The following is a 71723-nucleotide window of genomic DNA, read 5'->3' as shown; positions in this document are numbered from 1 at the left end:
GGTTTTCTTCAGATATCATGTATGGACAAAAGGCCACGCTCCAACCAACTTTGCGAAATGGCGGACAGCCACAACGCCGTACAGAGTGCAGTGGGAGGCTGACTTTGAGCCTTACGTGATGGTGAGGAGGGACAGTCCAGAATATGACCGCAGATTTGTGGGATTCGGCTGGAACAAAGTGGCTCACATTATGGAGCTGGATGCACAGGTAATGCTACAAACATGAACTGCTGTTTGCACAAAAGTCATATTTTCTGGCTGAAAACTGAGACATAAACTCAGTGATGTATCTAAATAACCTCCATGGCTTTGACATGACATGGTCAGTGATTAGAGGATGGCAAAATAATGTCGGTTGCTGTGGTGCATTTTGACAACGTTGGTTCTGTTAAGTAATTTGCCGAGTAAGTAAATAATACAAATTGTTCTTCATATAGAAATTTTCTATAGCCAGATAGATAATCCAGAATGCCAGGGGGAGATTAGGCATTTTCATGTACAGTGCTGTGAAAAAGTATTTGCTGATTTCTTCTGTTTTTTTTGTACATCTCATATTAAATAGTTTTAGATCTTCAAACAAAATCCAACATAAAACAAAAGCAACCTGAGTAAACACACAATACAGTTTTTATTCATTTCCTTTTTTTTTTAATTGAAGCAAAAAAAAAGTTATCCAACACCTATCACCCATGTGAAAAACTAATTGCCCCCCTAAACTTAAAATCTGGTTGTGCCACCTTCAGCAGCAATAACTGCAACCAGACACTTCCAGTAACTGGAGATCAGACTTTTTCACAGTACTGTATAATCGTACATCCTGGTATTTTTAACATTAGTACATTCGAGCACTCTAAAAGTATGAATTGGTCTTTTCCATTGAAGACACATTTGAATTACTAGTGTGACATTTATATTTAGAGCATTTAGCAGGTGCCCTTTTCCAGCAGGACTAACAGAAGTACTTTGACTCCATCATTGACGTTCTTTACTAACGCATCTGCATTTCTGTTCTCTCATTAATTAATTGGCACATAATAGAAACGCAATTAAGCAGCAGAGCATCGGTTATATTTTGGATGAGCATACAACTGATTTAAATAGTTAGATAGCAGCGTCTTCTAAAATATACATCTGAACGAATTATTTTATCGTTCTTCCCGACAGGAATACGAGTTTGTGGTTCTGCCCAACGCCTATATGATCCACATGCCTCATGCGCCGAGCTTCGACATCACCAAGTTCCGCTCCAACAAACAATACCGTGCTTGCCTCAAGACTCTCAAAGAAGAGTTTCAGCAGAACATGTCTCGCCGCTACGGATTTGCTGCCCTCAAATACATGACTGCAGACAACAACAGCTAGTGAAGTCACAGTAAAGTTTCAGTTTTCAGGTGGTACCATTAGATATCACATAGGAAAGCAGTGGGTCTGTAATGGACCCAACAATGGACTCAGGAGTGTGTTCTTCCATTCTATCCTTCAGGAAGCTGCCATGATGACCATTTTGTCTCTGCACTGGAAACAGAAATAGTGCAGTGTGTCATGGCGTTGTTCTGGACTAATTCAATCCACCCAGCTTGCCAGATTGACCTGCTCCATAAACAGGAATTGAGATGTTATTAACCATTGGGCAAGCACAAAAATGTATATGGGCTGACTTGTGTTCCAGTCAGCTGGACTGAATATGAGCAAAGGGAATGCCACTGCAGAGACCGAGCTGTGGTTTGGTGTTGGATTACATCTGCTGATGCCCAGAAGCTGAATTTAACATGTTTGTGTGTGCTTTCGGTCATAGGGTGATGTTTGTTTAGCAGTACTGGATCTCAGAATAATGACACGTTAGCTTTCACAATAAGCAACACAGAGACACAGAAAGGGATTCCCAGTCATTTTTGTCAGGAAAGTGATTATTAAAGTGAGTATTAATATGATGTTTACATCTTTTACAGAACATAACAGTATTGTTTTTTTTAAATTAAAAAAGGTTAATGTCTTAGATTTTATAGCACCTTTGTGGAATCACTTTTCTTGTTAGAGCTCAGTAAGAGCCCAGGTGGGCTAAAGATTGCATCCAATACTTAGTAACTGTTGTGTTTATGGGAAATGTCAGGCTCTCAGCATTGACAATCCAGACACAGACGAAAGCCCCGAATCATGTATTTGTAAAACTGAGTCACTTTTTTTTTCTGCAGTATTTTATTGTACGTTTTCATATTTCTGTGCTCAATGTGATTTAAATGTTTTGTGTCATTGTTCTATGTCTATAAGTATGACATTTACATTTCTTGCAGCTAACAGAAATGCACTCAGAGTTTAAAAGGCGAAGGTAAGGGGGGGGGGGGGGGGGGGGGGGGTAACAAGAGAACAGGTAATATGTAGTACACGGTGTTATTTAGGACGCAAGTCAACTGCCAGTACCGGTATACATGATGTACAAATAATTGTGCAGCATTTTTCCAGGGTTAGTTTGCACTTTTTTCCTCTAATGATGTGGAAATTCCTTCATTTATGTTGTTTTTGAATGAAAGAAATCCTAATTCACACACCCACAAATCTGAAAAATCAAGAACAATGTTGGGTTTGACGGTGAAAATGGACATTTGAATTGAGGGACCACATATATGGGCATGTTATTTTGCTGATCTCTGTCAGCAGCTGTTGATTGCTCTTGTTGGTTTACAGATCATTTGTACAGTGTATAGAAACGGTGAAATGGCTGCACACAGCTGACCTTTTCACGCTTGATCTGCTGCTCAAACTTTTTGAATGAATCTGTGCTAACTGGTGCAGGAGAAGAAAAACAAAAAAAACTAGATACACTTTTAATTTCTTTATAATTACCATTAACATTATTTGTACAGTGTTACTGTAGATTTGATATTTCTTTGTAGGCATATTTAATCTTTTGTTTTAGGTCATTTTTTTGTCTTCTGGTGACTATTTGACTATTTTCAGCCAGAATGTTTGGCATCCCTAATAAATATAGTTAACTGAAGTTAACTGTATACTGGTTTAAAGTCAAACTGCACTTTGTATACCTTGACAGAAGTCGAGGATGCCATGTCAGTCGAGAGCAGCACCCAAATCATCTGGCATTTTCAGAAGGGGGTGGTCGGGGGAGACGACTTCTCTTTGGCATATTTTTGAGTGATAACTAGTACTAGTAAAGTATTAAAATGCGGAGCTCCCACACATCATGTGTGAAAGTTGGCAGGTCTGATAGACTAGCATGGCTGCTGGAAAAAGTCATCAAACATCCTGTATGTTTACTTCAGTTTTTAATGTGTGCAGACAGGGTTTGTGTGTGTGAGAATGAGTGAGTGTGGCTAAACACATGTGTCCAAGACTGACAGATTTTCTGTTACCTGAATAAAAAAAAATTGTGGAATTGTTCTTTTTCTCGGTGTGTGCAGTATCTGCCATTTTCCCCTCTGATATTTTGAAGTACCTTAAAAGCACAGCATAAACTATTCCAGCATAAGAAATATAAAATTTGGATGATCACAATGTAGCACACTAAAATCGGATGTAATTTAGAGACACTGACTACACTCACCTTCTGCGTGATGTTTATTAATGTGTATTAATAATAGAGGTGAGCTTACAGTCACAGGCAGACTACCAATATCTAATCTAACAGCTGTGTTGGATTTAACGTTTACATTCACAGCAGTGCAGATGCTGACTAATGAGGGATCATGCTGAGAAATGTAAGCAGAGGTGACTACAACCCCTGGCAAAAATGATGGACTCGCCACACTTAGAGGATGCTCACCCGGCTTTTTTACTTGGTAGCACATAAACAAATCACAGATAGTACACAAAACAATTTTTGGTTAATAGCCGAACATTCTGCCTTCACTAAACATACCTCAAACAAAATAAATGAAATTATTTTAATCAATGGCATATTTTTTTCCAAATCAAGTAGAGGGAAAAATTATGGAATCACCATTTAATTTGCATTTCTAAAAGAAATACCAGCACGAGTCTAAAAATGCAAATTAGTCTGCAGTTGAAAGAGAGTGCTTACACACCTTAACGAGCTGTTGGACTTGGCTAATTGAAAGGAAACATGGCCCCAACAAGAGAGTTTTCTATTGAAACAATGGAAAGGATTCTAAAACTGCTTCAAGAAGGAAATCCAACACAGTGTGGGGCAAAAGATGTTGGTTGTTCCCAGCCAGCTGTGTATAAAATTTGGTGCAAGTATAAACAAAAGGGGAAGGTTATAAAAGGAAATCAAGATTACAGTGGGCTAAAGAGAAGCAGTCATGGAGTGTGGATGATTGGAGGAAAGCGATATTCAGTGATGAATCACGAATCTGCGTTGGCCAAGGAGATGATGCTGGAACTTTTGTCTGGTGCCGTTCTAATGAGACATATAAAGATGACTGCCTGAAGAAAACAATCAAATTCCCCCACTCATTTATGATATGGGTTTGCATGTCAGGTAAAGGTCCAGGGGAGACTTCAACAGTCAATGCACAGGTGTACACTGAAATTTTGGACACTTTTCTCATTCTATCGTTAGAAAATAGGTTTGGTGATGAAGTCATTTTTCAGGATGATGATGCATCTCACCACAGAGCAAAGAGTGTTAAAGATCAACTCAGTGACCTGGCCAGCTAACAATCCAGATCTCAATCTGATTTAAAATTTATGGTGGAAATTTTAAAAATTGGTCCATGACAAAGTTCTCTCCTGCAACGCTGACAGATCAACTGCTATCCGAGAAAGTTGGAACCAGCTTGATAGAGAATATTGTTTTTCATTAATGAAGTCCATGCCTCAAAGAAAGAAACCTGGAGGAGTTGCAAAGTACTTGTGATTTTTTTGTTTGTTGTTGATGATTCCATAATTTTTCCCTCTACTTGATCTGGAAAAAAATATGCCATTAATTATAAAACTTTAATTGAACTGTTTATATAAGGTATATCTCACAAAGTCAGAATGCTCAGCTATTAAACAAAAAATGTTTTGTGTCATATCTGTGATTTGTTTATTTGCAACAAAGTAAAAAAAAAAATGATGAATGAGCATCCTCATCCTCTAGTGTAATGATTCCATCATTTTTGCCAGGGGTTGTACTAACACTGGAAACACAATTTGTAAAGGCTCATCTAGCTTTAATGTTATTTATTTAAATAAATAAATTTTTTAAAAAAGAGAAGAGAACATTGGAACTCTTATGGCTTACAGAAATGTCATCATTACATATATGACAGTAAGCTGGGACTGAACACAATGTTTAAAAAAAATAATAAATGAATTCAGAGGAACCTACTGACAATTCAACACCTCAAACCGTAACAGTATTCACTGTCGAATGAAATGGAAAGCAGCCGCAAAGACTACAGCGGGAAGCACTGGCTAGAAATCTTCATCCAAGCTTTCTGAACACCTCAAGAGATGCTCTTCATCCTCAGCTGCTTGAGACAGAACCTGAAACATGTTGAGTGGAAGATAAAGGTGTAAACAAAAGCTAGAAGTGTCTGTCAGTAATTAAGGAATAAAACGTAATGGGGCGTATGGGGTTATAAGAAAATAATCAACACCGAGGTGGTGTGATATGACGCTGTGGGCCGTTACCACACCAAAGTTGAGTATTTTCTTATAACAGCAGATCCTGCAGAGCTTTATTCCAATGATCTCATGGCAATTTGCCAGTGCTTACCATTTTTAATTTATTAATGAACGACGTCACTTTTTATCCATTTATAGTTACATTTAATATTGTGGAACGCTCAAAAAAACAAGTTAGTTCCTGTTCTCATTTACTTTATAGCAGCTATTCACAACCGTTCCATCACCAGTCTCTTTTTTCTCTCTTAAAGTTAATAAGACCAAAAAAAGATCAGCTGATCGTGTTACCGAGAAACCGGGAAAATCCCTCTATCCTGAAGACGCCCATAATGGAAAACAATGTTCTGACACCTGGGACCCCTTGTTATGTTAAATGTTAGCTAAACACCTCCTTGCGCAAATCTTAGCCAGATCAACAATTATAATTGTTGACAATTGTTGATATGGCAAAGTTCATGTTTAAAAGTTCATTGTTTAAAATTAAAAAAAATTATTCAAGTTAAATGTTTAGTGAACATTTAAAATAACATGCTTTTTGAAGCATTATTATTATTAGCCTTATTGTATGTAGCATGTCTGCAATATAAGTCCCTATACTATACTATAGAAACGATAACTTATTAGAACAAGTGCGTTAACGTAAACTGTGATTTGCCTTGCAGCTGAACTGCTGTTATTATCGACAACACTTGAACAATCAGATTTGAGAATTTACCAGCACTGTGGTATAATGGGTCAACAACTAACTGTACACACTATAGTAAATTGATTTGCGAGCTCAAATCCCAGCACTGTCAAGCTGCCTCTGTTGAGCCCTTAACTCTCTCCGCTCCAGGAGCTCCATGTCATGGCTTCCTAACAAGTTTCGATATACAAAGAATACTCTACTGTACTCGAATATATTTCCTTTAAAAGCTGTCTTTGTAAGCTGGGTAAGTGTTCCATACATTCACTGTGTGAGTTTATCATATAACCGCTACATATTATAATCTTAAACAAATCAGTAGTTTAACAAAAGAAAAAAATGCTGATCAGCTAAAGCATGCTTGGTTTTCTAAGTTGCCTTCCTATGCTTACGCTTTGGTTTATGTAGTTAAAAGGTACAGCTGTATAAATCTCATAGCTGGTAGTTTATGTGTAAATACCTGACTGACTATGTTTGAGGTTACAGTAAAATTTTGAGGTTACAGTAAAAATAGAACCATCACTGTCAGATGGGTTTCTAAAAGTAATTAATCAGGGTTAGCAGTGGACGAGTAACTTTTTGGTCCCTATGTACTCATTAATTTGATCAGTTCTGCTCTGTTTGCTACATTTCTTTACATTGATATCTTTTTATTAGTTAATTTAAACATTTTAAATGTTGTCTTCTGTCAGCAGTACAGTATGTGTAAACCCTCTTCTGTTTTGATGATGATGTGATGTAAAAAGGGCATCACAGACATTAAAAGTTTCATTATGGCATATAGCTATATAAAATCTTGACCAAGTTGTGAGAAAAGTGCATTTAGCTAGCAAGGAAACAGGTTTAACCGTTAAGATTTTAAATCTGAATTTGAATTCATAAACTTGCCAAAAACAACTCTGTAAACAAACCAATCAGCTCTGTAAAACAAAACATTTGAATTCAGTATGTTCACCTCAGCCCTTCCTACCTGTGGAAGCTCCTGATCCTCAGCCATGTGGTTCTTGATGAAGCCCGAAATGTCCTTGTAGATTTGCCTCAGCTTCTCGTAATCACAGCTATGCAGTACTGCAGGCCTGTGGGATTGACAGCAGCTCAGGGAAATGTGATTCTTACGAGCGTTTGCAATGACATTTGCACCACAGAAGAAATCACACATCGCAGACAGAACTTTGAATGATTGCTGCAATGAGAGAGGAGTAAAAAGAGCAATACTCAAAAAAAGTAGAAGTATGGTACACTGCAGCACATGCAAATATCAGCATAGTGATGAACATTAAAGCACACACACAAAAGAATAAAGAATATTATATCTATCTATATCTATATATACATATATACACACACATAAATAGATAGATATACACACAATTTTTGTGATTAGTTTTTCATATTGGTCAAATTGGTGTTGGATAACTTTTTTTGCTTTAATTTTTATATAAACTATTGTGTTTACTCAGGTTGCATTTGTTTTATGTTGTATTTCGTTTGAAGATCTAAAACTATTTAAAAACAGAAGAAATCAGGATGGGGCAAATACTTTTTCACAACACTGTATAACTGTTAGTGTCATAGCATCATATTACATTACATGGTGGGGGCTTGATCATTTTTAAAATGTAGCAGTAAAATATGTCACAATTTCATAGTTTATTGAGGATTAATTTAGTCTGTTTAATTTTATTTGTAAATGTTAATGATGGGACAATATCTATTCAATTGAATACACTTGTTTTTATCTAAAACAAATCACTTATCAAATTTTATATCTGAAATTTCCTCTGGTAATTGTTATTGTAACAAGGAATGATCACTAGACTAGCCCTAAAGGAAAAATTCAGTAGACTAACAAGATGTTACGTTGTAGCTCACCGTTTTCTTTTGCATTATGTTATTGAGGGGAAAAAAGCCAATAAGCAAGAATGACCTTATTTATAAGCCACGGTTATGCTGATTAATCATTGGTCAGGTCATTCACATGAATAATCGACTATTAAAATATGATTGTTTTGCAGTCTGTATGAACATTTCTTTCCCGTGGAACTGATTTCATTTATGAATATCCATATAACTACAGGTTCATATGTATCTTTATAATGTGTGAAGGCGTATGCTAAAGTCTATTTCTTTGAGTTTCAAGTCTAATCCTGTGTGTGTGTGTGTGTGTGTGTGTGTGTGTGTGTGTGTGTGTGTGCGTGTGTATGTGTGCGCGTGCGTGCGTGCCCAATGCCTGTTCTACAGGGAGCACCCCCCCGACTGTGATTGATTGCTTCAATCGAGACGCAGCAGACATCCTGGATTAGAGTGCTACGTGAGGAGACTATTCTCCCCCCGCCAATCCACTCATCTACCTGCCTCTGTCATCTCCCCCTCTCTCTGTCCTCTCTGGAGATGCTTCTCTATATTCCTCTCAATATTTTCTCTTTTGAAACTAGAGGACACTAAGTGCCACAGTCAATGAGTATTATCTCTGCTTTTGGTTCTTCTGGCCCTAAATGCTTTATTCGATACCTTGACATTGCTTTCCTAAGCCTGTCTATTCCTGCTTTAGCTAAACCGCTTCTTGTTATCATCACAGCAAAGTGATACACTGTACTTTAAGAGCATCAAGTAGTTACGCGCACATCTGCCTATTTTTTTTCTGTGTCTGTTATTACAGTTTTCTAAATAATTCAGTCGCTACTATGGATGCACAGCATACCACATTATCCATGTGTTGCTGATGTACTGGCAGAAATAAAAGCTTTATCACAGGCATTATACCATAATATTCCATACTTTGGTGACAGCTAGGAATCTTTATGCACAACTTGCTTCACTTCAATTCAGTGCGTCATGATGTGATTATAAAAAGATGCATTTAGATTTTTTTCCCCTATAGGCTACATTTTTCCCGTATGAACAGTTGCTGCTCTTAAGATATTATCTTTTCACTTTCATCCATTATGAAAAAACACTAGGCTTAATGCATTTCCATTAGGGCTGCAGGAACAAATTTCATTGTTCAAATACTATTTTAAATTTTCATAATATTTACATAATCACAGGCAAAGAAAAATCCACATTTCAGTGTTTACTCCCAGGTTCTACTTTTACTGGCTTCATTTAAGTGTGTTGAAACTTTTTAACCTTTTGGCTAAGTGCATTGAGCATACACAGTGCAGAATAAGCCATTTAGGATTCAGCCTGTATTCATTACTCCTGAGTGAGGAACAGTTCAACATTGTGCATTTTATGTCAAAATCATATTGGATTTGATCCGTTAGAAAGGGGTCAAATACGCAGAAGATGCTGGAAAAGTAAAGAATGTGCAGGACCTGGAGGATTTTTCTGAAGAACAGTGGGCAGTTTAACTTTTAACTCTTTTAACAGTCGGCAGTTTGTGTAAATTCAATTATTATTGTGTCTTGTGGACTATATGTAAACATCTGCTATGTGAAAGAGCTTATTCAGGGCAGTGCTAAATAAACAACATGCAATTTTAATGATCTCTCATTTTATTTTATTTTTGAATTATTACAATTTTGCAGAGTCTGCAAGGCGTATGTAAACTTATGACCTCATCTGTATATTATCAAGTGAATATATCTTAAATATATACAAATTTATTAAATATCTCTTATTATGAAATCATTTAAAATGAAGTACAAGATTAAGTCAACCTGTTTTTAGATGCTTTTCCAGCTATTCAATAATAATGTATTTGGTTTGTTGTACCATTATTGGGTAATTGACGATTGAAATACTTTTTGTTTTTTCATAATTAAAACTCATTTTTAAAAGCCATTTTTCACTTCCCAATTTTAGATTTGCGTTATTGTAAAGCCAAAACTCTTGTTTAGCTAGGAAAGTGTAGTACCTGTGTGTGATATGTGCATTACCTGTTAACTGAAGCAGCATCCATATCTCTCTGCACCACATCATAGGCATCCTGTAGTAGATCCTGCAAGTAATAACATGAATACAAAAGAGCACAATATTAAATCCTGGAGCTCTTATAAAGTCTGCAGGGACACTCACAGAGATCTGTAAGTATTGAGTGACAGTTTCAGTATTCTGGAGCTGCTGATGAAAAGAGAAATCTCTAATGCATTTCTGGTTAGGCTGTTAGGCTAATATGTGATAAATCAAAATGTCTTGTGTTTTCAGAAGTGGACAATTTTGTCCTGTGACATAATCAGAGTGTTGAAGACACTGCGTGTCAGCATAAAGTGATACTCCAATATGGAAATCTTTGTGAAAAAGAGGGATGAAGTGATGGCCACAGTCACAAGAACATGTGGCACGGCTAGCTGGAAATCACACATTCTTTCGACTTCCTGTTGGGCTCTTGTGTCTGCTGTCCTCTAGACAGTGATAAACAATTTTCATACTAGATGGGGCCTTGGAGGAAGGATCCTGTTTATGTAGCTAGCAGACCCTGCTATTGACACATTAACAAAATTAATGGTGCTAAAGGAAGTCTGGGCTCAGGGGTTTGAAAGAACAGAGAAAGAACTGTTGGCTGAGAAACAGAGGGCCATCAATAGCCAATTGTAACTAAGCAAGGCAATTGGAAATGTAAAGGCAGTCCAAATGGCTTTCAAAATAAGCCCAAATTTACAGCATCACTCCTTACCTCCTCAACAGCATACGATGCAGACGGATTTAAGCTGGTGAGAGGTGGGGTGGTGATCTCAGTTTGGCCTTCCCATGAGACCGAGCTCTGGTCTAGAGCATGTTGCTGTGCTTCCGCCTTTCGCTCCGGAGGAAGAGAGCTCCACAGGCCTGAGATGGCCTCGGACACTACAGAAAGACCCGTCTGATCTGGAGTGAGCACTCCACTGCGCAAAAGGAGCTCAAGAGTCTCACCGTAGAAAAAGAGATATCTGCACAAAGAGTATCTCTCTCGGTCAAACTGTGCGCTCTTTTATTCTGTGCTATATTTTCCCTTCAAGAAAAGGACCCATTTTATAAATATGTGCAATGATCTAACTATCGAATGTCACTACATTAGATGATAAAAAAAAAACATTTAAAAAAAACAATAAATACATTTTTAAAATCCAAAACCGAAACATCACACTCTGCTGGATAGGTGTGATCGAAATGCACATCAAACTAATCAATTTAGTTTGTAAACCAGCTTTCAAATTGCACTGTCATATCATCATGTAAATAGAGAAAAGCACTTACACACTCTGTATAGATGACCGTTTCAAATTGTTTAAACAACCTAATAGAAAGATATGTCCTTTAGCCAACAAATCCAAACTGACTGAATTAATCATCAATTATTTCCCCACAGATGTAAGAGAGGACAGCGATCAGTGGGGTGAAAAGACAAAGATGAGGCTCATAATCAAAGTGAGAACTCATCTCCTATTGTAACCATATAATTACTTAACGTTTGACCGTAATGTTTTCTCCAAATTTAGATTAGGTTATAAATTTATATAGATATATATGGCATTTGCATGCTCAGGATCATATTAAATCAGGTTAAGATCATTTCAACTGTTATAACATAGAAGTGATAGCAGAGTTTGTAAGGACTCTTAAAATAGTTTATGGGTTAAATAGTTTAAATATAATGATTTCTAATAAGCTATAAGTGTTACCCTTTTTATACAAAATCTTCTTCTTATGTATATATTTTGTATCGCACAGCTGTAGAGTACCTGAGCCTCACAACAATTATTTCAATGTACAATTGTCCCTGACATCTTGTGCACATGGCACATAAACTTGAAACTTGATCTATCTATCTATCTATCTGTCTATCTATCTATCTATCTATCTATCTAACTAACTAACTAACTCACCCCTCAAACTCCTGGATGTTGGGGACAGATGACCCTGATGACTGGGACTGAAGCAGCTCATCTGATTCTTCATCAGTTGAATCTACCACACTGCTCTTGTGGCCCTCATCTACATCAGGTACACAAGCTGCATGGCTGTGTCACAGCATTCAACACAGTTGAATGCATGATGAGGTGTTACAAAACGTCCTCTAGTATATAATGGCAAAGTCTAACATGGAACTGCAGATTTAGGACTGTACAATGCCATTGTTACCGTGAGAGTTTGCTGACATCTAGTGGTACTTAATAAAAATGACAGGCAGTCTTACGAGTGTTTGGAATAGAGCCTCCTATACTGTTCTCGCACGTCTTCCAAACTCTTCGGTCCTCCATCATCATCAAGATAGACTTCTAGAAAAATTAGAAATTTAGTCATGATATGACATGTAAGATATATAAGTGACTAAGTGAAGCATAAAAGCATCTATAAATTTAACATGTTCCCTTTTGGTTACTGAGGTGTTTTGTGTGTGTGTGTGTGTGTGTGTGTGTGTGTGTGTGTGTGTGTGTGTGTGTGTGTGTGTGTGTGTGTGTGACCTTTCAGTGCAAGGAGTTTGCTGAGGTAAGCCTCTTTCTCCAGAAGAAATCCCATGGCATGATCTAGAATCTTCCACTGCAAAATATATAAATAAATAAATAATCATCATCTCCAAATGTTCATTCTCAGTTAGAAACACTGAATACAATGTTATACAGTGCTGTTAAAAAGCTGATTTCTTCTGTTTTTGTGTATCTCTCATACTAAATAGTTTTAGATCTTCACACGATCTTCAACAATAAATAATATCCAATACTTATCACCCATGTGAAAAACTAATTGCCCCCTTTAAAATTAGGTGATTTTGAATTTGATGGCTGCAACACGTCTCAAAAACTTGGGACGGGCCAACAAAAGGCTGAAAAAGTAAGTGTTACTAAAAAGAAACAGCTGGAGGTTAATTAACAACAGGTCAGTAACATGACTGGGTATAAAAAAAAGAGTATCTTAGAGAGGCAGAGTGTTTCAGAAGTAAAGATGGGCAGACGTTCACCAATCTGTGAAAAACTGCGTCTACAATTTGAGGAACAATTTCAGAATAATGTTCCGCAACGTAAAATTGCTAAATTTTTTGAGACATGTTGCAGCCACTGAATTCAATATTACCTTAATTTTTTTTTTTAAATGGTACATTTCCTCAGTTTAAACATTAGATATGTTTACTATGTTCTATTGTGAATAACATAAGATTTTCAAATCATTGCATTCTGTTTTTATTTACCTTTTACACAGTGTCCAAACTTGTTTGGAATCAGGGTTGTAGTTAGTGTGTTAAACCATGATAGTCCTTATTGGTGCACGATGTAAAGTATGTGTATTAGATATTTAACTATTATACTGCCACTGTACTAGGGTACAGTAGGGTATGTTTTAAACTACAGAACTAATGAAATCTCAAATCTGTTTGGTTAGCTCTGACAGTAGTGCCAGATGTAATTCAGATTACAGGATTTGGGGTGGGGGCTTGAATCCCTGGGGGGATTCAGGTTTTGGGGTGGGGGCTTGAGTCTGTATGTTCCCCCCGTGCTTCGGGGGTTTCCTCTGGGTAATCCGGTTTCCTTCCCCAGTCCAAAGACATGTGTTGTAGGCTGACTGGCATTCCCAAATTGTCCATAGTGTGTGAATGTGTGTATGAATGTGTGTGCAATTGTGCACTGCGTTGGGTTGGTAAGTTCCCTGGCACAGGCTCATCTGTTACTATGTGTAGGATAAGCATTACAGAAAATGGATGGATGGATTTATGCACTTGTTCTTAAACATGATCATTTCTATAGTAAGAACTAATTCACAGAAACTTGTATGGCTGGTGCGATATATAATCTAACTCCAATCAAAGAAACAGTGGTGTTATTTAAGAAAGAGAACATACTGTATTATCATTAAGTCTCCAGTGTCAGAGCTTTGCAACAGTCTGTAAGTTTTCCACCACGGGAAAGTCTTCAGTGCAGAAGACTGCACTCTCAGGCTCCTCGGTAACACGACAAGCTGTTTATTTTTGTCTCGTAAATTTCAAGAGCGAGACGAGTGAAGGAACGACTGCTGTTTATGGCTGCTGCAACAACAGGAACTAACCTGTCTCACAGATGTTCTACAATATTAAATGTAAGTAGGTATGGTTAAAAGTATAATACATAATTCGTTAACAAATTAAACATTCTAATCATCGACAAATTACTATTGTGTAAGAGGGAAAAAATGACCATAACAGCATATCCTAACATGTTTTATTCCTGTACTCTTAGCTAAGATAATAGTGTTATAATACAAGGTAGCACTGTGGTTTTACTGTCGAGGTTATGTTCACTGTGTGGCAGACATGCCCTGTGATTTGCAAACTATGATTTTCTTTCGTGATAAAATTAGTGCATTTTCTTAAGTGTATGATGTACTACATATAGTCTCTATTAATCAACTCTAACTGTGTTCCTCACCTTGGCAAGACCGTGATTAGTCTCACAGTTATGACTGGGTTGAATGGATGGACACACCATGTTTTCCAGTGCCTTGAAAAGACCCGCAAGTGTGACTCGCTGTCGGTTCTGCAGCGCTCTCCTTCTCAGCTTGGGCTGCTTACCATCATCCCTCTGTTTCTCTTGACCAGCACAGGACATACCTGCTCTCTGTCTGTTCTGTATAAACACAACAGGAGAGTTTAAAACTCTGCTTTCCATCAACGTTTTAGAGATTGTGTGTGTACTGTATATTGATATTTGCAGTTAATTGCAAACAATTACAGGTAAATGTGCTGATTTGGGAACTGCAGTGCAAGACTCAGTTTCAAGCCAAAATTTGTGCTTGGCTGAAATTAGTGATGGGAGTTCTGACTCTTTTCAGTGAGTCAGATCATTTGGCTCAGTTCTCTAATAAGAGCCTGTTCTTTTGGTTCACAAGCAACTTATTACAATATTTTTTTCTAAAAATGACAGAGTTTGTAACGTTACATTCCTCTTTGGCTTCATAATTTTTTTGGCTGAGTATCAATGCCCCAGCTGGCGGTGACATCAGCTCTTCCCCTCACCTGTGCTGGTGGAGAGAGTCCACCAGCGTGGCCCTTGAAATTTGAAGGATCATGAAAGATTCTGTATGGAGGAATGGTTTCAGATCCCTTGCCATGTATTCTGCAACCTCATCAGGCATTACAGGAGAAGACTCAGAGCTGTTATACTGGCAAATGGAAGTAGTACAGAGTATTGACTAAAAGGGTGCTAATAATTGTTGCACACCTATATTTAACAAAGATATTTTTTTGATAAACCTGTATTTTGTTTGCAATTGTTTGATATCCATGAGAGCAGAGTATTTTTGTTACTTTTTTTTTTTTAACAAAAGATCAAAAGGTTAAACAATAAAGACAATTTTTCACAGCCTTCTTTGCTCATATTTACCAAGGATGCCTATATTAGTGGAGGGCACTGTAGTTGTAAGTGCTATTTTACTGTAGAGACTGTTAGAAAAAAGATATAATGATATCTGTGATATCTCAGAAAAGTGTCCGACTTGATCACAATCTGAAGGTTATATCTCGATGATCCTGGGATAGATTCTGGATCCACCATGATCCTGACTAGGTTACTGAAGATGAATGAATGAACACTGCAATTTATAGGATCTTTTTAAACAATTCTTAAATTAAAGGAGCTACAAATTTGTGTTAAGAAGCACAGTAAGGATTCCTGCATTAATATTACTGTTTCATGAAGAATCTTTTCCATTTACACTTGACTACATACAGCTTTAAAAAAAAATATTTTAAAAAAAAAAACCCTCACCCTGCCTCATACACAAAGCAGAGATTCAAACACACGTCTCACCACTCACATTCATATTTATAAGAGTTTCAGTTATATCATTTTATTATTATTATTATTATTATTATTATTAAATTGTACTGTATTTAATACAGCATTGTGTTCATGTACAAAAGAATCGTTCTGACATGCGAGTCGGCTCTTAACGGTCAGCTCAAAGAACCGACTCATCACTAGTTCAAATATCCGTTGGAAAAAAACCAACACATTTTGTGAAGTGGTCAAATCTCTAAAATTTATCAAACACGTTTCAAACTTAGGACATTATATTATTCAGCGATAGTCTTATCAAAACACGTCTTGCATTTAGAGTTCAAAATATCCGTTTTTTCAGCAGCAAACAACACAAAATGTTCTGTCAGAAAGTAGTAGCTTGCCGTTAGCTTCATCTTATATTTCAGCTAGCTCAGTCCCCTAGCTACTGCAAGTAAACAGTTACTAACGAAGTGTATTCGTTATTCAAAACTACTATATAGCACATTTGTATATTACAAGGTTTTTTATGTTCTTTTTTCATTATTTAAATGTACTAGCAAACCCCGTGAAATAGCTAGCTAGCTAGCAAGCCACCTATCATGCTAATTAGGTAATTAACATCAGGCTTAACTGTACTGGTATAGATAGAGTTAACTTGCCTTTTTTGTGATTCTTTGTAGACTTCACTTTCGACTTAGTTACTAATTTTGCACAAATACATGAATCCCATTAGTACAAATTTCTGCTTTAAAATATATATATATATATATATATATATATATATATATATATATATATATATATATATATATATATATATATATATATATATATATATATAGTGTTTCCAAACTCCTCCTGGTCCAAAGTTAAGACAGATTAATGGGTCTGTGCTGAATGCCCACCTCGTAATATGACGTCAGTGTTTCAAGCTTGTATTTGTCTTAAGTTGTATGTTTTTCCGTTTTTTTATTTTACCTTCCAGACAAATTTGAAAGACTTATAGGACTTTCATTTATCAGCACCACCCACAGCTTTCCCCTCACCTGAGGTAAAAGTCACTCTCTCTCTCTCTCTCTCTCTCTGACGTCTCTTTTCAGGGGGAAGTAGATTCCACATAGAAGTGACATCGTAGACTAATTAGCATATTCATGTGTTGGTCATAGTTATTTGTCTGTCTATCAAAGACAGATTATATATATACCTAATCTGTAATCTATCTTTGATAGACAGACAGACAGACAGACTTTGTGTTTTTGTACTTTTTTTAAATAACCTTTATAAAAATATAAAATGGACAGGTATGGAACATGAATGATCAAAAACGTTTCTGAACACTATAACTACTTTGAACAAGAGAACTAGACTGTAATAACGTGTACTATTTTACATGTAAAACATATTGCATTACATTCGTCTTCTATTCTAAAAACATTCGCATAAGAATGAAGTAAATTGGGACTAAGGACGCATCTCGTTATCCATGACATTGTTAAATCTCTGGCTCTCAGACACTCACTGAACAGAGCAAACACAGAGAGAGGTGAGAATACAGCAGGAAAGCGAGACCTCGCACTTGCAGGACAGCACTGGCCACATTTGGAAAGTTGCTAAGGTTTGTCCTAAAAGTCGCCTAGATTTGACGCTAGGCCCTTTTTTGCAAAGAAAAAATCGCTAAAGGGGTCTGAAAAGTTGCTAAGTTGGTAACACTGGTCTACACTGACAGCTAGATAAAGTGCAGGCTAAGCTCTGCCTCTCCCCAGCCAAAAATAAATAAATAAATAAAAAATACAGAGGGAGAGGGAACGCGGTGTTTTTCATTTATACACATTGTGTTTGAAAAGCAATAAAATACACCGAGTACCCAAATGATGCCCTGTGTGTGTATTTTTTTTTTCTTTCTTGAAAACAATTTGCACCCTCCTTCAGATCTCTCTGGTTGAGAACCACTGCTATAGGGTCATAGGGAATCTGGAGCCTATTCCAGGAGACATGGGGCACAAAGCAGGGTACACCATGGACAAGGTGCCAATCCATCGCAGGGCATAGTCGTATACACATTCACACACCCATTCAGACACTATGGACACGCCGATCACCCTACCATGCATTTTTTTTTACTCCCTGCACACAGGGAGAATATGCCAACTCCGGACACACAGTGCAGTGGCAGGAATCGAACCCCCAACCCTGTGAGGCAAACGCGCTAACCACTAAGCCTAAACCACTAAGGCTCATTGGGAAGGTGTTTTGCATGCTTCCTGACTTGAGGTGAAATGTGTTATGGATATTGCTGGTATTACCTTTCTCTTTCTCTGTTACTCCTGTGTTGCTTTTATGCATTTAATATGTTTTAATGTGTGAATTTATTCTTTTATGTGAAACTGCGCATGCTGCCATCTTGACCAGGACTCATTGGAAGAATAGATTGTGCATCTCAGTAAGAGTTTCCTGGCTAAATATAGGATAAATAAAAATAAATAAAAACATTGAGCTGCGATTGTACAAGCCTGCCAGGCTTTACACACTGTTGGTGAGTTGACCGAACCGTCTCTCTCAGTTTAACCAGCAGTTGTGATGTGCGCTGGAGAGCCGTATTGAGTGTAAGACAGTCGTAGTGTCTGCTCAGAAAATCACTAGATTTGTCACTAGGCTCTCAACAACCTTGGATAATGCAGGTAGTGTAATGCGACCTTTTGCATTTTGAAGCTTGCTTTTATTGAAAAATAATGAGCTGTATTTACTTTACAATAAAGAACGGGTCGCATTACACCACCTTATATAATCCACCTTGTGGATAACCACAAGGTGGTGTAATGCGACCTCTTTATTGTGAAGTAAATACAGCTCATAATTTTCAAAAAAGCTTCAAAATGTTTTATTTCTGTTACAATACAACAATTCGACAGTGATTACATTTCAGTTTATAATTACATATATTGTTGAGAAATTTTTCGGTCAATTTTTTTTTGTTTATAGCCATGGTATAATTTAATAAAAATAAAAATTGGGTTGCTTTATCGACATGGCCCAGTGGCCTAATGGATAAGGCATCAGTCTCCGGAGCTGGGGATTGTGGGTTCAAGTCCCACCTGGGTCTTTGTTGAGACTTACTTCGTGTGATGTGCTGGAAAAGTTGTCAGTTTCCCTAATGTGATATGACAATTGTGGAATGCCTCTGAGCCCTTAAGCAAGTCACTTTACCCTGAGAAATCCACCATTTCATTATGATAGACTCAGCAAATAATGCTCAGTAGGACTAATTTACAGCAATCATATACATGAAAAAAACATATAATAGCAAACAGTTATGGATTAAGCATGCTCTAGACAGTGCAGTGAAGTTATCAATAGTTAGGTTTTTCTTTTAAACAGTTAACCACCAGGAGGCAGCCAAACTCTAAAAACAGGTGGGTTGTTTTGAAGCCCAGGGTAACTTGGATAAAATACATGCTGGGTTAATCCAGCACAAAGAGGACTGGTTACTATTACGAATATGTGGGCATGACTTCTTAAGAAAAATCTTCCAGGTCCTGCACCTTATTTGGTTTTCCAGCATCTTCTGCATATTTGACCCCTTTCCAACAGTGGCTATTTGACTCATACACAACTACTAGAAATGGTACAAACTTTTATTGATACTTATGAAGGCTACATAAAGAATTTGGGGGTCCCGCAATGTTTATATATATATATATATATATATATATATATATATATATATATATGTGTGTGTGTGTGTGTGTGTGTGTGTGTGTGTGTGTGTGTGTGTGTGTATGTGTATATATATATATATATATATATATATATATATATATATATATATAAACATTTTGCAAGCCATATGCAAACTTATGACCTCAAATGTATATAGGATGTCACTGCATGCTGTAGCATTACCTTCACAATGCCCCTGTGCACAAAGCGAGACACTCCATAAAGACATGGATTGTTAAGGTTAAGGTTGGATTGGAAAAACTCGAGTGTCCTGCACAGAGTCCTGCCCTCAACCCCACTGAACACCTTTGGGGTGAACTGAAACGATGACTGCATCCCAGGCCTCCTCACCCAACATCAGTGTTTGACCTCATTAAGAGTCTTGTGGCTGAATGAACACAAATCCTCACAGACACGCTCCAAAATCTAGTGGAAAACCTTCCCAAAAGATTGGAGGTTATTATAAAAGCAAAAGGGGATTAAATTTGGAATGAGCAAAAAGCATGTTCAAAATGCACATATGGTCAGGTGTCCACAAACTTTTGTCCAAATCTAGTTAAGGCCGTGGGCTCACAATGGCTTAGTGGTTAGTTCAGGGTTCGATTCCTGCCGCGCCCCTGTATGTGTGGAGCTCGCATGTTCTCCAAGTTCTGTAGGGGTTTCCTCTGGATACTCTGGTTTCTTCCCCAATTCCAAAGACATGCGTGGTAGACTGATTGGCATGTCCAAATTGTCTGTAGTGTTTGAATGTGTATGTGAGTGTGCCCTGCGATGGATAGGCACCCCATCAAGTGTGTACCCTGCCCTAGGCCCAATGCTCCCTGAGATAGGCTCCAGGTTCCCCACGACCCAGTATGATAAGCAGTAGCTATAGAAAATGGATGGATGTATCATTTCCCACAGCTGTTTGGGATTTAGTCTCTGTGTATTCATATCAAGGAGCTACAACAGGCTGTAGTGGGGAATAACATATTTAATTCAAATAGAAGAAAAACAATATTTATTATTAATTTATCTGTACTTTGAAGTGACTCGTCCCCTTTAAAAGTCTGTCCGTTGCCCTGCGTTACAGGAAGTCGGGTGTTTCCCAGTCGTTTGTGCGTTTGTTTCCTACCAGCATCGTGATAGATACCGCCCCTGAATGCTGATTGGCTAGTAGTGCAATACGCTAAAGAAGCTTTCCGATTGGATTTGGCTGTTGTTCATCATTGGTCTGCCAAACCAAACGCACGAGGCAGGATGCGACTAGCCAATCGTTACAAAGAAGGCGGGTTTATCGCAATACGGTTGGGAAAAACACGCTGTCAGCTGAGCTTTTGTGTTGAAGAAGTCGGAAGTGAGAAGAGGACGCTTGTGGTTTACAGAGCTGTATAAAACTGAAGTGTCATCCTGCATCCATGCCATGACAGCAGGATTGTAGCGTCCTGCTCACAACTGAAATACACAGAGTATCATATTTTATTCAGATCGCTGTGGCTGTGTTTTCTCCCTCCAAAGCGCGTTATTCTTCGACTGTATAGACTGTCATGAGATCAGTTTGGGCATGGCGTCCTTCCAGAGTTACTGTAAGACGGCGGGAGCAGCGGAGGATGAGAACGGAGAACTGGACCGGTCCTTGGAGCACATGCTGAAGGCCATAGCGGACGAACGAAACCGACTAAATATTCGACAGGAGATCAGTGGGCTCGGTGAGTCCCTTATCATACAGTATATCATATCATAGTATATCATGTAGCCTATATCATGCATCATATCTCACACTGCTCTGTCATATAGTATCATAACATACTGCTTTATCATGTCATATCACATCATATATCTCATACTGCTCTATCATGTCCTATCACATCATATATATCATACTGCTCTATCATGTCATATCACATCATATATCTCATACTGCTCTATCATGTCATATCACATCATATATCTCATACTGCTCTATCATGTCCTATCACATCATATATATCATACTGCTCTATCATATCACATCATATATCTCATACTGCTCTATCATGTCATATCACATCATATATATCACACTGCTCTATCATGTCATATCACATCATATATCTCATACTGCTCTATCATGTCATATCACATCATATATATCATACTGCTCTATCATGTCCTATCACATCATATATCTCATACTGCTCTATCATGTCATATCACATCATATATATCATACTGCTCTATCATGTCCTATCACATCATATATATCATACTGCTCTATCATGTCCTATCCCATCATATATATCATACTGCTCTATGATGTGTCATACTGCTGTTGATGCATCTTCAATCAGGCTTTCCTTGGGCATGTCAAACTGTTCAACTTGTCATTTTGTCATACTGAAGATGTGATCCTTGCTCAACCTCCTTGTACAGTCAGACGATATACCTGATATGATCTTCCAAAGATCTTCCATCATAATCATGTCCTAGCTGCTTCCATCACATCTTGGGCATGTCATACTGCCCATACCTGCAGATCAGATCCTTCCACTTCCTCTTCTTCAGTCATGTAATACTGCACACTCTATCATACTGTTGATCCCTCCTTAATCATATCATTATTTCTTATGATGCAGCCTCAGTCAGATCACACTTCTGATGTCCTCCTGAATTCTAATTATTCTCATAATCATACTGATCAATCATACATTTTTGCTGTCCGGTAGAATATACAGATCTATCTTGTATTACTGATGAAGTGACCGCTGTCGTGCCACACATCTGATGCTTCTTAATCATAATCCTGTCATACCACTGATGCCTCTTTGTCACATTATAATACTAACGCACCCTCAATCACATGATCCTGAGAGTGCCTTCCTAATCATGTCCTACTACTGATACCTCAGTACCATCCAGCAGCCTCCATGCATGATGCAGAAAGAATAAGATTCACTTTAGTTACTTATTTCTAATTAAATAATAATAATAATAATAATAATAAGCCAAGCAGTTCGCACAATCATATGGCTCATCATATGCCACCAGACACACAAGCCACTGTTGTCAGTAGCCTAGACCATGAGGTAAGACATGTGACTCTTACTTCACTGCCCTAAACTCATTCATTTAATGATGTCATGGCGTTTTGCTTGCTGTGTATTGGCCATGGTGTAAGAGGTTATGGGGGAGAAGAGATAAGACAAAGGCTAGAAGGGAAGCAGTGGGGCATTATTTTTTATTATTATTACTGACTGGAGCTTTGAGAACACGATATTATGTCTCAGACATTATTACTATAACAAAGAAGGCTGCAATATGTCCAGGCTGAATATTAAACGATCTGTAATTACACTGTCTGGCATCCAGACTGGAAGCCTGTTTACCATTTTCATTGTATTTGCATCCCACTTTACTGACCAGGTGTACAATATGACGTTGAAGGATAAATTATCATATGAAGGCAACATTTGAATTGAAGCCTGTTTCACTGTTGTAAGGCACAGGCTTATGAATAAACCCTTCAAAAATGAACTATCCTCAGCAGTGGAGTGGTGCTTGTTCGCAAATTCTCTGTTTGCAGGCCAAGTATCTTCTCATCGTGTAGCTGAGGTGTGAGCGTGTCTTCATTTTTTACGCTATAATACCAGGAAATGTTATACAAACAGTCCAGAGCGTGAGAGGCAAGCTGTTCGAATGACACAAAATAAGGGAGATTAGCAGGGGAAAACACACTGATAACTATACAAGAGATTACAACTGTGGCCTGTGAGTGCAAAACTCACAAAAAAAAAACAAAATACAACAGCAAATTCAGAAACACATCAGCATTAACTAGAGCTAACTAGACACTAGTACCATCTTTGCTTGTGAATGGACACCACAGCTCATACCCAAAGTGTTAGTCTCAAAGTGTTAGCCTTTCTGTTGACATTGCAAACACCAGATGACATCACCAGAGACATTATCAGGAGAGGTTAAAGACTATCACTGTGTAAAAAAAAAAAAAGAAAAAACAACCATGAAATTTAGCTGTGGTTGCCAGAACTTTACTATAAAAAGTAGAGCAGCAACATTTAAGGTTGTATGGGATTGCACTTAGTGTACCGTGTATTTTACAGTTCATAACTGTGTACTTTGCAGGTTTGCATTATAATAATTACGGTTAAAACTATCAAAAGGGATAAATTTATCAACTAGATAAAATCTATATCCTGAATTGATATATTTCTGTAAAAATGCTTTGGGACAATGCTCATTGTTAAAAGTGCCGTTGAATAATTCACTGGTGCACGGTGCACGGTGGCTTAGTGGTTAGCACGTTTGCCTCACACCTCCAGGGTCAGGGGTTTGATTCCCACCGTGGTGCCCCTGTGTGTGCAGAGTTTGCATGTTCTCCCTGTGCTGCTGGGGTCCTCTGGCTTCCTCCCACAGTCCAAAGACTTGCATGGAAGCCTGATTGGTGTCTCCAAAGTGCCTGTAGTGAATGAATGGGTGAGTGAATGTGTATGTGATTGTGCCCTGTGAAATCATTTTTCTAAGAAGGCGGTTATATCTAAACAGAATTAGATTCCTCTGGGTCTACAGCAAAGACATTGGTTAAGGAAGTGGGTTTGTAGACCAATATGTGTGCAACAGTGTATCTGGGTCTTGCTTACATGTAATGCATATGTTTGGAATAACCGTAACTGGGTGAGGCTTGCATATATGCAGAAAACGAACCAAACTCATTTATTTCATTTGTAGCTTTAATTTGCATTTTTCTGGAAGGCATCGTTCTAAATTTCTTTATAGTTGCTTTTGGTTTTCACTGTAGTTTTGCTTAATATGGCAAATGCCAGCTCTTCTATTCAGCTTGTCTGATTGTACAGTGGCTCCGCACACAGGGCTGGCTGTACTTGAGGCATTTTGATCTGTGCATTGTGTAGGAAACACCACAGTCTCTTCAGAAGGCTGTACTGAGAGAAGGGCTCTGTCCGTGCAGTTACTCACTTCAGTGACTAAGAAGCGATATTGTACAGACCCCTCTTGAAGAACACTTACTTAAAAGCTCACAATTGTACACTTGTTAGAATCTGCACCGGGCATATTTAGAGCCCTGTGATTTTCATGCTGCAGAGAATATGGGACATTTTTTTGTTTTGTTTTCAGTAGGTTTAAATCTCAACACTACGAAATACATTAGCAAGTTTAGAGCTGAGCAGAAAGCCTACTATTCCTAATCAGAAAATCAGGTCTAGATACACAGCCGAGTAGAGCCACAAAGACTCGCACAGAGGACTTTCAGTCGCAGAAGGAGAGTAAACAGGTTACAAATGTATAACAAGGGCACACGGTGTCATTGATGCAAAACACCATGGTCCATATGTCCTCATGTTCTCCAACACCGTCCCCACCACATATGTATATGTATATTATATATATATATATATATATATATATATATATATATATATATATATATATATATATATATATATATATAATGTTACCACTGTGAGAGTTTCCGCAGTATGCTCAGTAGCGCCTTCATAAAGTTTTTTTTTTTTTCTTTCAAAATTTCAATCAAGGCTAGAATGTGTGTTGCTGGCAAAAGGATGAAACGCAAGGTTTCAAAGCGTGGTTATCTTCTAAACTTGACTCTGAATATGAGGAAATTTCACAGTGTAAAAACTGGCATTACTTTTGGCCCCGAGTGAATGAGTGAGTGAGTTACAAGCCATTTCTCTGAAGTGCGTGACATACAATGTTGGTTTAAGCTCTGTGTATAAGATGTTTTTGCCTGTTGTGAATACTGTCATTGAGGCTGATACATTTCTGGCAGTGTTTGGCTTAGAAAGCCATATGGTTTTACTGGGGCCTTCTCTCCTACTGAGAGGTCCTTCTGGCTTTGAACACAGGGAGTCGTTTACCAGCCAGACTGTACTTTACCCTGCACAAAAAAAGGAAATGAGTCATAGAATGATCTAGGCATGAAGATATCTAATTAATATACTATATAATGTATGAATGATTGGTAGAGAAGTCATATTTTGCTTATTATTGTGATTTGTATTCATTCAGTTCAGTGCAGTGCAGATGTCAATCTAATTGAAACCTATAAATAAATGGTATATGACCCTCTCTGAATCAAGCTATTATCATTGTGTAAAAGCTGATATTGTTTGTACTGGTTTTGTACTTTAATCAAGCTGCCAGTGCATGTTAGGTCATTGTGGAATTTGAATTTTTGAAGCTCACAACAAAAATTTTATATTCAAAGCCGTTATGAGTGATCGAGACAAAAGTTGCGGGAGGGGGTGGTATTTCAATGAAGATACGTTTAAAACTCCTCAACTAAACAAAAACATGATGACAAAACAAAAAAAAAAACCCCAGCAAAATCCAAAACATCGACATTAATTCAAAACCTAAAATCAGAATCCTTATTGCTGATTGGACACGCTGTATGGCCATCACAATTTTCTTTTTCATGAAAAGTTCCTTATGTTATTGTAGTCAGGGCTAATTCTTTCTTCTGAATAGCCAAACTTCTTTTAGACAGGATTTTACATAGTGCACATACTCAGATTATTCATTCATCAAATAAAGTTGAAAGTGTAAATAGACCTAAATAAATAAAATAAAAATCAGTAGACTCATTTAGGCTCATATTTCCTCTTACTGTAAGCATCCTCCAGCTCACTGTTTTGTGTGGTATCTCAGATTGACATGGGCTGTAACCAATCACCAACAAGCATGTGCAAGTAAACAGCACTGAAATATTCTGTTGTCTTATGCACTTTCATTGTGCTCTAAATTCAGCTAGAACCAATTCAACACCCCCAACTGTTCTCCCTCTTTATTATATTAGACTAGCACGAATCGAAGATTGATTCAAAGTTCTGTACACCTCCTTCGTTGTGTATTAGGTTTGTCAGCTGAAGGAACACGTTTTCCCTGTTGACCTGTTGCATAGGGTTTAATATGTCTAAAAATGCAAAAAATATAACCACATGTTGTTCCCTAACCTAATGTTCCTCACTAGCCCGAGAAAAGAATCTAATTAATTTGCCTACACTTGATTTGGTGGTGAAAATGATGACGTCACCAGCTCTGCTGTCTCAGATAGCTATGGAAATGAGTTTTAAGCCCTGACTTGATAAATGAGGTTTAAGTCTCTCAGAGGCCCAAAAAAACAGAACATGGGTGTATTTTAAATGGGGTTTGGAGCTATTATTAGACCAGTGCTTCTGTCAACGTGTCTGCCCAGTGCACTACATCATTACTGTGTTCTGGTTCTAGTCTTTTAGTTTTGCTTCCATGTTTCCATTATTCAGTAGGTCATTTTTCTTCTTTAAAAAAAACACGAACAACTTCCTGTTCGATTGTGTGGCTTACCGTCACATTTCTGCTTCTCCTTTCACGAGTTCTTTGTTGTTATTTAGTCATGATATTTATCACTCACGATCTTGTGTACTCACTCTTCAGGTGTGACTACTCCTATTTTTGTATCCACCTCGCATGTTCGTGATGAATGTCGACTTTTATCATAGATATTTATCATAGATATTATTGAATGCAGTCCTACAAGAAATCAATCATAGAGCAAAGTGTTCACTTGTTTGGGGTCTGTCAGGCAAAGCTTATCAGGCTGATTCAGATTCAAACTTAGTTTGTAGTCTGAGACCACATTGAAATCTGTTTTGTAAGCAAATTTGTGATATTGACTGTGTTAACTGTTCTGTACAAAAGGTCAGATTTAGCTCATGTCTAATCTCTTCTATTGAAGCACGTACTCATGCAGATGAATTTGATCTAAAATGGATTATAAGGTTTTACACAACCGTGTGGAGTTAGTCAGTGTGTCAGTGCAGTCAAAAAAAAATAAAAAAGTGGATGTACTGAATAATAAGAAACTCCACTTTTCACTCGGGTTGTTGTCAATAATATAATTTGCAATGAAAATTGTTGTATTAAATGAGAAAGGAAGGCAAAATAGAAGATTTTCACTCGTGCGCTCAGGCTTTTGGACCCCACTCTTCATTATTTTCCCCTCAGTGTACCATTCTCAGAATGGACAAAAGTCTGTATACTGTATTTAATCTGTGTTCTGAGAAGCCTGTCGTGTTTTAGAAAGCTGCCAGATGAAGGCAAGAGTGCAGAGAAAGCTTACTAATCCTTTATTTCTGCTCATGTCATTGGCAGAACCGTCTGACCTCAGCGGCTCAGTGGGAACGGTATACCGATGGGAAAATGATGAAGAGTAATGTTTTAAAGTACTGAGTGGCCTTGAATCACCCTGTGACTTTCTGCCCTGCTAATGTATCGATTCCAAGGCTAGCAGAAACGGCATACGTTTAGTGTATTCCATATTAGTTCCTCATGCTGGTAATAATAATGAAGGATTTCTAATTATTCACTATATTTGATATGTATTTAATAAATATAAATTTGATTGCAGATAAACACAGATCGTGTGCATTATTTCAAATGTATCTGTTGGACAGCGGAAAACTGGTATTAAATGTAAAATTGATATAACGTACGAGCCTTTCCTGCAGTGTTCCTTCCTAATCCACGCCCCCAAAACACATGCACACATTGCCTAGGCTTCCGCAGGAGGTGGAGCTTTCTGAATTGACGGGCACCATCATTTGCAAGAACTTGTCTTGACTGCTTGAATGTTGGTGGGTCACATCATTTGTTTTTAATTTGATCATGTGATGCCACGAAGACAGGATTTTTATCATCTGGGCAGATTTTTTTTTTTGATAGTTGTCAAAAAGTGAGACAAACTTTGCCAAATATTACAAAACATGTTCCTACTCGGGTAGGGCTAACGCCTCACGACTCCAGGGTCCATTGGTTGATCCTGGCCTTGCGTGTTCATGATTTTCTTCAGTTTCTCTGGTTTCCTTCCAATGCTCAAAAACATGCTGGTAGGTGAGTGGGCTTTGCTAAATTGCCTCTAGGCGTGAGTGAGTGTTTGAATGTGTGTCTGCAGTGTACACGCAGTGGACTGGTGTCCCATCTGGATTGTATTCTTGAGTTTGAGATTGAGATATGGACTGGATTGTATTCACAGAGACCTTGACCAGGATAACGCGGAGCAAGAGGCGGGAATGCACCCTGGATTGGACGGGCAATAAAATAGGAAAGAAAAATATATAGCAAAAATGAATACACTTAACAAAAAACAAGGGCACACGGTGGCTGAGTGGTTAGCACATTTGCCTGGGTTCGAGTCCCGCTGGGGCCATGTGTGTGCGGAGTTTGCATGTGCTGTGGGGGTTTCCTCCCCCAGTCCAAACACATGCATGGTAGGCTGATTGGTGTGTTGGTGGTAGGTGTGAATGTGTATGTGATTGTGCCCTGCGATGGATTGGCACCCTGTCCAGGATGTACCCCGCCTTGTGCCCGATGTTCCCTGGGATAGGCTCCAGGTTCCCCCGTGACCCTGAAGAAAGGAGTAAGCGGTAGAAGATGGATGGATGGATGTATTAACAAAAAAAACACTCAATGCAAAAGGTGATTCAGGGCTGTGTGTGTTTAGGTGCATCTTTCATTGTCCCTCAGATGGTTACACACTGTGCTGCCAAATCACTGTGCTCCTTCTGTCCTCTCTCTCTCTGTGTCACTCCTCTATGTGTGTGGCACTCAAGTGAAGGCCTCTGTTATAATCTCATTACAGTGAGTGACAGTGTGCCCTGCAGTGATGTCCTCTTTGTTCTTCTAGCATGCTATCTGAGTCCAGTCTTAATTTCTCTCTCCCCCAGCTCCTCCCTCTCTCTCTCTCTCTCTCTCTCTCTCTCTCTCTCTCTCTCTCTCTCTCTGTCTCACCGGTTCAGATCTTTGCAGAACTGATGGGTGGTAATTACCGCAGTTCGATATTGTATCTATGCTGGAATGATGGCAGTGCACTGGGTCACACTGGATTAAAAGTATTGACAATTAGACATCATTTCATTCCTAAAGTAGTCAGTGAGTATATACTATATCTAGTTCTGAACATTTAGTCCTTTTATTTTTAGTAATCCTTTGTATCGATTACAGTTTCCCACTTTTCATTTGTGCTCCTGCATTGTGGGACACTCTTAAACACAGCTGTGTCTGCCAAGCTTCTGCTCACATTTACCCAAATCAAGGTCACCCCATCCAGCCTAGGCTGGAACTCATCCAGAAGTCGTCTCCTCTCCCCATTTCCACAGTCACTGCAACAGAATTGTCCTTTTAATGAGACACGAGAAAGTATTGATCTTCTGCTTGCACTCTGTGTGTGTGTGTGTGTGTGTGTGTGTGTGTGTGTGTGTGTGTGTGTGTGTGTTAGTGCTGGCAGACTATGGAGAACTGTATGTTCAGAGTGAATCATCTATCTCTATTCTATTTTAATTTCGAATGTATTTTCAGATGTGTCACTGTTTTATGGAGACTGTTTGATTTTTCTTCTTGTCTCATAAGCTGTCAGTGTTCGTCAGTCTCTAATACTGACATTTCACATCAATCGTTTAGATGTTATGAAAGCGAGGTTATGCCACGTGTGTGTGTGTGTGCGTGCGTGTGTGTGCATTATGCGTTTACCAACTCAAAACTCTTGGGAGCTACTGCAGTGAAAAAGGCAGCATCGATTTGTTGACTTTGTAGCCAGGATGCCTTTTATTCCCGTGGAAGACGACGTTCCAGCATCCTGAAATAAACTTCTTTTCCGAAGATGGTTTGATGTTGTACTGAAACCACTCTCCCTTAGATCTCTGGTAGGACCTTCAGCTCTATGCATATGCAACACTATGCATCACCCAAGCAAACACAAAGTTAACTTGGCAACACAAAAAGTGTTGATTTTGACCAAAATTGGGTCCATTTTCCAGATGGTAAGCACTTATAACAGTGTTGACGTTCTTATGGAGTTGACTCTAGCACCGGCCTCAAACATGATTAACCATCAAAGTGCTTCCAAAAACATTTGATAGCCCAACCCAATAATAGCAGATTTGTGAAGCCCATATGAGTGTGACACCCATATCTCTGGGGGCTCAGTGGTTAAGGCTGCTGGTTATTGCTCAAAAGGTTGCAGGTTCAAGCCCCAGCACTGCCAATCTACCACTTTTTAGCACTTGAGCACGGAAGGCCCTTTACTCTCTCTACTCCGGGGGGCGCTGTATCATCACTGTGTGTGTGTGTTGTGTGCTGAATATGGTGTGTGTGTGTGTATACAGAATATGCTGTGTATGCTGAATATGCTCTGTTGTGTGTGTGTGTGTGTGTGTGTGTGTGTGTGTGTATGCTGAATATGCTCTGTGTGTGTGTGTGTGTGTGTGTGTGTGTGTGTGTGTGTGCTGAATATTTGCCTCACACCTCAAGGGTTGGGGGTTCGTTTCCCACCACCACCGTGTGTGTGCAGAGTTTGCATGTTCTCCAAGTACTCCAATTTCCTTCCCCAGTCCAAAGACATTGTAGGTTGATTGCCATTTCCAAACTGTCTATAGTGTGTGAATGGGTGTGTGAGTGTGTATGCGATCGTGCCCTGCGCTTGATTAGGAATTGGGATAGGCTCCAGTCTCCCGGTGACCCTGTGTAGGATAAGCGGATGGATGAAAATAATGTAATACAGCATGTTAATACATTTTAGCATTACACAATATGTGTTTGATCTCAAGACAGTCCACATGTTAAAGTGATTACTGAGGAGTTGTTTTTCTCATCAGAATCTCTAATCTTTAAAGCAGTTGGCTGCTGTCTCAGTGTCAATAATCCCAGGAACCAAATAGATTTTTTTGGGTGAATTCCCAAGAAGCAGGATTTCAGTTCCTTGTCTAGTTCTCCTTTTTTGTTTCCTGTTTTCTCAGCAAGAGTTTTAGGACATCCCTGAGCTCTTAATGCTTTTCTTTTTGGGGTGGACTTTGAACATTGTCTAATCTCTTCTTCCAAAGAATGAAATGGTGTAGAGGGAGACACATGCAGAATATGGATAAATACTCAAATGACAGACGCTGGATCCCAATATGCCAGTTTGTGTGCAGGCCCGGAGGAAGTACTCTTTGAAAAACTGGTCTATTCAGCTCAGGAGCCATGAACACATCTGTGTGAATGTGTGAATCATCTCTCATAGGTTCAGATTAGAAAAGGCAAGACAGTGATTATTAACGTCAAGCTTTGACACTAATGCTATGAGTTAACAAAAGTTATTTCAAGAGGTTCATGAGACTGATTTTCATAAAACAGTGTAAGGATTATTCATTGCATTAATTCTGTGAAGCAGGTCAGTTTGTCTTGCATAAGTGATCCTTTCAGTGGAAAAGTCAGAGATTCACATCAGTTGGTGGACGTGACGCCAAAACAACCTTTTCACAGAATCTCAGTTAATATTTTCTCAAGAGAATTCTGGATTGCGACGAGAGTTAATTCATCGAATAGTCCATATGACTGTAGCTTGAAATTCGTCAAATACGGGCGACTGTGGGAATTATCCCATCGCACATTCAAAAACAAGGACTGTCTCATATTCTAAAAAGAATTTAAGCTTATAGCTACGTCCACCTAATTGCGAGGTGACTGCAGTATTTCTAATGACGACAGTAAAAGTGTCAGGATCATTACTGCGCACAGTGATGTCACCACCGAGATCACTTCTTTGCCCAACATGAAGGAAGTGCTTGGATTATGTTTGTTACATCGTGTGATGTTTACCTAGCTAAATTAACTTTTTCCTTGCAGGAAAAAATCTTGTATCGTTTTTTTCTGACAGACATAGAGCAGACCTGCTTTGGATTTTATGAACTGTAACTGAAGCTTAATCAAACTCTAATTTGACCTTGTTTGTCACTGACCTTTCAAAGCTCAACCACTGAGACAAACCACTGGCTGTATGAGCTAGAACAAGAAGTTTCAGTTTGTACAGGCACAGAGGAGCAATTTCTGTTTTGTACATTTTTTTTCACATTTACTGTGACACTGGGCTAAAATACCGCACAGGAAAGTGTTAGGAGAGTGACGGATAGCCGTGAAATTCTTTTGAAGGTAGTGTTATGGCTTTTTGTCTCAATTTGATATGCTTTTAATTTGATATATAAGACTGCAGCCAGAAAAATGAGCTTGAAACCTGCAAGCAGCCTCATATCACCTTACTGATCGCACTCTTTCATGCAGCAGTTGGGCATACAACAGTCTGAAGCACTTCATTTATTATTAGAAATTTTAAGACTCTTTAAATATAGAATATTTTAAAATAGTTGCTAAGTCCTAGTTTAAACAGTTGAGGCCAATCCATGTTGTACAAGTGGAATTGGAATAATTGTAGCTAACTGGCACCGCTTTAATAAGCATTCATTTTAAACCTGATGCAAGGAAAGCAGCTTTGCGCACACTAAGCATATTTCCTGAAACTGTTGTCAGTATCAGCAGCAATGAGCCAATTGTAGCAACTAAGGAATAAAATGTCAAAACACTACAGTTGCAATCAAAATGATTCAACCCCCATTGCAAATCAGGTTTATTGTGAAACTTGACTGACTTTCAGCTGTTTGCAATGAACACATCAAACAAAAGCAACCGAAACAGTTCAACACAACGAATGCTTCATGTGTTTTCCTGCAAATTCAACTGAAAATGCAACTTAGAATGATTTCTCCATTCTCAAAATTGTTCAACCCGCTGAATCCCTCACAACAGCACAAATATGCAAAACAGGTTTTGTCTCAAGCACACCTGATACAACTATCAAGGGCTTCATTAGTTGTTCAGGTGTACTTGAGCTGGAACACATGAAATACCTGCACTGGCTAGGGGCAGAAATACCTGGACGGGGAAGCTATCAACGGCTTCAACCAGATTTCTGAGAAGACAGGTTGTGAAAAACCCTCGAGTGACTGTGTTGAACTATTTCAATTGCTTTTATTTGATTTGTTCATTGCAAACAGCAGAAACTCTGTACATTTTGACAGTAAATCTGATTTGCACCGGGTGTTGAATCATTTTGATTGCGACTGTATAGATAGCTTCTTCAGTTATAAGCCTAGCTTTTTGTAATACGGTCTCTGACCTGTCGAGTTTTTCTTGTTTGCCAGGGTGTTTTAAAGATGACCGAATTGTGTTCTGGACGTGGATGTTCTCCACATACTTCATGGAGAAGCTGTCACCACGTCAGGACGACATGCTTTTCTATGTGCGACGCAAGCTCTCTTATGTCAGCGCTGACAACACAGAAGGGAAGAAGGTAAGATAAAGCTTCACACTGCCCTCTACTGACTCTGTAAAAGCACTATGAAGGGAAGATTTTCTCGTAGTTCAAATTTGTGTCTGTTTCGGGTTTTTAACACGAGGAAACAGTGCATACAAAATATTATTACAAACAAAAAAATCAGTCCTGATCATTCTTGGAATCAAGTCAAATAGTATTTGGGATGTTAGGACTAGGGATGTAGGGTTCCTGATACTGGTATCAGGTATCTGTCCGGGCTCATAAAAATGCTCCAAAACAGACATCCAGTGTACGATGTCACACTACTGAACAGACGACACAAAATGACAGTGATCTGGATTTATTTCACTCATAATCAAGGCCATCAAAGCAGAGCAGATGATGTCTTCCTATAACATGAAACTCAGCACAAGGAGTTCATTACTAGCAACAAAGATGTCTAGAGACAAGCCTAGGTGAGGGAATATAGCAGCTCTTACCCAGTATGTTGGTCTTGATGAGGAGCTCTGATGCAATGAAAACAGTACAATATAACTTACAGCTGTACAGAAGCTTGTTTGCAAAGGGAAAGAAAACCCTCAATTCTCTAATACAGTACTACTCTATCCAAGGTCATTCTTGCAGCTAGGTAATGTACTTCATTTAAAATTGGCTAGCTAACGTTATAAAGAATGCACCTAGTAGACTCAGTGCAGTGTATGTGCTTTTCATAGCCAATATGTAAACCGGGGAAACATAAACAGCTATAACAATAACACGTTCCATGATTGGTGATTAGATTAGATTAGATTCAGCTTTATTGTCATTGTGCAGAGTGCAAGTGCAGTAATACTATTACTAAGTAATACTATGTAGGTTACTCATATCAGTATAGGTATTGACAATTACCAAAAAAAACATATACTTTTACACATGCTTGTACTCATACTTGGTCTGTAAAAATGGTAGTTAATTTTTTTCTTTTTCTTCTTCTCAATGACGTGTTTTGGTGGTCAGGCCAGATTCACTGGTCTCATCATCATTGAGATGCTTTTCACTGACTTAAAGCCTTTCCAAGTTCTCCAGTTGAGACCGATTTGCAATTCTTCTCCCCACGTATAAAGTCCATTTGGGTTGGAGTTGTAGCAGGAGTTGTACCAGTATGCTCCTGCATAGGAAGCAGCACAATTTCCTTCAAATGAATCCTGATCTTTGTCAAAGGTTGAGAACTTTGATCCACTGTGGTATGACAACGAATCTCCTACAAAGCGCAACGATAATTGGAAGGCAAACATGTGATTTTCGTTGGTATCTGTTGATTATTTATCAGTATCATATAGTTTGCGCGCTACAATGATCTAATCAGCTCACGACTTACCTGCACCACCATCTTCAAAATCAGACACGTGCAGTTTGTAGCCATCCAGTTCTGCATTAATAGCCATTGGAGAAATGCCAAATGATTTGTATTTTGCATAGACCTTATTTCCTTTGAAGTCCTCCATGTCTACTCGCAGCTCATAGTTCTTCTTCAGGATGAAGAGATGAATTGTCTCAAGTCCTAAAATTGAGCAACGAATGAAAAGAGACACTGTTAATGCAAAAGTAATTTGTCCAAAGCTTCATGAAAGCTACAGGTCAACAATTCAAGATGATAACACAGGCTACAGAGAAGAAATGCTTTATAATTTTCCAGTTCATTCAGGACCTTACCCAGCCAGTATTCTCCAGCTGCATGCCCAAAGCCGTTCTTGTACTGATCCCATCCTCTGTAGAAGTTCACAGTGCCATCCATTCTTCTCTGGAACACCTGGTGGAATAAACATATCGGAATCAGACTTGAATATATTCAAATATTCAGTATTGTTTACAAATAATTAGGAGGCAAAAAAAGCAATACGAATTGCTACCAAGTTTGAGCCATTGTTTGTCTCTTGTAAGCCTGAATCAACTGCTTTATTGAGAACTAATTGCACGTAGGAACTAAAAAGTTTGTGTGGCGAACTGAGGAAACGTCAGACACCACACACCACAGGATTGGTCCAAGTAATCAGTCGAGTCAGTCGTCTGGATTTGAATCTAATTTGAATAGAATTGATAAAATATCGATTTGCTTGTTGTGTATTGTTGCTTTGTCACTTGCTAGTGTGAATGTACTGTTACAGCATTGCAACACATAGGACAAAATGAAAAAAACAGAGAAATTATATTTATTCCAACAAGACATTTAGGTTTAGGTGTTAGGATTCACAGACCTTTCTTTGTTAATACAAATGAATGTCAAGATGTGAATCATTTTGAATCCAAATCATTTCAGTTAAAAAGTGCATTACATCTTCTTTCCTCATTTTTCTGCCCATCTTTTAACATTATATCAGTTTCTCTCAAGTCTTTCATATTCATTGACCAACGTTTTGGATTCTTTCATTTGTAATATTCTTCCACTCCACTAGTCACAGATTAATACAATAAATAAATAAATAAATAAATATATAAATAAATATTAATAAAATACAGAAACTGTTTCAGTTCAGCCAGATGTCATACATTAACTTTTAGTCTAGTCCAGTCAGGTCGGGACACCAAGGGGATCTTGGATTACTTATGTTTTGGATTTTTGGTGCCAGCTTTTGCACGCCTATAAATATTTAATTTAATGTCCTCTTATTTTATTCTCATTGCTACTGATTGCTCTGAGAAATAGGAAGCCAATGTTTCCTTATTATCCCACACTCCACAGTAACGTATGCTACTGGAGAAATCAATAACCAATAAGCCATAGTTACTCACGGTCCATTTTCCTCCATCAGTGTACATGTCACAGTACACATAGCGACCAGAGTTCGGTCCAGCAGGGTAGATCATGTGTACTCCACTTGTCCAAGAACTGTCGTTATAAATGTCTGCACAGTCTAGAGGCTGGAACATCAGGCTTTTAGACTGAACCCTCACACTCATCCATAAAAACACTAATAGGATCTGGTTAAACAAATGTTGCATGAATTACAAAAAAATTGAAATGACAGAACTCTCTCTGTTATGTTTAATATTCTCAATTGGACCATGACGAAAAGGGATTTGAAAAACAAGACATAAACAACAGCATTAGCCTTCTTCAATTCAATCAGTTAAAACTGCACATGACCACCTTGCTGAATTTTAGTGAATTTTTAGAAACTCATAAAGTCAATCCTTTACAATATAATATGAAAACCTACCATCATTGTTAGAGTCGATCTCAAAACTGCCCGTGAAAAGTAAAGAAAATTGCAGTCATTTAGCCAGGGATTTCAGAGTCATATGTAGTGACGTGACCTATGCTCAGGCAATATTTACATGTTATTATTGTGCAATTTGTGTTTTTCCACTTTAGCCACTCTTGGAATATTGGAAATTCCAACTCTGGATTGCAGAGACTGAATACATTATATACAGTATAGTACAGCAGAACTAAAAATACTGATCAGATGACCACTTCTCAAAATGTTTTCACCTTATAATGGATTTCATTACATTAAATCCAGTTCTTCAGGAAGCCTTTTTCCCACAGAAACTGAGCCCTTATTATACACTGCTCATTCTGCTGGTTTAGGTATGAAATGACCTAATCTTGCCTTAATCTTCACCAGTGGCGGATAACTGAGTTACCGTTATGTTGAGTTACCAGTAAGACAAACTTTTAAAAAAAAAATTTTTTAATGACAACACAACTGTGCAAAGCTTTATCAGTTCTCAAAGGTCAGGCTACCTTAAACTCATCCGGCAACCTGTAGGGACTTACCCTTCTATCCTGTGCATACCAACATCCATAACGTAAATAATTTAGGCTCTTTCATGAGTATTGACAAACGTGTGTTTTCATGCAATACCTGTACCAACATCTCCCTGCTTCTATCCGGTTTAATCTTTTACCACAGTTGTTTTTCCACACGGATAACCCAACATAGGCCTAAATCTATTTAATAATTAACGATTAAGGAAGATTTATGCACATTGGGTCTCACTGATCAAGCTGAATGTGAATGGGTTTATTAATAAACTGTTCATTTGTGTATTCGTAAGAATCCCATCAGTTTGGAAAAATGTCTGTATCCTACTCATGCTCCTGAGTGTGTGTAACTTTATGCATAAAAAGACAACCCAGATGTGAAACACAGTAATATTCTATTAATGGCATTAACTAAAGAAATATCAAATATTTTTTTGCAAAAAATTAAAGAACACAATCCAACGTAATTCCGTAAATTGGAGAAATAAGGCTAGTCATTAAGAATGTCTGTGTGTAAAAGGAGGATGGGCTGTAATGACTCTGTGTATTCCGTTTACCATGGCATCTTCTTTTAATACTGGGGAAAAACATCACAAGAGCCAACACTAAGTGACTGATAAGTCACAGATCTGGTATGTCTCAAGCTGCTATGGGCCCTTATACTCCTTAGTGTGCTATGTGACTTCCTATGACACACACCCTCCTGCTTTTCCAAAACAGCAGCGGGGAAGGCGCGTTGGTGTTCCTGGCCAAGAGTTACTGAGAAAAAAGTCCCTGTGTGATATGCTTCATGTCCACGATCACCTGGTTAGGGGATATACATTTTTCTCAATTTTCATGTCAAGCTGTTTTATTCACATTGAACTGATCTTTTCTGTAATTCAGCTCCAATTTTTTTGCCTTTTGATGGGTTGCATGCTGTTAAATTATATACATCTTTTTATTGCCATAGATGTGAGTCAAAGTAACTTCCTCTAAGAAATTAACTTTTGCCATTTACTTGTCATTTTAGTGCTGTGAGCTTTGCCTTTTATGGAGTTTTGTGGGCATCACCAAACCCAAATCAGCTGTGTTATGTATTCGCCTGGTAATTTATGGGTGATTGGCTTTCATAAACATACACATACAAGCACAAAGTCAATCGGCATTCATGAAACTTTTGCAAATCCAACAGAAATGTTTGTTCGGTCTGGCGTATGCGAACATTTACACACAACTTCGCTAAAAAGATTCATAAATGAAGCCCAATATCTGGGTTTTAATTCTAGTCCTAATATTAGCTAATTCTAACATTAGCTCCAAAGGGCAAATGGCTAAGGTTTTGCCTTTGTGAAATGCAGTCTGTTTTCTGAGCTAATGGAGCCGTCTGCATGCTCTTAAATGCTTAATCAGATTCATTTCTCCAACATATTTGTTTGAAGTGGCTGATGTATCCTAACTCTGAGTCACTTCTCTTACATATAGACAATTCATCTTAATTGCATACATCAAAAATCCCTCTGTTGTTTCATAGATCAATCAGCAAGCAAGTGACGTTATTTCTGTGAAGAGCCTGAAAGCTAGGTCAAGGCTGAGCAACAATGCTGATCCTACAGCTTTTGTTCCTGCAGCCTCAAGAGCAGACATTAATTTAATTACATGAAAGACAACATAGAGGCAAGAGATACTTTTGCTTTGTCCCTCTCTGACCTATGCTCACTCTGTCTCTGCCTTTTTTCCTCCTTCCTTTGTGCTTTGTAGTATCAGTACTCTCTCTCTCTCTTTCTCTCTCCCTCCCTCTCCCTCTCTCTCTGTCTTGTCTCTGTGCCTGAATTTGCATTTAAATTAAATGGAGCACACAGGTGCATTAATGAAGTTCTCTCTGTTTTGTCTCTTTAGTGCTGCAATTCAAAGGATCTCTTTCAAAGTCCTCCATTAATAAATATGGGTTTTTGTAGAAAAGGCAGCCAGGTGCATTTGCTAACAAAGCACATGCATTCGTTATTAGTCTGATTTGGTGCTGCAGAGAACATCTCCCTGTCAAATCAGCCTCATCACAGTTAGGAGAGGATATATATGCTGTTAATACTGAAATTTTACAGTGGTCACAATGGCTGCATGACCAGAAGAACAACTTCAAACTACAGTAAAACCAATCAATTCTATTCAATTTTATTTGTATAGCAGCTTTAAAGAAACCTTGAAAGTCCGAGGTGACAGTGGTAGGGAAACCTCCCTGACATGAAGAAGAAATCTTGAGAGGAACCAGACTCGAAATTCATTCTCTACTAGGTGATAACAGATAGTGGGTTTATGAGTCATTATACTGCACAGGATTGGAGGTGTAACATCAAACCATACTAAGTATGTTTTAAAGGATGTTCAGTATGAGAAACCTGGAATAAGTAAAGTCTTTATGATTACCCAGTTCATGGTGGGATCACCCAGTTCATTGGTACAAATCTACAGTATCCAGGTGAGATTATGACATTGAGAAAACAAAGACCGTTTGATATGAACTGTTTTTGGGAAGTGGAACTCTTACAAGGTATCCATGTATAGCTTGACTGGACTTCCGTGCATCTCATTATGTTATCAACCATGTGATGTTCAGAAGATACCACTGAAAGTTAACCGTTCAGTATGTCGAGTCTGCGAACTGAAGGAAGCCAGGTTTTATTCCGAAGAAAGAATTACACGTCGCTATTATAATAACGTAAGTGACTTCACATTATTTCTGTAGGCTTACTAGTTTACAGATTAAAAGAAGTGTAATTCTTATTCCTGGTGATTGTTATATGCTGTGTCCAATCAGCAATAAGCATGGGCTATTCAATAAGGACCTACAGTTTCCATTTTGAGTTAATGTTTTCTGGTTTGCTCGTTGTTTTCTGGCTTTGCTGTTGAGTTTGTATAAAATCAATGTATTTTTCAGTCACGGGCCACTATAGTGCAGACATCCTTCTCTATTTTTTTTTTACTTCCTTTTTCTATTTGAAGTTTGCTGACTGAGCCAAAGATTTGCAGACTCATCAAAATTCTGACTAGACAACTCTGGTGAATGAGGGGATCTGAATGCAAAAACGCAGTGGTTTGAGTGTAACTTGAGAAGACACCAGATAACAGTCACTCCGTCATTGCAGCATTTTTTGTTTTGTTTTTGTGGCTCCGTCTGTGTGATAGGTCTTCGAGGCTGGGCTCGTCTGAAATGCCAGCTTCTCAGCATGGCCCACTACTTTATTGCTCCTTATTAAGGGCATGGCAATCATCGCAGTGTGGAATTGGGACTCAGAGCCTTTCCCAGCAATCAGCACACATTGGTCCAATTTTCTCAAACTGAGCCTGGGCCATTCAGACTGAAACATACCGTGTTGGAGTGTGAGATGTAGCACTAAGTTCTCAACAGCTAGTTTATGGTCTCATTGTTTTTTTTTTTTTATTTATCCATTCGTTTCCATTTGCCTGGGATGGGTCTTTGTGCGGTACACCTTGGGGAGACGCTATGAAGGTCAGCAACAGTGTTTGCAGTATATATTAGGAATTCCATTTTCTCCGAGGAAAAGAGGATCATGGCACCAATACAGAATGTGGCATTTGGTGAGAGGTTTGTCTGGTTTGTCTGGTCCTAATATCATGATAGGTCTGATAGACTGATAGCCTTATATAATAAAGTTATATAAACACATTTGGTGATCATCACATTCTTCCAGTAATGAAATATAATCTATAGGCACCTGTATGGCCATTAGGGCTGCAATCTATGGATCAAATTTCTTAGGACATGAATAACGTACACCAGTAAATAAATAAATAAGATAGTAAGAATATGCGGGACTGAGAGAGGCCATTGTTCCATCCAGAGAGTATTCCAACCTCACATGCAATGTTCCTCTGTCCTGAAGACTTTCCTATGAGAGAAAATTTAAAAGAACAGCTTTAACTCTGACTGGTACAACCCCCAGACACTGAAGATGTCACAGACACTCCTTCCATAATGTTTTAAATAAATGTTTCTAAGCTTTGCCATATCAAAAATGATGTTTTTATTTATTAAATAACATTTCTATAATTTTCTCAAAGGAAGAATGTCTCCCATGCATACCAGTGTGTGTGTGTGTGTGTGTGTGTGTGTGTGTGTGTGTGTGCGTGTGTTTTAGCTTACCTAGTGCTTCTGAAACACATTCCTGATCATTTTAACCTTAATCAAATTCCTGCCACAATTTATAAATCATACAAACTCCATACAATACAAATTCCTACCGATTAGCTGTTACTATAGAAACTATAATGAGATTAGAACAAGCACGTTCATGTTCTACAGCAGCAGCTCTGACAGTAGAGACGACTATAACTCAGATCACAGGTTTTTATTCATTCAACTGAGAATTAGTTGAATATATGTTGAACGTAGAATTAGTTGAACATAGTAATATGTTATCATATATGATTTGTTCTGTTATGTCCTCCCTATATGTAATGTATTTTATAAGTCCAAGGTCAAATTCTCATAAAAAAGCAAAATGTGTGTGAATATGCTGTTTGAACATTTGATACAATTCATTGAGGAAGACTGTAGAATGATGGAACCTTGTTGTTTGTCAAAATCATTAGTTTTGGTGTAGGACCTATTCTTAGGTTTTTGGATCCTATAAGATTTATGAATGACTTTAGTTAAGCCAGTGAGAACAGTGTCCTTGCCCCACACATACACGCTATACACCTACTCCTCCAACCTGACCCTGTCTTCACTAACCAGTTGTAAAGGTAAAAGTTGCCCCAGATTGCCCGTGTGCTCTACACCACACGTCCCAGTTCACCTCTCTTTTATCACCATGACAACCATCAAGAGCCCAGCATGTGTGATGCCCTTCACTTACACACCTCCTGTGTTTTGTGAAGCAGCGCAGCTGAGACACCAGAAAGACAGAAGACCCAAAATATATTCCCAAAATGTATTAAAGCTACAAAAGAGCGGTTTGTCGTGTGAGTGAAGGGACAGATGGCTCAGACCCAGTCAGCAGAGCTGTGTTTGCAGTGCCAGGTAAATTAGATGATGGCATCTGCAGCTCATAAATAACACTTTGTTTTGCTTTCAGCTTGAGCACTTGGCCTGTCCGTGTTGCATTATGGCTCACATGCTCAAATGAATCGACGTCACCCTCTCGGTCAAGGAGAACAAAGGCCTGAGCTGAATACAGAGTATCGCAGATATACAAGACAACATAATTGCCAGATGGATTTCTTTCTATTGGAATAAAAATGTTGTTGTTTATTTTTGGTAGTCATCACATGCAATCAGCCAAGATATGATTGAGGTGTTAAAGTCAAGTGGTTTGAGTCATATAGCATATTGCACAGAATCTTAATGTGAGCACTTCTAGATGCTACACTCTATGAATTTAAATGAGTATAAATCTCATTCTGGTTCTCAGGTGGAGGTCGAAGTGTACAGAAGGGATTCGAAAAAGCTGCCTGGACTCGGGGACCCGGACATAGACTGGGAGGAGAGTGTGTACCTGAATCTCATCTTACAAAAGGTAAGCTGGGGTCAGTTAGCAACTACCTGCTCTGTGCAGAAGCAAATGTAAACCAGTAACCAGCTGCATGAGATTAACCAGGTTTTTTGTAGCTTAAGGTAGGGCTGGTGATGATGATGATGATATAATTTTTGATATTGTGATAACTTGTCACAGTATGCTTTTCTGAGATGTTGTGGATATTGTGATGCTGTTATATAATTAATAAATAAATAAATAAATAAATAAATAAATACAATTCATTATAAACTGACTGGAAGCAGCTGATTTTGTGTTACAAATTTTGTACTTTTATATTTAAAATTGCAAACTGTATAAAATGAATAAATATATATATGTTGTTTATATATATATATATATATATAGTAGACAATATATAGTAGTTATACAAAAAATATATATGTTGTTTTTTTAATATATATATATATATATATATATATATATATATATATATATATATATATATATATATATATATATATATATATATCTTTTATTTTATTTTTTTGTAGACAATATATAGTAGTTATGTAGTTTATCACAGTTATTTTCCCCAACACATATAGTTGGCAGTTTGTGAGCAAACCTATGTCATCATTCATATTGTGTAGAAATGCCTTCGATAATTGATATTTTTGTCACATCACCCCCTAGACAAGGGTACGTTGTAATATAGATAGCTTTAAATGACAACTTATAGCTATCCTTCAGATGCAACATTTGCTATTAAAACATTGATAGCTATCCAACTAGGGTGATGGGAAAACTCAATACTAATAGTGAAATATTTAAAAATATACAACTGACAAAGATTAATTGTGATACCTAGGGTGGGCATGGTGGCGTAGTGGTTACTAAGGCACTCTGGTTTAGTGGTTACTAAGGTACTCCGGGCACTCTGGTTTCCTCCTCTAGTCCAAAGACGTGCATTGTAGGTTGATTGGCATGTGTGTGTGATTGTGTCCTGCGATGGGTCGGCACCCCGTCCAGGGTGTCCCGCACCTTGTGGACGAGTCCGCTGGGATAGGCTCCAGGCTCCCAACCCTGTGTAGGATAAATAGTACAGAAAATGGATGGATCTATTTAAAAAAAAAAAAAAAAAAAAAGATAACCCTACTCAGCTATAGTGTCTAGTCTTATAAACAAGTCTTTTCAGGACCTTTCTCATGGTGTTACACGCCAATCCTGTGTGAAGACTGCAGGAATATGATGGGTAACCTTTTCCAGTGTGTCTCTTTTTGTAGTAAACATGACAAAAGTAAGGGAAGTTATTTACTTACTTTAGGGAAGTGCAGGAAATAATGCAGGTTGTTGAGGCTTATTTCTGAATTCTTGAAGATTTTTTCCCATCACACTCACTCTGGGTGCTTCATTATGGTGCAGCACTATTAATGTTGCACGATGTTTTCTCCGCCAGCTGGACTACGTGGTCACGTGTGCTGTGTGTACACGCACAGATGCAGGAGACATCCACATCCACAAAAAGAAGACGCAGGTAATGCGAACAGATGTGCTACTACTTGTGTACAGATCGGTATGCGGTTACTGTAATGTGCAGGTCTCTGCTGCAGTGTAAGTCATCACATACAGTATGTACTTCTACACTACCAAAAGTTTAGAGACACTCGACTGAAATGTTTCTCATGATCTTAAAAACCTTTTGATCTGAAAGTGTGTGATTTAAATGTTTGAAATCGGTGTTGTAGACAAAAATATAATCGTGCCAACGTATTTAATTCTTTCATTAGAAAACTAACATTTTATTTACAAAGAAATATTTTTTAAATGGATGGACTTGGAGCAAAATATTCCGAAAAGCAGCCAATATGTGTCGAGCATACGTGTGAACTCCTTTAATACTGTTTAAAAACCATATCTCAGGGGAATTCCTCAAGAAATCAGTTTAAGAATACATTTCTGGAAATTCTAGGCAAAAAGGGCATCTACTTTGAAGATGCTAAAATACTAAATTATTTTGATTTATTTTTATTTTTTATCACAACATAATTCCCATAGATCCCCATTTGTGTTACTCCAGCGTTTTGATGACTTTATTATTATTCTAAAATGTGGATTATAAAAATAAAGAATGAGTGTGTCTAAACTTTTGACCTGTAGTGTACATCATCTTATCTGCCACATTTTATACGCATGAATGAATACAGTTGGGGTAAGTGAATTGGTGGATTAATAATTAAACAGTAGCATCAGACGCCTCAGACCACAACCATTCTACACTTACGATCTTTGAATCAATGCGCTGCATGTCTGAGCAGCCGAGACCTTTCCGTATTTTGTTTTCAGATAATTACCACTGGCCTGCTTAGTGGCCACTCAGTGTGATAACAGTCTAACCAACAAAGTTCTGGGTAATAAGAAGCTGTAAGGGGCTGCACCTCCTGGCACAGCAGACAAATTGATAGTAATTAAAGAAAAATAAAACAGTCAACAAACAAAAAAAATAGAATCATGTGGTTATCCAATCCGTAATTAAAAAAAAGCTACAGAAAGCCAATAGACAAATAAAACAAACCCTCCATTATCAATTATGTGGTTTTGAAATCAATTGGGAGGAAAAGAAAAGCAAAACAGTCAACAAATAAATATAATCAGTTACTTGTTTATCTCATGATAAAATAAGTTCATTCTTAATTGATTAAATATTTTCACATTGTTTATTCGTTTTTGTTTTATTTCCTTTTAAGTTATGCATGAGTTAATTTTATACCACAGCGCAGCTAAATTCTCAAATCTGATTGGTCAGAAGGTGTCGCTTCATTTTCTATAACATCAGCCCTGACAGTAGTTCTGTCTGTAATATAAATAACAGGTTTATATTAATGCACTCGTAGTAATATGTTATCATTTCCCCTGTAATAACACATTCACAGGGATTTATAGCAGACATTGCACATAAATCAAAACAATCTAAATAATAATAATAAACAGATTAAAAAAAAAAACATGTTTAACAAATAAAAACGTGTCCTCGTTGATACGATGTAGGTTTCAGTTAGGATATTTCGGCTTATTCAACCTTTAAGAATTAGCCTCCAGTGTTGGTGCTTTTCCGCCATGGAAAAGGCTTCAGGACAGAGGACTTTGTGCTTTTGGATTTCTCAATAACATGACAAGCTGCGTTTATTTTTTTCTAACTAACTCCAAGAGAGAAGAAAAAAGTGACTGGTGAGGGAGTGACTGTTGATAGCTGCTAAAACATAGGTGATAACTGGAACTAGTTTCACAGATAATATACAACCTGAAATCTTACTATAACCTTTTAAAAATTGTTTATTAATCCATTTGTAAAATGTTATCAATGGCAAATTGCTGCAATATAAGAAGAATAAAACACTTTTAGATATGCTGTCCTTGGAAAATAATCAACTTTGGGGTGTTAACAGTAATGCCACTTCATGCCAAACCCTGGTGGTGATTGTTTTCCTATAGCATCACTCCCAGTTGTGTTTATTTCCTTACTTATCCACTGCTTCATCTATACGTCCATATATTTGCATACTTAATGAATTATTTCTCACTTGTTTAATTTATCGAGAAAATATTCATTATGGCGTGATAGAAATGGGACTTGTTCCAAAACCAAACAAAACCAGTGTTCAGCACTGCCTGCTGCTTACCCAAACTCTCTCACTCTTTACTACACAGCAAGTGTTCGCTTCTCCCAGCAAACACCCAATGGACAGCAAGGGTGAGGAGTCCAAGATGAGCTACCCGAACATCTTCTTCATGATCGACAACTTTGAGGAGGTAACCACCACACCAATCAGGTTTCCATTCAAACCTAGAACGAGCTTTTGATACAGTGCCCAGTAACTTTCATCCGCCTTAGTCATCTCTGACAGGGCTTTATAATTACTTATGTCTTCCTGCCAGGGGAAAAAAAAACTAAATTATGCAGTGCGAAAGATTGAAAAGCTGGTTAATTCATGTTTCTATAAAATAGGATATTAGTGAGTCACGGTGCTGTGCTTGAAGCTTTATTATCTTTATGATCAGGTAGGAGAGCATCAATCAAACTGTCCATGTATATAAAGATATATTGTATATAAACCTTTCTGTGGATCCCCCTCAGTACAGGTTTATTCTATCCAAACATAATCTAACAGTATTAGGCTCATTGTATGTATATGCACAATAATAACACAAGTTATTGGAGCCATAGACGTTTTTATTTCTGAACTTTCTGAACACTCGCATAACACATTGTAATAAATTGCCATTAGGTCCAAGTTGACATTATTTACAGAACTACTTTGTGTTTGAGTTGTTGATGTTTGGATTAAACCCATTTAATTTAATGGACCATCCACACACGCTAATAATTATAAGAACACAATAATATATAATAGCTTTGGTATTGGTGTGTTGTAATTTCCATCACTGTAACTAAACTTAAAAAAAAAAAAAAGTGGGCCCTTGGCTAGGCTTTACAGACCCCTGGGGGTCCCTAGACTCTCCTTTTGAGAACCATGTCTCCAGTCATACTGGCACAATTCATCCATTTCTATCACTTAAAAGACAAAGTTCTTAACTGGTCTCACCTTGCATCTGTGCAAAAGCTCACTCAGAAATGTGTCACGTTGTGGAACTAACCGTGAACTCCATTTCATGTTGTCTTTAATAATATCAAACAAAATGATAACATCTTAAACCAATTATCACAAATATAGCCATGTACAGTAGATATACATGTACACTGTATGCCTAAAAGTATGTGAACGTCTGAGCATGACACAAATATGTGGGTCTTCCTCAACTCTGTTGGCACAAAGTTGAAAGCATATAATTGTATAGGATGTCTCGGTATGCTGCAGCATTATACTTTCCCTTCACTGGGACTAATGGGCCTTGCCCAAAAGCCTTCCCAGAAGACTGGAGGCTGTTATGGCAGCAAATTAGGGGACCAACTTTGGAATAAGATGTAAACAAGCACATATGGGTGTGATGGTCAGGTGTCCACATACTTTTGGCCATATAGTGATGGTTGCCATTTTATTAGTTACACCTAATCGCTGGACATTTCATAAGTCAAGTGTACCATATAGGTGCACTAACAGCCCCGAGAGTGACTCACCATTAAAATAATACCAGGCCCTATGAGGGGTGACTCACTGTGCCTAGCAACAGATGAGCTACAGTCAGTAATCCCTATGTAAACCTAAAATGTGTTTCTATGTGCACTTCATAAAAGTTTCGTTACAAATCCAGTGAACATACAAAACTCAGTGTACATAAGATACTAGGATAAAAAAGTAATTTAGTGTGCACACATCACGGTCAGATCAGCATCTATACATTGTGTACGTGACACACAGGTGTTCAGTGATATGACTGTTGGAGAAGGAGAGATGGTGTGTGTGGAGCTGGTGGCCAGCGACAAGAGCACCACTTTCCAGGGAGTGATCTTCCAAGGCTCCATCCGCTACGAGGCCCTTAAAAAGGTTTACGATAACCGGGTAGGACAGACTCACCGACACTTTTTCCCTATAAAGACTAACCACTTTTTTTTTTTTTTGCTGAAATTGAACCATGAACCATGATTTCCTGTGTCGCTGTGCATGTGTAAGGTGAGTGTGGCTGCTAAAATGGCCCAACGCATGTCCTTCGGCTTCTACAAATACAACAACATGGAGTTTGTGCGGATGAAGGGCCCTCAGGGGAAAGGGCACGCCGAGATGGCTGTGAGTCGAGTGCCGACTGGAGACACGTCACCCTGCGGCACCGAGGAGGACCAGGACTCGCCTCTGCACGAGAGGGTGGGTACAACAGACATAATAGACTTCTTTCAGTGATGCTACCCCTGCAGATAAAAATGTGATATCTAGATTCCTCTCGCATGGCTGGTTACATCTGCTTCTCAGTACTTCTGTGCACAGCAGCTTTTAATCATAGTTAATATCTAAATTGGTGTGTTACAATTTGCATACTTGTAGTTTAGAACAGTCAAGGTGTAGAGAAACCATTTTAGTTCATGGCACATGTACTTAATTATGGGCGTTCTTCATTTTCATTCAACAGTATGACTTTGGTTTTCCAACAGCATTCTCGTTCTCACGTCCTGTTCCTCCTGTAGGTGACGTCGTTCAGCACTCCCCCGACCCCCGAGAGAAACAGACCCTCCTTCTTCTCTCCCTCTCTGCGCCGCAAAGTGCCCCGAAACCGCATAGCCGAGATGAAGAAATCCCACTCTGCCAACGACAGCGAGGAGTTCTTCAGGGACGAGGATGAAGAAGGTGAGGCCTAACGCCACCACTCAGGCCTTCACAATGGGCTGAGTGCGAGAGCAGGATGTAATCTTTGTAAACACACGCAAGCAAGCTTCTCGACAGGGATATTGAGAGAACGAGAGAGTAGCTTGTCGTGCTGAGTTGTTTTAAGGTGCGTGTATAAAAATAGGGCTGTGATGAGGACTGCAATAATGATTAACTTGGAGAAGAAAGAAAAAAACGCTTACTTCTGCATCCATTCATCTTTAAAAACATTTCATCGAATAATATTTTGAAAAATATGTAAAAGTCTGAAAATGTAGCTCTAGCTCTGTAGCTAGTCTCTGGTCTGATGAGAAATGATATGACTAATACAGATTAAGAAACAAATTGGAAACTACACCTTTAATATCATATGTTATTGTGGACCAGCATATAAAGATGGATGGTTAAGTTGGTGACCAACAACGGAGGTGTGTGTGTGTGTGTGTGTGTGTGTGTGTGTGTGTGTGTGTGTGTGTGTGTGTGTGTGTGTGTGTGTGTGTGTGTGTGTGTGTGTGTGTGTGTGTGTGTGTGTGTGTGTGTGTGTGTGTAGACCTGTGTAACACCACAAACCTTCGCTCACGCTCTCTTTCGGGAACTGGCCGCTCACTCGTGGGCTCCTGGCTGAAGCTGAACAGGACGGAGGACTACTTCCTGCTCTACTCACATCTCACCTACATCACTCTTCCTCTACACCGGATAACTACAGGTGCAGCACAAACAGCCTGTACTTACCCACACACAATGATTTCAGTGATGTGCAATGGGAATCATGCATTCGCTCCGACTTGCACGTGACACATGCTGACTGAACCCTTTGGCTTTTATACGAGAAATAAAAATCTATAAGGTCTGAATCCGAGTGCGATTGTCCCTCCCCCTATCCCCCAATGCGTGGTCATGGAGCTCTTCTGTGTCCCACAAAATTCCTCTACCACTCATGGTGCATGTGTGTTGTGGGAACTAATGATGTCATCATCAGCTAAAACACATACGCAGGTTACTTTACTTCCTGAACAAGTGCAGACCCGAGTACGAGTTGCATTCATATTCACGGGAATCGTGTTTCAGTTTCAGCGCAACCGAACTCAGACCACCTCCTACAGGTATTCTCGGCTTTGGTACCATGGTGCGCTTCCTGGTCCGCATGACAGCTTTCACATGAGCAATTTTTCATGCAGACCATGCTCTGTTTCGGACTAAAGTGCCAGTGTGGAAGCGTTAAATTTAGGCAAAAAGCAGACACACGCAAGCTAATTCTGCTGTATGCATGGAAGGTTTTACGGTGACACGATGATACTGTTAGAATGGTATATCAGGACAGTTTATTGTCATATTAATATCATATCATGGGAATCATCAGTACTTTCATGACTAACTCTAGTAAGATTGTAGCTGGTTGGATATAAACATCGTTTTATTTTAACAATTTTTATCATTTTTTCCCCCTGTGGTTCCTGTTCAGTTTGTCCTCGTAACCATTTTCATCCATCTTCAGTGGACTGACTTTTCTTACAGAGGATGTGGTTATAACACGTTTGTTTGATGGCTGCACTGTACTACTAATAGCAAATAACAAAAACTTCTATCACATGCTGGTCAAGTTGATTTAGTCTTTTTAAATACATGAAAACCCAACTATTGAACTTATTTTTTGTTTGAACTTATTTTGTTGTCATTGTGGAATTTCCTCAACAGATATTCTGGAGGTGAGACAAAAGCCTATTCTGATGATCTAGCGGCTCCTGACTTCCTTAGAACTTGTGACTAAGTGCCTCTCCACATCAGGCCCCTCAGATGACAGCGCCATCTAGCATCCATACAGAGAACCAAAAAAACCACCACTGACTAAAGGAGAGGAGAAGAAATGTGAGAACTAAGGACTTATTAAAAACCAGCCAATCAAGAAGTGCCTCTTCCACCTGTTTTCTGTGACAGTCTGTATGTGGACACGAGAGCAACAGCCTGAGTGACTGAACACTGTCTGAAATGCCTCGTTCCATCAGATCAGATCGGCTCAGGCTCAGAAGGCAGGACTTGCTAACGTCCCACCTGCGAGCGAAAGGGAAATGTATCAAAGAGAGAAAAAAAAAAAAAACATGCAAAAGAATGTCTCTGTTCCTTGTAAATACACTGCTGCTTAGAATACTCAGTGAATCTACCAACCACGACCCTCTCAGCCTTGTGTAAACAAACTCTGCTGGGTCTTTCAATGTTGTCGATTTGTGCGTAGTGCTTTTTTCCAAAGGCAAAACACCCCATCCCCAACCCCTCACCTCGCCTCATCCCTAGGCCTTAACACCTCCTAACCAGCTAATGTGATATCCGGCCTCTGTTTTATGGCCTACGACCAACAGAGTCTGGAATTAGGAATGCTGGATGTGTCTTAAGTTCAACGTTCCGGTTCACAGAAAGAAAAAAAAAAGCCGCACAAGTAGATTTCTTTTCTTTTGTTTAAAAAAAAAAAAAAAAAAAAAAAAAAAAGATGATACATTTGTTCATTTGTATGTTTGGAGATCTTTGTAATCATTGTGATATTTATTACTGAGTGTTGCAAGTGTGAGGTGTGCAAGTGCACCAGAATGATGCTGAAGCTGCAAGGCCTTGAAGAGGTTTCCCTGAGGATGACGCAATCCATCTCTTGTGCTATTCAGCAAACGCAATTGAGCCGTTTGTAAAACTACTACATTTCAGAAACACTCCTGTCCTACAGAAGCCCTGAAACACAAGTTGTGGGGGAAAAAATTTTAAGGGCTATGCTGTTATTTTGATTTAATAACTAATATTATGTCATTATTATGACTTAATATCTCATTTCAACATAGTATTTTATTAGTTTAAATGATCTCATTATTTAGATTTAACTTATTTTGAGTTATCTTGTAAAGCATTTAAATAAATTCCCAATAATTAGACATATATGACAGACATAGTCTCTCATAGGCTTACTATCTGCAGCATACAGAAAAAGAATTACAAGCTAATATTCATAAAATTAATCTTATTGATCGATTATATGGCGTTAAATATTCCATATATTAAAATATGGTGTTCTATGTGGTGTAATGAGGATAACTAGACATCCATCCGTACATCCATTTTCTGTGCCGCTTACTGAGACTGGAGCCTATACCAGGAGACTTCGGGCACAAGACGGGGGACACCTCGGACGGGTATTTTCCGGGGAGGAAACCCCTGAAGCACGGGGAGAACATGCAAACTCCACACACACAGGGCAGAGGCAGGAATCTAACCCCCAACCTTGGAGGTGCGAGGCAAACGTGCTAACCTCTGAGCCATCGTGCTCCTAATAACCAGACAGAACATCCTGAAATAAGTTATTAAATCAGAATCCTGAAATAACAAGTTAAATCAAAATCATGACATCCTGAAATGAATTGTCAAAATAATGACATAACAACCTGAATTAAGTTGAAATAATGAAATAATATCTTGAAAGAAGTTATTAAGTTCGAAATAATGACATATCCCTTCTTAACTTTTTTCAACTTGTGGTTCAGGATCACACAATTTGTTTAGTCTTTGAAGGCTTTAGGGATTCTTTAACGATGAGTTGAAACTCTGCCCCTTTCTGTTCCTCTAGTTCTGTCTTTCCTTGTAAAGTGTTTGAGTATTTAAAGGTCTGGTGGCCGTTGTCTTTCAACACATTTCTGTTAATAGGTTGGCTTTGAAAATCCCTGACAATGAAGTGTTTATGGAGGAAATGAGGAACAAACCCAGATTGTCAGTATTATGTTGGATTTTGCGAGCTGAATGTATTCCTGTCGACTGCTTTAAAGACGGCTTTAGTAACCGTTTGATATTTGAAAGGCTATGTTTGTCAGCAACATTTTTTTTTATGCTTCACAATTCACGGCCTTTGTATTTCTTTGTATTTATTTTCTCCTGGAAGGCTGTAGAAGCCCATGTCAACCAAATAGGAAGCTCTGTTCAAGAGAGGTCCTGTGGTACATACACACTTCTTTAATCGCTTTAACCATGTTTTTTGTATTCAGTTTTTAAAAACTACACGTGCATGTTTATCCTACATTTATGTTACACCGGTAATAATTGTACATTTTCTGTACCTCTTATTGAAATACAAATTACCAAAAAAAAAAAAAAAAACGTTTTTGAATTTATGAACTATTTACACAAGTATTTACACATGGGAAGGACAAGGACATGTAATGCTGAGGAACGCAAGCTACGAAATTAGGAGGTCGCACCACACATCAGTGAATCAGGTTAATACCTTATAATAAGATGTCTGTGCACAGGTAAGACCAAGTGTGACAATTTTGGAAAATTGTGCGTGTGTGCATTTGAATGAACAGTATGCTCAAGTTTATGACAGGTTCTGCATTTGATTTTTCCATCACACATGCTAATATGTTCACATGGCTTTAATTAGGCCTACATGAAACTAGAGTCATGATATTGTGGCATATGCGAATACCGAGTACAATACCGGCTGTAGCTGTAACTGTAATGTGATGTTTAATAAGCCTGCAGGAACGTACTTTGCTTTCTTTTCTCTACTAATGGACTGGCAAAGAAATTTTAAAGACCTCTAAAGCGTCCATAATTGCTAAAGATTTTTAAAATGTGGATTTAAACACCAGTTAAATATATGAACAGTTTGATAACACTAAGACATGGAAAAGGGTCGTTCAGTGATTGATTAAGACATTGGGCTTAATCCTCAGCTACTCTCTTGTAAGTTGCTTTGAATAAAATGTCATCCAAATGAGGTAAATGTAAAAAAAATAAATAAAAATAGCTAACATCATTAAACTAATTGAGTCATGTAACAAATAAGTACACTCCATGGGAACTGTTGGCTTTTTTGACATATTTGAACAAGCAAATATTGGATCATGTTTGAAATGGTGCCTATTAATAAAGTTGATATACTTGAAAAAAACTGCATGGAAAATTAGATTTTTCAATCATTTATTCAACAGAAAGATCAATAGATGTTATATTATTCTGTGGAAAAGTAAGTACACCCTTGGCCTCAGAAACTGGTATTGCCCCCTTTAGCAGAAATAATGTCTTGTAGGCGTTTTGCATATTTGTCAATTAGTCCAGGACTGGCCATCCCAGCAAATTCAGCCCAAGAGCAGACCATCTGTTGCAAAATGAAGTCTACAAGAACCCCAAAATTTCATCACAGGATCTGCTAGTTTGTCTCGCAACTGTTGGTGTCAAAGTGCATGCTTCTACAATCAAAAAGATTTTGAGGTATGCCAAAAAAACCCTTTGCTGTCTAAAATGTACACTAAAGCAAGACTACAGATTGCAAATGAGTATACAGGCAAAGAGCAGGCCTTTTGGAATAATGTGCTCTGGACAGACGAATCAAAGATAGAGTTGTTTGGCCACAGTAACAGCAGATATGTTTGGCGCAGACCAAAGACAGCTTTTCAGGAGAAGCACCTCATACCAACTGTGAAACACGGTGGTGGAAATGTTATGGATTGGGGTTGCTTCACTGCCCAGGGACTGGACAGCTTACATTCATTCTGCACCATATCAAAGAGTCCTTGGAGATAATGTGAATGTCCGCAAGTTGAAGTTGAACCAAAAGTGGACCTTTCAACATTATACTGATCCTAAACACACTAGCAAATCCACCAAGGAACGGCTCAAAAAGAAGAAACGGAGGGTTATGGAACGGCCTAGTCAAAGCCCGGATTTTAAATCCCATTGAAATGTTGTGGGGGGATTTGAAACGAGCAGTACATGCAAGAAAACCCTCAAACATCTTGCAACTGAAAGAATATTGCATGGAAGAGTGGTCAAAAATTCCAGCAAGGCGACGTCAGAGACTGGTGGACAATTATGCAGAACACCTACAAGAAGTTGTTTCTGCTAAAGGAAGCACCAGCTCCTGAGGCCAAGGGTGTACTTACTTTTTCCACAGAAGAATATCACATCTATTGATATTTCTGTTGAATAAATGATTGAAAATGATCATTTTCCTTGTGGTTCTGTTCATCAACTTCAACTATTAATCATAAGATCCCAAGTATTATATGCTCAAATTTTATACAAATTAACCCCTGATACACGCTTGACTAAACTTCACAGTAATTTGGCCTGCTTATTCTCATAGAAACTCTTTATGACAGTATGTTATTTTAAAATTATCATATATATCATGTTGAAATAAGACATTAAGTCAAAATAATGACAACACAGCCGGACAAGTTATTCATTTTAAGAACACAGAACTGTTTATAGTAACGTGACGTACAATAATTTTAAGGTTTTAAAAGAAATTGTTAAATGTGACAGAAAATTTGACTCCTTAAGAGCATGTTCCAGTGACAAACTGTCCTCTAGAAATAAAGGTTGGTATACGCTTTTTTCACTTTAAATGTCATTTCTGTGTAGTAAAGGCAGTAAAATATTATTTCATAACATAGCAGTAACTTTATAAACTGTTTGCCTAGTAGGCATTAGTTTAGCTAATTACAACATGCCTGCTTGGTTGGTGGTAATATTTCCTTTTCTGGTAATAATATTATATTATGAGTTATCATTCATGCCGGTTAGCTATCTAGTGCTACTAGTTAGTAGTGCTGCTGCTCTGCGCAGATAAATCGGATGGTTCGAGATATACTTATCAGAGTCGGCAAGCCTGCATATAACACACGACTTTGGGCTTCTTCTTATTACAGGTTATAAAGAAACAAGCACAACATACTCATATATACTAATAGTAGATATGGTTCTCCTTTTCCATCTCTCCAATCATATCCTGCATGCAGGTGATCAGAGATGAGTGGATAGTACCTGTCCTCCCTATAAGCTTTGTTGCTGTTTGATGATTTTTTTTCTTAAATAAATTGTGTTTTTGCTTTTCAAACTGCGACTGGTTTCAGTTTAATATGTTGCAGGCTCATTTATTGAGCCTGGGTGGCACTGGATAGTGAGATTATAAAATCACTTAAGTGCAATAGGAGAGGTGTTTGTTTAACAGCTGTTTAGCGCCACCTTGTGTCCGAGTGTAAGAGTTATAGTCAGGTTATAGTTGTGGAAGAGTAATGATTAATAAATCACACTACCCAGTGTCAAGCAGAAGAGGACAGGAATCTGGTTCTTCTCAAGGTTTTCTTCTACACGTCATCAAAGAGAGTTTTTCTTTGCCACTGTTACTTCTGGTGTTAATCTACATCAGGAATTCTTCAGCACTGCATGTCTGTTGTTAAAAGCGCTATAGCAATCAAATGGAATTTATCTTTCTGCTGTGATGCTTGTGGGAAACTCCAATACATGCAACCACAGTTATCTGACGCTGTACCGTTACTGTGTGACTGAGCCATCAGCGAGCCAACAGTGCTTCATGACTCATGAGAGCCTGTACTTACCAGAAGGTAAACAGGAGTCCAGCATGCAGAGAACCAGTGTGTGGCAGGCAAGATCTTGGCTAGATTTTAAATTGCATCATGGGAGTTTAAATCAACAAGCAAAAGTTCTCATATTAAAACGTAAAATCTGACAACATACAATATATATGCAACCCCAAGGGTCACAATGATAATTGGGTTCAGCTGCATATAGTGCCATGTCTTTGTACCACCGTACATTTTATGTTTTATTAAGTGTTTAACCAGATCTATCGCATTTTTAGGCTTGCTACCTCTGACACACCTGATTTAGCTCAGGTACAGCCTGATAAAGTGATAGAAAAAGAAAGTATGAAAAGAAATGGACAAAGTCCATGAACCCTGGCTCTAAGCCGTATCTGATGACTGTTATATGTGTCTGTGCACCGGCAACAGGAGTGAATGTCACCTGTCCTTGTCTCACTTTTTTTTCTCATGTCAAGTTGCCCTCCACTCACAGACCACAATTCAGTCACCTCTCAGAGTTGCATAAGGACCAGCATTATAAAATGGATTATATGCTGTATAAAATATATATATATTTTTAAATCCCTTTTAATATCAACTCATTCTATTATTAATGACAAATGCATGAAGCTTGCCCAATGCTAAACTGGTAGATATAAGTGTCCCCTTCTTGTTAGTTTCATCAGCCTCGTAACTCCAGTGCAAATGTAAAGAAGCAAATTTTAGACAAACACTTCCTGGTTAATTGACTATAATTGTACATGGAAAAGTGTGTTAATTTCATTTGGCTGACAAGCCGTGTATCTGGAGTCAGAATTACCGGTTAGAATTAGCAGCATTTTTAATGTGCACGAAGCACCAAGCAATACTACACTATTAGTTTTGCTACAGATTTCCTTATATTAGAGACCTGCTTCCAAAAGTGGACTGTTTTAATGATGACTATTTGTATCACAGACAGCATCTTCAGTGGCTGAGTTCAAAGGCTCCCAGCATGCAAATCAGTAAATATTAAAATACAGCAGCATCCTTAGGCTTTTTAAATATTGTATTTTAAGAACTTATGAGAACACATAAGCTAGATAATGAGCTAATAAAATCAAGAAACATAGAAGGATTTTTTTCTTTAAATTAAAGTCTTGACACAAGTCAAGATTATTCATCAGCTCAAGCTTTGTTTGACTATTATTAAAAACCTCAAGCTTTGTGCACTATAATTCAACACATATGAAATTTCCATCCGAGTCATCATACTTAAACCTAAGATTACTTATTACGATTGCACTTTTTCAATTAAACTTGGAGAACAATGTATTGCGTTTTGCTACTCAAGGCATTAATGATAATTCTGTTGTTGAAAGTAGAGATGCCAACATGGAGTGTGGCTGAAGACTAGTCAGAAAACCATTCCAATCCTTAGGCATAAAAGTAAGCAAGTGAACATTAGCTCTCTATAAAATGTGCACCATTACTGGCACACAGCTTCTATTTCAGAGGGTTCCCCGAGTTTTGCGTCATACCACATTCTTAAAATGGCAGCAAGAAGCTATTGGTGCGCAGCAACCTTATGTGACAAGGAAAGCTTTAAGTATTTTTCAGCTTGATTTATTTGCCAGTTAACAAAGCTACAAAATGTATTTACTGCTGTTGAACGCATGCCTTGTGTTCTAAGGCGTTACAAAGGTCACTTAGAAAAACAAAACAAAAAACAACCAATTAAAACCAGAAAAACAACTTTAACCAAGATCCATTTAAGACAGATGCACGAAGAAGATCGTTTACTTGCAGTCTTAATAATGGTGTAGTTTTGATGTTGTTTTGCTGTTTATGGAGGAAAGTTTACAGGACTCATTTACACAAAGCACTCTACGGGAGCAGAGAACTCGTTCAGAATAAATATCTATTACAGCAAACACCTTGAGCAAAACATAAAAACAAATACTTTATTCAGGCCTCAAACAAGCTAAAACATTAACATCTAGTTGCCTGCATGCCTCCAATCAAATAATTGGCAAAAAAAATAAAAAATACTTCAAATTTTAAGAAAATAAAGGTTTCTTTGTAGTTTATAAATTTCCAATACAAGTTAATTCTCTTTCTGGGAATAAGAGGCATTAAGCCAGTCAAACACTTTTTAGTTCTTCCCTAAATTAACAGGTAGGTCCAAGTACAAAGCTGAACTCCAATTCATATTTAAAACTGAATTTACTTAATCTGCACACATTCATAGATTAATTTAAAAACTAATAAGAAATAAAAAATAAAAAGAGTTCCTTGGCTTCACCCTTATCTGTTTAATAATAGCAGCAAAATGAAAACCTGACGGAATTCTCAGAACGTGGGCTTTTTACAACCTGCATCTTCACTTTACTTTACTTTCGGGTGAAACTACAATGTACTGTTTAAATTCAAAAGCAACCATCAAATTCAACCAGCATTTATGCAAAGGATTTCACAGTATCTGAACCGATTTGTTGCCAATGCTCACAAAATGTGTATGCTGGCATGCAGGTCAAGACCTCTCAAATGGACAAGGATAAAAATGAGTTAGTTGTGTGTGATGTGTGTGATGTCATACAGCCGTGCAAACCACATTCAGGCAATAAATGACACGTACGATATTAGGGAGAGAGGGGGAGTCTATAAAAGGGAGGAGGAGCTCACGCTTTCTTCTCCTGCAGAAGTTTGTGTAGTTCATCAGCGTCCTCTGCTGTTTTAACACGGATCAGCATTGGTACAGGGGTGCTGGGGTTCTTGTCGTCCACTGGGGGATTTGGCACACACACCACCATGACGTTGTTTTTCCCTGTCCGTGTGCACGGCATGGAGGCATGAACCATGATATTCAACAGGATGTTACCTAGAGAGAGCATATTTGGTCAATTAGACATGGGAAAGACAACGTTAATTAAAGCATCCCAGTTATAGATAATCAGTGAATTTTCTTTAATTCTCAATGAAACCAGCTTATGTGCATGGCATATTTTTTAGAATTGATTTTTAGTAACTGACTTGTTAATTAAAACGAATAACAACAAGTGTAACATTATTGCGTATTTGATGGGTTTCATATTTTCTTCAACGATGGGATCTAAATAAAATCACATCATTTTTTTTTAAACAAACAGGGAGAGCCCTTTCCCTACATAACGTTAAACAAGTATAATTTGCATTTTGTTGGTAAAATCTCTGGTTAATAGTTGGCCAGGATTTCTTTAATAAGAAAGAAATATTTGCGTAATAAGAATCTCGGACGTTCTCTGTTAGAGCGTTCTCATGCAACCCAAAAGTGACTGCATTTCTTTTAATGCCCACAAGAGGGGAATGACTTTCTCTTACTGTCGCTGAATACTATGTAAATACTGTTAAGACACACACACACTCAGTACTCTATGCCTTAGTCCCTCAGTTATAATCAACAGTTGTGTTAATCCTTTTCAGACCTTGCCTCTTGCTGCATCACTTCTGTGACATTAATCTGTGACTCTCAGTCTGACCTACTCCAAAGACCTAAGAGAAACTGCTACAGAAAATATGAGCATTATCTATTAACTCTGGCTTCATGGAGAAAAGAAAAGTACTGGGACCATTTTTATCTATTTTATATATGATGTGAGGAAACCGTTTCAACCATGTTGCTCTAGTGCTTCATTTAAAGAAGAGGATTTTGTGTTTATTTGACCAGGAGCGTGTTTTACCCAGGTTTGTGTCCGCGCGCACCAGGAGCTGCAGCTTGCCCTCTGAAACCAGTTTCAAATGCAGGGTACCAACTCCTTTCTCCTTGAATTCGCTTTCCTTTTTATAAAACAGTTTGCACCTGTAGTATGTAGACAAAGAGTAAATATTACAGCGATATAAGGTGTAAAAAGTGATCAAATTCATTGCGAGTGACGCATTAAAAGAAGAAAAGTGAATTTTCGGCTACTTTTTAGAGTAGAAGGCATCTTTCTCCTTGATTTCTTTGACTATGGGTACTGGTGGCTCCTCCGATTCTTCATCGGCTCCATTCTCACCTGCAAGGGAGAAGGACAAGAAAGTATAAACACTTCACAATCTACTACATTTTGTCTTAGTATGCCTGCATTGATTTAGTAAAACTTGATACTGTGCTAGGAGATAATGATTATTTTAGGATAAAGGCTCACATGAGAAGAACTGAAATGCCCATTATTTTTAAAGCTTAATTCACTGCCACTGACAGCCATCTCAACAGAAACTGAAGTAATGATTAAGAAACGCTTATTAATGATATCTTTCATATAATTCATATAGTGATCTGCTGATTTTTCTGTTTTAAAAAAAAAATAAAATACAATACCAGAATCACAGCTCTGGTTCGGAGAGCTCGACATGGTATTGATCACTGCAAGCTTGTATGCTTTAAGACTATTCATCATCTACAGGTAGGTGGCAAAATAAAGGGAAAAACCAACACTTACTGTCTTAGTAAGTTGCTGGACCACCACATAAGCCTCTGGTGCTGCACAGGAAGGATGAACACCATTCTTCCAAAAGATATTCCCTCAATAAGTGTACTGAGAGCCCTGCCTAATAAATCTCCCAGTAAGTGCTCAATTAGGTTGAGATCTGGTGACAGTGAAGGCTATAGGATATGATCGACATCATTCTGACTCTCATTTCAACTTTGTATTGATTTGTAGTCACTCCTCCCTCAAAGGGGAACACAGCCATACCGCTCAACTGTACGTTCATGTGCAAGATCTGTTACGTATATCAATTTCACACATGTTCATGGCACAAACGGTATATCAGATATAAAAATACGGCAAAACTAATCCAAAACCACTCCAGCATTTCAAGCAAATATCATTCCAATATCACTACCAATACTCAGTACCAGACCCCTATCTGCTGTGTCACCGACATATAAAACTGACACTTTATTAACACTTTGTCCCCTGGAATTACAACATGTTTTATCAATATGTTTCAAGTTGGTTTGGTTTTTAATCGAAATATTTACACCAAGACATAAGTAGTAAAGTCATGCATAAAAATATTTAAATAAAATCTAAGTTTTAGAAGAATTTAAAATGTCAGCCGTATTCAAACAATTTCTGATTAAATCAAATTAAAGCAATCCTTCTTAATGTTGCCTGAGCAAAAACAGAACACATGTGCTGACTTACTTCACTTAATGACGACATATGATAATGCAAAATAATAATAATAATAATAATAATAATACAAATCTGTCACAAAACAAATGTCTTTTTTTTGTAAACATCTTCATGCAGCTCCAATATAAATCTCTGCTGTAAAATCAAGCCTCTGTCAGGGCTTTCTCCAACAAGCACAATATATTTCACTTCACTGACAGCTGTGTTGTACAATTTTGCCCAGAACCTGAAGGACCCCATTTGTCAAAGTGTGTACCTGCTGGCTGGTTGTTGCTGGCTGCATCATTCTTGGCCGCAGTGAAAGAGAAGGTGCCTGTAGAAGTGCCGGTGCTAGCTGCACCGAACAGAGACGTGGTGGAGGACGAGGTGGAGGTGGAAGAAAACGAAAACCCGGAAGCCCCTGCGGACTTAAGGGAGCTCAGCACCAAGCTGTCCACCTTCTGGCCAAAGTTGAAAGTAGCATCTGCAGGAACGGAGCTTTTCTCAGGAGCAGCACTGTCCTTGTTCTTGGTGAAGGAGAACAAAGCAGGAATGGCTGGTGAGACATTACTGCCGGAGGAGGAGGATGATAGCGTGCTGGTGGTGGTGTTTGCCTGTTTCCCTGGCTGCTGCTCCCCCCCTGCTACTGCGCCACTGCCGTACTTGCTCTCAATGGTGGCCAGGTGTCGCTCATAGTCGCGAAAGATGGGGTTGAGGTCGCACAGCGGGTTGTCATTCACATGCTTGGTGATCCAGTCACGCACAGAGCAATTGAGAGCTGTGAGCTGCCGGTTGTACTCCTTACTGCTGCTGCCTCCTCCAGAGATTGCGGGTAGGCTGGGGGTGGAGCCGTTGGGCATGATGTCACCACTCTCTATGGAGGAGGAGGAGGAGGCTGGGCCATTGGATGATGAGATGCCTGAGGGAAAAGGAGGGACAGTGAGTGTGAGTGCTCTGAATAGTGGTGATGCAGTTACACCCAGCAGGAGACTGGGTGGGGGCTAGATGGAGTAGGAGTAAATAACGGTCCCATTTCATCTCCCTCTCACTCTCTCTGATGGACACGTTAAGCTACTTCCCAAGCAAGAAAAAGGCTTTTTAAAAAAACAGCCCAGCGTGCCCCACTCAGCTCAGCATAACAGCAGTCTGCACACACATTACAACTGCTCGGTCCGCTCCATTAGTCTTAAATGCGCTGCCCTTAACTAAGACAAATTTCCAGAATCACAATTGATGTCAGGACAGAAATGTTCACTTCTTTAAACAACAAATTTTATGAAGAATTCAGACAAAAAGTGGTTTGTTAAATAACAAACAATACAAGGAGTGAATCTTCTGGCAAAAATAAATATCAATGATATTTGAAGACATTCTCACACTGACTAAGTTTACACGCACATCGATCTTCCGATAATAATCGGGAATATTCCCGCGTCTGTACACGTATAAGCATCACGTTCGGGAAATGGCTACAACACGAATATACACCTGAAATGGAATTTGATGTGCATGTAAATGTAGTCAATGTGTCACAACATTTAATTTTGCTGAGGAAGTCGTAAAATGGACATACACGTCTGCATTTAAAAAGCCTATGAAGTGTGTTTATTAAATGTTCACCAACAGAAGAAAATACATCAAAACACCTGGCAATCCAAACAGATAGCGGGAGTATTCACGCTCACTAACAAAACTAATAATCCCACTAGTACGATTCTTAATCATTAAGTAATTATTTACACAAATTCTATGATTACAACACCAATGAACACTGCTGATTCACTATACGTGCTTATTCCATCATAACTGCATAATCAACTATCATTCAATTAACTACGTTAACATAATATAATGTTAACAAAACTCCTGTACAGCACTTTTGCAACAAGTTATGTATTAGAACAAATGTGTTAGTTGCCTTTGTAATATTTTTCTACCACAAAAGAAAGGAAATTTTTTAATCTCCACAGGTTTCGCTCATGTTCTCATTTATTTTCATTTATTCACCAACTCACAACTCTTTTGGGAACAAAATGTGCTGGTAACTGAACATTACTTTTGTTTAAACCCAGATATGGTCAAATTATTAAATTATTCATGAAATTTACCAGATCTGCTCTTTAACTCTGGTAAGAAATGTAATTAAACAGATTTGCTACCAAAGCTGCCATGACCTCTCTGTTGTCAAATCACAAATGTTGTTGTAATGGAAATACGAGGCATTGTAGAAAGCGCGTATGTAATGAATAGGAAGGTTTTATGTGTGATATGGTCAGAAAATGCACTGTGATTAGTTATCATGTTAATGATATCTAATAAACTCAAATGAATACCGGGTTTTCTCTAATTAAACTCTCATTATCTTTTCCTTAACAAAGGTGCAAGTTTTTCCACCATTCAAACAAAACGCATACGACATGCCTCACCGGGGTTGGACTTGGCAGTGGCAGGGGTGTTGAAACCCCCAAAAGTTGGGGTGACAGATGCAGCGCTGCCGTTGGTCAAAAAAGAGAGGTGTTTAAATCCAGCCCCGTTTCCAAATGTGGAGAAAGCTCCTCCAGCCGCTGGAGCCGACGGGGTCAGAGAGAAACCCTTAAAGCTTTTAAAAGCTCCTCCATTCTCTCCCTGAGGCAAAAGCACAAAATTCATTCATAATTAATATTCCAGACCCTTGCACTGAATGAACTAGTCACATACTTCAGTTCTAAACATATCACATATACTAATACAGACTTCAGCGTACTGATATCCCTATAATACAATAGTCTTTACCTGTTACAATAAAACAAAAACATTATTCATTATTGAAATTAATCAAACATTACTGAATACACATAAAAATAAATCAATGCCTCCAGTATTCTGTTAGAAGAAAGCTGGAGGTTTGTGCTTGTCTCTCCCTTAATGTACAAAAACACTACTGCACATTATCTTTAGTTAATGGTTGAATAATAAACCAGGAAATAGAGAGATATATATAATAGCTGCACAGATTCTGAGAAAGTCTCAGAAACACAGCATCTGGATTACATCTGCTCCAAGATTTCGACGCTTGGCTTTCTTAATGGCCCGGTTTTTCATCACTTCCTCACTTGCAACTGAAAACGTTCCTGCCTAATGGAGAGAATTGGAGAGAATTACAGAGTTAAATGTGGATACAGCAAATGTTTTTGTTACACAATAAAATACTTCTCATAGAGCTGGGCAATAGAGTGGCGCAGGGACGACGTCATTTTGAATTCCAAAACCCGGAAAAGAGTTAGCATTTTAGCCCTTCCGGTTCCATGGTCCTGAAGTCAGTGGGTTTTTCGAATGGGATTTTGGTTAAAATCCTGAAATAAGGTCTGTGGTGAACGCAAGCTCAAAATATTTGCACGTTTTATTCTACGACATAAAATACACCAGTAATACCCCACTCATGATTTTTTTAAAAAGGTTTTACGCGTGTTGAAAAAGGTGGTTGCTAACAAGTTGCTAAATGGGACTAAAGACGTTACCGGGGACGTTAAACGTCATCACGCCGAAAAGGAAAATATCGTTCTCGCAAGCCCGCGTTTACAGCCCCGTGTTCTCACAGGTATTAGATTTGTCAGTTTATCAATTTATACTATTTTCCAACTGTAGTGTTTTCTGAATTGTACTACAATAAATTCTAGAATAACTAATTAATAGTTTATTTGTCCAGTTTCTAAAAGAAAACTTCTTTATTCCCCAAAGAAAAACTATCCAAAAGAGATGCACGTATAAACAAATGGAATTTACTCAAAAATAATGCAACATGGGCACAGCCCCCCCCCCCCCCAAAAAAAGTGGATGAAAATTCATCCACAGAGTAAATTCGTATAATGGAAAACGTTTTTAAATCACGTTTGGAAAAGTTGTGGGAAGCTTGGTGATGGTGACGTTGAAATCGAGCGACCGTGGTGTGGTTCGTTTACAGCAAACGGTTAGCTGATTATTTCTGGCGATTGTATTTAGGTTTCAAACTTTTATAAAAAAAAAAAAAAAGATCTTGACGGACAAAACGTGTTAGTATTGTAAACTTTTGTTAATCACAGAGCTTATTTTTTTGCGATAATCCAAAAGCCTATGTGAAAATCCTAATGGGTTTTTGTCAAGGGAACCGGAGTGATGCTAACTTCCGGGTAACTTCGGTACAAAATGACATCATCCCTGCGCCACTCTATATGGGGAAAAATATTTTAGATGTAGAGAAAAGATGTTCATAAACTGCTGTTTATACCAAAACTATTTTCACATAAGAGGAATTTGACTTGGTCAGTGCTGACATGTTAAACATATTACATAAAAGTATGCAGAGAGATTAAACAGCAGCAGGCTGTTCAGTTAACAGTGAATCCGTCTGTTTTCTCTTCTGTTCACAGCACTAGCACTACCTCCTCTGTGTTTTTACTGGTGGCTACTCTGAAGATATCATGACTGTTTCTACCCCAAGGTTTGCTCTGATTGGTATCAAGCAAGCATGAAAATGAGGGACAGTCTGCAATGCAGCTGCAAAGAAAATAGTAAAAAATGAGATTATTTTCCATAACTGTCAGTATGTTTATCTGCCAGCGTTAGCATTTTTGAAGTCCAACATTGCGATTGCAAAGGTTTTTACCACAGTAGACTAGGGATGTCACGATACCAAAAATCTAGTAGTCGGTACGGATACCACCAAAAGTACACGATACTCGATACCACGGTGTGGTATAAAAATAAAATTTAAAAAATTTAATTAAATACTCTCCTGGAGGACAGCCTCCTCTGGCTGATACTGGCAGAGAGAGAGAGAGAGAGAGAGAGAGAGAGAGAGAGAGAGGGAGAGAGGGGGGAGAGAGAGAGAGGGGGGGTATTTTAGTTATCAAACACTGTCTGATAATGAGTGGAGGTGCACTCCTAAACACACACACACACACACACACACACACACACACACACACACACACACACACCTTATACTCTGAATGCAAGCATTAGTTTAAAGACTGATACGGTGGCAGGCCAAAAAGATTTATTAAAAGCATGAACATCTGAATAATTATTAGTGACATTAGGCTACAGCTTGCTGACAGGACACGGGCTGAATGGCGATGCATGGTGGCCCAATCGAAGGTAGTTTATAACATTGCAATGTGTTAGCATCATTAACAAATAACAGGCTATCGCTAACCTTACATGAAGCATAACGTTAGCTGGTTTCACGGCCACAATGCCAACTGCCTCAAACAAATATAATGTAGGACCGTCTTTCAGGTGCTTCGCCAAATTCCCGGTGTTTCCTCGCTTTGTTTGAAATGAACGATAGTACAGGTTGCACATCGGAAACAGATACTAGCTTTCCTCGTTTCCTCTCAACGAGTCGGGGCGGAGCTAAACTTGTTAAGCTATGCTAATCTACTGTAGTTTTTCACGTGTGCTTGTAGGCGTTCTTCTTCTTCACCACTTGTGGACGGACTAAAACACCTGTGCGTATTAGCTGCCCCCATCAGGTCCGAAAGAATTGCAACCTCGGGACCTCCATTAGAACCGGTTCCAACCCTAGTGCAGAAAAACAAGTACCATCACATTTTAAGAATGTTGGTACCGACTTGGTACCGAAGTATCGGTTCTCGTGACATCCCTACAGTAGACACAGAGTGCTTGCGGCACAGCTACAGGTGAACATGTGGCTAAAATAATCCAGACTAGTGGTAAAAGCACAATGCTTACACTAAGCTTCTGCCTTGGAACTGCCTAAAATCCTAGGTGTTGAGTTTGCAGTTGTGCATGCTGGTGATCGGTCAAAGCTTTAATGCGTGATCAATCGTCTAAACAAAAACTATTTTTTTCCAAAACCTGTATTTTGCCAGCAAGTGATTGTAAAAGTTTGTAGGCAGCATAACGATTAATCGACTATGAAAATGACAGAAAGGATTTCACATAGCAAAGCATAACGATAAACAACACAACCTCGCTCTCCTCTCCTACTCTGTGTTTTTGCTCTGTTGCTGTAATATTGCTGTGTGCTGAAATCATAATGGTCACAAAATTTGCATAACTTCTGGCATTTACATAATGATCATGGTCTCTGTAGGGCGGTGGAAATTCAAAACAGAAACTAGCTCATGAACCATGTGTTTCTCATTCAGAATGTTATTATACAGAAAGTTACCCACGAGCAACCGTAGAGACAAGTGCTGTGTTATTTATTTGTTGCTAGAAGCTATAGAGAAATATGTGTGGATATTTTCACAGCATAAATACTCAAAAGACAAAATGAGCAAGTTGTGTTGAACTGGACGAAACGACAGATTGTATTAGGTTGTACTATAACGCTACCGTGTTGTGTCCGTTCCAGCTTTGCTTTTGCTCTGCATGTGTCAGCTTTACTTGAACGTATATAGTGGTGATGCATGTTTATATCCATCTGAAGGTACAATACAAACAATCTACACTATATATTTGCTTACTTATAGTAAGACAACACCTAAATTCAGCTCCACACTTAATAAATAAATGAACAAATGACTGCTGTGAGCTGAACTGTAAAGTCTGATCTGCACAACAAATGATCATTCAAGCTCGTAGAGCAAAGAGAAAGAGCACACAGCTGACGTGACCGCCATTGAACAGTAACAATCCTTCATTTAAGTTCTTTTTTTTTTTTCCAGAAGAGAGCTCCAGCTTTTGTTTATCGGTCACACTTGCATGTGCTGAGTTAAAGTCCACCTCGATTCTCCTTCTTCCGGATTCAGTCCTAATGCTTCTGGCTTGTTATTATGTGAGTAAACAGACTGTGTGTGGAAGACAAATCAGTCTGTTTCTTGAGACTTTTAAAAATGGAAAAATTTACACTACAGGTCAAAAGTTTAAACACACTCATTATTTATTATTTTTCCCACATTTTATAATTATAATAATAATAAGAAGAAGAAGAAGAAGAAGAAGAAGAAGAAGAAGGTCATCAAAACTCTGGAGTAACACAAATGTAACTATGGGAATTATGTTGTGATAAAAAAATCCAAAATAAACCAAAATAATTGAATATTTTAGCATCTTCAATGTAGACCCCCTTTTTGCCCCTAGAATTTCCAGAAATGTATTCTTGGCATTTTCTCAACCGATTTCTTGAGGAATTTCCCTGAGATGCTTTTTAAACAGTATTAAAGGAATTCCCAGCTACGCTGGACACTTACTGATTGCTTTTCTGAATACTTCTCTCCAAAAAATATTTTCTGTAAATAAAATGTTAGTTTTCTAATGAAAGAAATGAATATGTTGGCACAATTATATTTTTGTCTACAACACCGATTTCAAACATTTAATCACACACCCTCAGATCAAAAGGTTTTTAAGATCATGAGAAAGGCGAGTGTCTCCAAACTTTTGACCGGTAGTGTTAATCTTTACAGAATTTACTAATGTATTTCTTTATATTTGTCATGCGTACAGCACCGGATGGTATAAAGCAAGAACAAGCAGCTCTGCCTGTACCCCCGAAGACTTCTGTAGTGTAGGACAGTCTACATTATACGGTGCTTGTTTTGTTAGCGACGAAGACAACGCATCATGTATGAAAATCCATGTTGAGGAATTTCCATAACTGATGCAACCTAGTTAGTTGATTTTTGTCAACTAACTGCAACTATAAACAAACTATAATTAAAGATTGCAGCTCCAATTCTGAAAGGATTCAAAGAAAGTAAACCTATGGAAAACTACAAGAAAAACAAGCAAAGCTTTAAGAAGTTCTGCATATGTGCAGCAGGTTATATATTAAGACAAATAAATAAATAAAATTGAAAGCCTTCCTCCTGCCTCTACCTGATCTCCAAACAGTCCGTCCAGGATTTCACGATCGCAGAAATGTAACTCAAAAAATGAAGCAAACGCCGCAATATTCAGCGGAGTTTGCAATTATTTTCAAAATTACGAAAGATTTTCTGCAGATTTGGGCCAAGACGCATCATGACACACATTCAGCCAAAGCCCTCCTTGATTCACGTCCGTCCAACAGGAGTACATCTAAAAGGTCTCATTTACCACCAAACATCACTGCAAAAGACCTGTGCAGAACAATTCTGTGCAACTGCAATTTTGCCAATTCAATTAGCTTTCTGCAAAAAAACCCCCCAAAAAAACAAACTGCATTGCAAATTTTATTTTAAAGCCGCAGCAAAACCAAACATTCTTAGCTGCAGCAATCACAAAAAAAAAACCTCTGCGAAATCCTGTACGGACTGCCCAAAATGATACATCAATGAGTGTCTGATTTTTACTGAGCTCTCCATAGAGCTGGATTTACATTAAGGATTTATTTACACGTGTTTTTTTTTAGTCAGACCGACCAGCACAAAGATGTTTCGCCAGCATGGGGATGAAACAAGCTCCCCCCCCAAGTACCGACGTCACAGCGCGGCGCTCGCATCTAAGATCAACAACCTACTGTAACAGAACTTGTGCTGTCAGAAACGATCCAAATAAGAGATCATGTTTTTACTTCATGTTTCCTACACATGTCTCATGTTTATGTCCTCTTACCTCTTCTCCTTCATCTTCCTGATCCCAGTTCCTATCAGTGAGCTCTTTCTCAGCAATCCGCTTTGCCATCACAGACCTTCTCAGAGATTTTTTTTGGTGTAAATAAAAAAAATTAATAAAATATAAAAGACAGTCAGAAACCAATACCCGGTTACATTCAAACAACACTGAAAAAAAAAAAAACACTTATTAAAAACTGCACTGATGGAAATGTACGAGTTTGTCAAGTGAATTAATGGGGAACAAAAAGTAAAACGAAGGCTTAAATGAAATTTAAACGTAGAATTTTAAATAGTGGATCAAACGGATTATTATTAGTCTGAACATAATGTAAAACTAATCCCAGGACTAAACGCAGTAAATGCAATTGCTGTTTTTTTTGTTTTTTTTTTAAATAACTGGATTAATGAATAAACTTAACTGCAGTTTGAAGTTTAATAGGTTTCTGGACACAAATCCTCAGGCTGGACAAAATAATCCTCAGGCTGGACAAAATAATCCTCAGTTTGGGCATAAAACCTACACTGTAATCGCACATTTATGTTAATTACTTGTGTTATTACTTAATGATGTAACTACACACAGACTGTGGAGTGTGACGTCATTTCACTTCCGCGAGCAGACTTTACAGCTATTCAACATTACAGCTATTCAACATTACAGCTAGCTCACCGACACTTTAGCACGCCAGCTAACTAAGCTAATATATATATCATTATATATGTATTTTTTAAATATATAGTTTTCCCATGGTTTCGTGCTGTGTTTGACATCTGCACCGTGTGTAGTAATTTAGGGGGAAATGTGAAATGTAAAATGAAATGAAACCGGTCAGTCCGTTTCATCTCTCTGACTAGCGTGTTAGCTGTTAGCAAGCGACATACTACAGAAACACTAGCCTCAGTAACAAGTAAAATATTTTGTCGGTAAACACGAAATATGTACTCAGATACACACCTCTTTTTTGTTACAAGCCACGCGAATGATAACAAAGATCCCTGTAGTTTAGAGCCCGGCGACTAAGTTGTGATATTACAGGTCTTAAAACAACAACCGGCAGTTTCCACGACCACACGCCACCATTTTAGAAAAACGGGATATTCGCGCGTCGTGCAGGAAAAGTACGCATGCGCAAAGAAGATGCACTGACGCTGGGAAATGTAGTTCCGGACACTTATCCGACGGAGGATGTCCTACATTTAATATGGTGGCAGCTTTATTTATTTATTTATTTGCTAAATAAACTGATTTCAAGCTACTGTCACTGGAAATATTAAATAAGTTAGCTTCGCACTCAAACAACGCAAATGATTTTAGTTTCCAATTATGTCTGTCCACATCATAATCAATAAGTTCGTTTTAAAAAATATTAGTAAAAAAATTTTGGACAGAA

At 38.3% G+C, this 71723-nt stretch overlaps 5 protein-coding genes and 1 non-coding gene across 12 annotated transcripts in view; 3 read left to right on the top strand and 3 right to left on the bottom strand.

The window, feature by feature from the left end:
* Positions 1-2342, top strand: part of large1 (LARGE xylosyl- and glucuronyltransferase 1) — an 83651-nt gene extending 81309 nt beyond the window's left edge. For both annotated transcript variants that reach the window (XM_017494741.3, XM_017494742.3), the window contains exons 14-15: positions 13-208; positions 1165-2342. In XM_017494741.3, coding sequence (XP_017350230.1) covers positions 13-208; positions 1165-1362 — 394 coding nt within the window. In that variant the 3' untranslated portion in view covers positions 1363-2342. The remainder of the gene's footprint in view (positions 1-12; positions 209-1164) is intronic.
* A 2332-nt stretch (positions 2343-4674) lies between these two features.
* LOC108279934 (stimulated by retinoic acid gene 8 protein homolog) lies at positions 4675-17043 on the bottom strand. 4 transcript variants are annotated; one of them, XM_017494599.3, is made up of 10 exons: positions 16845-16975; positions 16599-16640; positions 14587-14784; positions 12655-12730; positions 12387-12468; positions 12076-12210; positions 10890-11139; positions 10153-10214; positions 7242-7347; positions 4675-5445 (listed from the first exon to the last, which is right to left on the bottom strand). In XM_017494599.3, exons 3-10 carry the CDS (start codon positions 14764-14766, stop codon positions 5374-5376), a joined length of 963 nt encoding a protein of 320 aa, XP_017350088.1. In that variant the 5' UTR covers positions 14767-14784; positions 16599-16640; positions 16845-16975; the 3' UTR covers positions 4675-5373. The 4 variants fall into 4 exon arrangements, with proteins under 4 accessions (XP_017350088.1, XP_017350086.1, XP_017350087.1 ...); XM_017494597.3 differs by lacking the exons at positions 16599-16640; positions 16845-16975 and adding an exon at positions 16986-17043; XM_017494598.3 differs by lacking the exon at positions 16599-16640 and having other exon boundaries at positions 16845-17002.
* A 1923-nt stretch (positions 17044-18966) lies between these two features.
* trnar-ccg (transfer RNA arginine (anticodon CCG)) lies at positions 18967-19039 on the top strand. Its single transcript has one exon. It is a non-coding gene; the product is annotated as a tRNA-Arg (tRNA).
* Positions 19040-20964: 1925 nt separating this feature from the next.
* kiaa0930 lies at positions 20965-54120 on the top strand. Its single transcript, XM_017494594.3, has 10 exons — positions 20965-21344; positions 33657-33805; positions 42950-43054; positions 44472-44549; positions 46721-46822; positions 48391-48531; positions 48643-48831; positions 49149-49308; positions 49877-50032; positions 51022-54120. Exons 1-10 carry the CDS (start codon positions 21200-21202, stop codon positions 51060-51062), a joined length of 1266 nt encoding a protein of 421 aa, XP_017350083.1. The 5' UTR covers positions 20965-21199; the 3' UTR covers positions 51063-54120.
* On the bottom strand, positions 34565-37118 carry LOC108279935 (microfibril-associated glycoprotein 4). The gene is made up of 5 exons (XM_017494601.2): positions 36988-37118; positions 36560-36748; positions 35483-35579; positions 35148-35330; positions 34565-35030 (listed from the first exon to the last, which is right to left on the bottom strand). The coding sequence occupies exons 1-5, from the start codon at positions 36991-36993 to the stop codon at positions 34783-34785; spliced, it is 723 nt and encodes a 240-aa protein (XP_017350090.1). The 5' UTR covers positions 36994-37118; the 3' UTR covers positions 34565-34782.
* A 4156-nt stretch (positions 54121-58276) lies between the features above and the next one.
* On the bottom strand, positions 58277-71444 carry nup50 (nucleoporin 50). 3 transcript variants are annotated; one of them, XM_053688053.1, is made up of 9 exons: positions 71288-71435; positions 70752-70854; positions 70331-70406; positions 64838-64921; positions 64234-64432; positions 62085-62726; positions 60613-60700; positions 60386-60504; positions 58277-59547 (listed from the first exon to the last, which is right to left on the bottom strand). In XM_053688053.1, exons 3-9 carry the CDS (start codon positions 70397-70399, stop codon positions 59348-59350), a joined length of 1401 nt encoding a protein of 466 aa, XP_053544028.1. In that variant the 5' UTR covers positions 70400-70406; positions 70752-70854; positions 71288-71435; the 3' UTR covers positions 58277-59347. The 3 variants fall into 3 exon arrangements, with proteins under 3 accessions (XP_053544028.1, XP_017350059.1, XP_017350061.1); XM_017494570.3 differs by lacking the exon at positions 70752-70854 and having other exon boundaries at positions 71288-71444; XM_017494572.3 differs by lacking the exons at positions 64838-64921; positions 70752-70854 and having other exon boundaries at positions 71288-71444.
* Positions 71445-71723: the final 279 nt, after the last annotated feature.

The sequence above is a fragment of the Ictalurus punctatus genome, chromosome 19, assembly GCF_001660625.3.
Source record: "Ictalurus punctatus breed USDA103 chromosome 19, Coco_2.0, whole genome shotgun sequence".
In the NCBI taxonomy this organism is placed as follows: Eukaryota; Metazoa; Chordata; class Actinopteri; order Siluriformes; family Ictaluridae; genus Ictalurus; species Ictalurus punctatus.
Note: the sequence above shows the minus strand (reverse complement) of the source record. Positions and strands in the feature narration are given on the sequence as shown.

Bases quoted from the DNA above. Each gene is read 5' to 3' on its own strand.
- kiaa0930 (XM_017494594.3), top strand. From the start codon at position 21,200: ATGGCGTCCTTCCAGAGTTACTGTAAGACGGCGGGAGCAGCGGAGGAT. The intron at 48,832-49,148 runs GTGGGTACAACA...TTCCTCCTGTAG, and splicing joins ACTCGCCTCTGCACGAGAGG to GTGACGTCGTTCAGCACTCC. The intron at 49,309-49,876 runs GTGAGGCCTAAC...GTGTGTGTGTAG, and splicing joins CAGGGACGAGGATGAAGAAG to ACCTGTGTAACACCACAAAC.
- LOC108279934 (XM_017494597.3), bottom strand. From the start codon at position 14,766: ATGTCCTGTGCTGGTCAAGAGAAACAGAGGGATGATGGTAAGCAGCCC. The intron at 12,469-12,654 runs GTCACACACACA...TAATTTTTCTAG, and splicing joins CAAACTCCTTGCACTGAAAG to AAGTCTATCTTGATGATGAT. The intron at 12,211-12,386 runs GTAAGACTGCCT...GCTGTGACACAG, and splicing joins AGGCTCTATTCCAAACACTC to CCATGCAGCTTGTGTACCTG.
- LOC108279935 (XM_017494601.2), bottom strand. The intron at 35,580-36,559 runs GTGAGTAACTAT...TTATTCCACCAG, and splicing joins CTGATGGAGGAAAATGGACC to GTGTTCCAGAGAAGAATGGA. The intron at 35,031-35,147 runs GTAAGTCGTGAG...TGCGCTTTGTAG, and splicing joins TTTTGAAGATGGTGGTGCAG to GAGATTCGTTGTCATACCAC.
- nup50 (XM_017494570.3), bottom strand. From the start codon at position 70,399: ATGGCAAAGCGGATTGCTGAGAAAGAGCTCACTGATAGGAACTGGGAT. The intron at 62,727-64,233 runs GTGAGGCATGTC...CTTTTCCCTCAG, and splicing joins CACTGCCAAGTCCAACCCCG to GCATCTCATCATCCAATGGC. The intron at 60,505-60,612 runs GTAGCCGAAAAT...TACATACTACAG, and splicing joins GATGCCTTCTACTCTAAAAA to GTGCAAACTGTTTTATAAAA.